The following is a 70380-nucleotide window of genomic DNA, read 5'->3' as shown; positions in this document are numbered from 1 at the left end:
TTGTTTACTTTTGGAGGAGGAGTTATATCATGGTAGTCTCGTCTACAGAAATGTGTTGTTTTGTCTACTACAGAAACTAAATATATTGACATTACTGAATGTTGTAAGGAAATGAGATGGATGAAAAAATTGTTGAAAGAAATAGGCATTGCACAAGACAGGTTTGTGGTGTTTAGTGACTCACAAAGTGTTATACATGTGAGCAAGAATCCAAGTTTCCATTCATGTTCAAAACACATCCAAAGAAGGTACCATTGGATCCGTGAAGTGCTCGAGAAGAAGGAGTTATACTTCGAGAAAGTGTATACAGATGAGAACGGGTCAGATATGATGACAAAGAGTTTGCCAAGAGGCAATCATGAGATATGTTGTGCCAAAGCCGGAATGGTTCTGGCAGGAGAGCAAGCATCTTATACTAATAATCCACCCCTATTAACGTCACGATGATGAATGTTTATAGCAACATTCTCCCATGGCTCGGAATGGGGAGAATTGTTGAGGTGTTTTTTGCCATTGCAGCGGGTTTTAAATTCCGGGTAACGGGTTAGAGTTTTCTGTTATTAAACGGGTTAGAGTATAAATATTTTTTTTGGGTATTTTTCTTATAATACAGTAAGGTTGAGAGATAATGAACAGATCTAGGGTTTTTCTACTTTTCTTGTTCTTTGGCTGATCTAGAGTTAGAGGTTGGGGGAGCTTTTGATTGTGGAAGATTCCAATCATTCCTAGTGTAATCACTTCTTTTATTTAAGAGCAGGGTATGTTTGATTTCTAAGAAGATCCGTAGTTTTTCTGTCGCAAAACTCAACAGTATCTTCATTGGACTAGGCCAGTGTGAAATTTATGATTCAAACGACAAAACTCAACAGTATCTTCATTGGACTAGGCCAGTGTGAAATTTATGATTCAAATGGATGGTTTATTGTTGGATGTCAAATGAGTAAAGAAGATTTGTATCCATTAGAACTTGAAATAGTTCAGCCTAGTTTAATAATTGTTGATCAACCATGTGATTTCTCATTTTAAAGCATGTTTTTGATTTGGTCAAGATTAGTTTCTTTTTTCAGCATTATTTTCATGTTTATTTTCCTTGTCAAGAACTATGTTTCATTAAAGATTTGAGATTTACCTTTTATTTGCAAAAGTAATGTATTTTCTTGCAATCATCAATTCAGATCCAATATGAACTTCTTAAGAATTTTATTAAATGAAGAAGCTTTGAAATCAAATTAATATTTACAATGTCTTAACTTGACCAACAAAATTATGAATATATGTATACCTAATTAAGTTAACTATACTTACAAAAGAAAGTGTTATGAACTTGTTTTAGTCTAAATTCAAATTCCAGAACGTATTTTCAAATAATCCGCCAATGGTTACTCATCGAATGTACTCATGAAACCACCAAGAAAGCCAGCTCCATTACAGTCCCCACATAAGATGTCCTTCTTCCCTCTGTTAGAAAGAAAAAATTGAGGGAATGAAAATCAGGAACAAAGAGGTTATGGCATTGGCAGCACTAAAAGACTTTCTTTTAGGAATATCATAATTCTCCAAACTTCAATTTATGGCATTTTTAACTAGAATTGAATTTGTGTTAGTTTTTCACGAGCAATTTGGTTTCATTTTTCACAATAACTGATTGATTAGTAGGAAAAAAAGGGATGAAATTTGACCCGCACAACCAACATGATGCACCAGCTTTGAACTGCCCATTGAAATAATCCACAGAGTTGACTCCACTGCCTTTACACTGAGAGCAAGCTACTGCACCTGTAAGAACATTTTCTTGAATCTTATCTGGATCTAGAGATATTTGATCAGAATCTGAAGACAATTTTGTAGGTTCAAGCTAATCTTCATGACCATTTTCAAAAAATCAAAATCAGGATCTTAATCCAATCTAGAAGACAAAATACATTTAAGAACCACTTATTATTTTACCATTTCCTTCACAATTAGAGCAGAAAATGCTTTTGCTGTTTTTGTCATTATTATCAGCAGCAGGAGCAGTAGCCTGAGAATTTGAAAAATTACAGTAAAATAATAATATCACAACAATAACAGATGTACTGTGCTTCTTCTCCACCATTAATGTCCATGATTAAGACCTTTCAATTCAAACCACATGCAATATTATGCAGGCATGACATGACATGACAAAACTGGGTTTTCAGAAATCTACAGCTAACAACCATCAAAACCCTTACCTTTAATTCAAACAATCGAATTTTAGGGTTTTCACACTTCCAAATTGTATCCTTCAGCCAAACAACATTAGAGGGATGAACATCAATGAACCCTAAAACCAAAAAACTTACTTTTAACATCCAATCTAAAGACCTTACAAGTTACAACTATCATATAGAGATATGAATTACCTGGTTTAGCAGGAAGTTTAATAGAAGAGAGACGAGTGAAGCACAATGAATTTGACATTTTCTAGAGATTTTTTCTTGATCTCAGAATGAAGAGATTTTTGAATCGTTCGATCTTAACTAAGAAGATTGATGAAATTGAAAGGAGATAAGGCAACCTTTCCCCACCTCATGATTTACATATTACTAAAATACCCTTGAACAAATTTTTATAAATATACTCAACCCCCTTATTTCAATACCGAGAAAAAAGAAAACTGAGATGGGTTTTCCATGGCCGACATGGGTTCGGAGGTGCCATTAAATCGATCTTTACTGCCTTTACGAAATCTATTGTAGATTACGGATTTTATGAAATACTCTGCCATTTCTTATAGGATTATATATAATATAATAGAGATTCAAGGGGCTATTTCCGATTGCAAGTTTGAGTAATCTTGTTGGAAGCTTCAATGGACATATGAGAGATTGAAGGAAAGTTGGGGAAGAAGATCAAAATAGCCCTTAGAGTTTGAAATGTATTACAAATATATCTATTGACTTAATCATTTTACATAGAGGTTCTCCAAATATTTGTTTTTTTATTTATTTTTAATTCAATGCCACTTTCTTCCTGGGTTATATGGGACACATTTTCAAATATTGAGATTTTATTATTTTTTTAAAAAATTATTTATGGTTAATAAAGAAAATAAATAATTTTTTTCAATCATTAAAATGATGTAAGTAGAAATTGAACATATAAACTTTAATCTCTGTAAAATTATTTTTATTATTTGAACTCTCTTAGGGAATTAGTAAAATAAATAAATAAAATTATTACCAAACCTTATTACATTTATCAAATAAATAATAGAAAGATCCGGCTAGATTTACTTTAGGAATGGATGTTAGGACCCAGCTAAAAGTTGGAAAATTGAACATAAATTATATGAAATTTATCTTAAATATAATAAATATAATAAGATGTTTTACAAGTTTGGATACATAAATGTTTAATAAGAAATACAATTTTTTTTATTAGGCTTCATTTCATATTCTAAGTATATTCTATTCTCTGTATAGTTATAAATTTGAGTTGGATGAACTTAAAAAAAATTATGAATTAATGAGTAGATAAAACATAAATTTTATCAATTTTTTAAGAATAAAATAAACAAATAATGAATTAATGAAAAAAAAAATATGAAATCAAGTTACACACTTACACTCCTTTGAATTCTCTATTAGATGTACTTACCACTATTGTTAAGGTTCTTAAAATGATTTAATTAGATTTTTCTAAAATTAAAAAAATATAAAATATATATATATATAATAGAACAAAAAAATTATTTATTGAGAAGTCAGAACCAATATGTAAAACAAATAAGGCAGTCTGCGACTTTGTCAATGCTAAGTCAGTAAAATAAATTGGTGTGACCCCATTTTCTTTTTGGAAGTTAGTGAAACGAATCAATAGCATAAACAAATATTAAAATAATATAATTATAAAGATACCTTTCTTATGCTTTCTTGTGTCAATACAAAAAGATGCCTTCAGAAAGCAACAAATCAATTAATTAGTCTATTTAAAGAATCCATAATAAATGAACAAATTTACATAAATATTTTTTTAGCTTTTTTAAGGTATAAATATGAAGATGAGAAAGTAATTTGTTTACTCTTTTGATCATATTAAATTCCTCTCTTCACCCTATTCTTTCAATCAATGGAGGTGGTGTCTAATAGGTATGTTGTGATCAAGAACTTCATCAATGGCACGCCCAATGAGTCCAACTTTGAGATCAAGACCGATTCCATTTCTCTATCAATACCCCGTGGTTCGGGAGTTGTCATAGTCAAAACTCTTTACTCATCGATTGATCCATACCAACTAAATCGTATGAAGGAAAGCAGCCCGTCACAAAACGCCATAAGCTTTTCTGCTCGTATCAATCTTGGCGAGGTGAGTATTTTTTTAACTTGTTTTTGCTTTTTTGTCGCATTTTTATCCATCCTCGGTTATGTCGCATGCATGGGCAGGCCATTGACGCTTTCGGAGTGGGGAGAGTGGTGGATTCTGATCATAGCGAGTTCAAGAAGGACGATTTAGTCATAGGAGTTCTTCAATGGGCAGAATATAGCATTGTCCATGAGTTTAGCACATTGAACAAATTGGAGTTAATTGGTTTTCCTTTATCATACCATATTGGTGTCCTAGGTAATTTGTGCCATATAAGTCAATATATTATTAATTTGAAAATAGAAATGGTATATTGTTTTAAAAATAATTATGAAAACTCCAACTCACGAGTCTTTTATATAGTTATTATTCATTTATTCAAATGACATTGTCTTTTACCTCGGACTTAATCTTTCGATAGGGTTTAGTGGGCTCACGGCTTATGGTGGATTCTTCGAAGTCTGCAAGCCCAAGAAAGGGGAGAAAGTTTTCGTATCCGCAGCCTCGGGGTCAGTAGGAAACTTAGTGGGGCAATATGCCAAACTGTTTGGTTGCTATGTGGTTGGTTGTGCGGGAACAAATCAAAAGGTCGACATTTCTTTCAAGTTAAACCTTAATTATGAAACGGATTAACTTGTGTTTTGTTTAGTTTCTATCAAAAAATGTTCATAGTAACACGAATCAATGAAAAATGTCTTAAAAAAATGCTTTGGGGCTTATATCTGAAAATTGAAATAATTGGGCTTATTTGTGTTATTACTATTATTAATTAATAGGTTGAGCTCTTAAAAGAGAAGATTGGATTTGATGATGCTTTCAACTATAAAGAAGAACCGGACCTAAATTTGGCTCTCAAAAGGTTAGTGGCTATATTCATACAAAAATGAAAATAATTTATATTTTTTTGACATATATATATTTTAATTAAAAGGTACTTTCCCGATGGTATCGACATTTATTTTGACAACGTTGGTGCGGAGATGCTAGAAGCAGCAGTCTCAAACATGAACATAAACGGTAGGGTTGGAGTTTGTGGTGTGATTTCTGAGTATACCGACACCAATAAAAGAGCTGCTCCAAACATGCTCGACATTATCTACAAGAGAATAACAATCAAAGGGTTCTTAGCTGCCGATTACATGAATGTGTACGCGGATTTTATTTCTACAACATCGGACCATATTCGCTCAGGTAAGCTTCATGTGCTCGAGGATGTCTCCTTCGGCTTGGACAGCTTGCCGGCTGCCTTCGTTGGACTTTTTCGTGGAGACAATGTAGGAAAAAAGATTGTTAAGATATCTGAGGATTAAATTGAAAAAAAAGAGTCATATTCAAAAGAATAATGTGAACCATAAATTATTTCTTTACCAGTACAATTTAACTACTCAAAGCATTTTTCCTAAAAGAATTGTTTGTTTGATGTGGGGAATATGTAGTCCATAGATTTTTCAAATAACCTTATGTGTAGTCATTTTGCTTAAATAATTTGGTTTGAACTGAACTTAAATAGATGAACATGAGCAATTAACATTCATTGTATCAATATTTTCATTTAAAAAACATGAAACCATCTTTTAATTATGAGATTTAATATATGATAAACATGGAACAATTTAGGATCTAAAAGTGAGTTTATTAAAAAAATTTATTTTTTTATTAAAAAATGTATTCTCTATAGTTAATGAAATTATTCAATATTTTTTGATAGAATATTGAATAAAATTTGCATGGATTATTATTGCTATTAATTCATTTGTATAATCAAACACAATATAATTAAAAAAAATATATATTTTCTCATTTAGCACCTATGTTGAATCTATATAATAACAAGTAAGACACATAGTAAATGCAAAGTTCATAATTATTATTATTAATAATAAAATTCATATATTTTCTCATTTAATGTTGTCCACAACTCAAATATCATTTTTAAATGCAACGTTTATAGTTATTATTATTATTATTATTATTAACAATAAAATTCATGTATTTTCTCTTGATATATATATATATATATATATATATATATATATATATATATATATATATATATATATATATATATATATATATATATATATATATATATATATATATATATATATATATATATATATATATAGACTTAATGAATAATAATTTTATATTTTTGGATAGGACTTCAGCCCAATACAAACTATGTAAAGCAATCTATAGAGTATAGACTAATATTATATTCACATTTAGTGTAATTTAATTTAATTAGTCATAAAATCATTTATTATCTAAATATTGTTGATTTATTATTGGATTGTTTAGTTAATAATTAGTTTAGAAAGTTAAGACTTAGTTTTATTTTGAAAATCTGATAAAATGATCCCAAAAATAACTAGAATTCCAAAAATGACCTAGATCTAATATTTTAAAAATAAAAAATAAAAATTGGCCTATGAAAGGACCTCTTTGCCCCTCTCATTTTTTTTCTTTTATTATTTTCTTCATTTCTTCTTCTCTCCTCTTCATTTCCTCCCCGCAACTATCCACGTAACCCTTCTGACTGAAGATTCAAACGTTCTTCGACTCCCCAAGCAACGCAGCAACACGATCTCTCGTCGACTCCATCAAGCATCAAGCAGCCGAATCAGATCTCCAACAAATGCTTAATCAATGTGTATGTTATTTAATGGGATTTCTTTGTTTGGTATAGCTGAAAACACAATATTGGGCCGCTTCTCCAACAAACACCATTGACTAGGAACCTTATTTTCTTCGAATTTGAACTGCTTTTCCTGATCAACATCTAATGGAGTATTGTTTCTGAGAATAATTCGGTCGGGGTTTTGAATATATACTAGAATTGGGTCTGCAATTCCCTATCCAAAAGATCAAAGTGAGTAAACATTTCATTTATACTTACCAAGCTGGTGCTAGTAGATTTCCATGAAACACGGCCATGAAACTTCTCATTAATGGTTTTGGTTGGCGCCATCCACAAAGAAAACAGTTTGTTAGATTAATAAAAACATAGTGCAGTTTGCGTCAACAATAAGTGCAGTTTGCATAATGAAATATGCAGAATATACTTATTTCACATCATAGAAATCATTCACACCATAGAAACAATTTGCGTCAATGCAAAGTGCAGTTTGCGACAAAGTGCAGTTTGCGTCAACGTAAAGTGCAGTTGCGTCAGCGTAATATACAGAATATACCTATTTCAAACCATTTACACCCTAAAATCATTCATACAAACTATTCTTCACCCTAAAACCATTCATACAAACTATTATTCACCCTAAAACCCTAAAATCATTCATACTCAACAATGGGAATGAGGAAAATGACGAAAAAACACAAACTCACCTTAATAATGTTGAATAAGGGATGCATTGAAGTTGTTGGGAATGTTAAATGTTGAAGACGTCGTCGAAATGAGAGAGTTTGCGGCTCCAAATGAATCTACAGTTTGCATTGACGAAGAAAAGAAGAATCGCAGTTTGCGGTGACGGAGAAAAGAAGAAGGGGAAATCAGTTTGCGTAACGAAGAGAATAAGAGAAAAAGGGAAAAAATAAGGGCAAAGGTAATTTCACATGCCCAAAAGATCATTTTTACAAACATTATTGGGCCTAGTTCATTTTTGGAATTTGGGCTATTTTTAGGGTTATTTTATCAAATTTCCCCTTATTTTTATTTAATCGCTTATTCTAGGGATTAGACTTTTTCAAAGTCAACTTTTATTTATTCAAGTAATGGTTTAGTGGCTTAATATTTTCATATTTGTAGGATAGTTGATAATATTATGTTCCTATTAAAAAGGCCAAAACTATAATAATATTGGTGTGTTTTTTGGTTCAAAGTAGTCTTTTAGATCATTTGGTATCAGAGCCTATTTTTCACCATCACCAAGAGAGAAGAGAAATTTGAGTTGCGGTTCAATTGAAGAAGAGATTATACGAACTTGTGTCTACGTTGAGAAACAAGTTGTGATCTTGAAAATGGGAGACGAAAAGGGCGAGTCAAGTTTAAAGAGGTTACCCACATTCGACGGGCAACACTACGACCATATGAATGAGTTGATGGAGAATATTTTGAAGGCGAATGGATTGTGAGGGCTAATTGAACGAGGGTTCGAGGAGCCAGAAGAAGGGACAATGCTCAACTAGACGCAACAGACGCAACTAGACGAACTAAAAATGAAGGATTGTAGGATAAAACATATCTTATCCTGAGCCATTTCTAGGGAAATCAAAGAACAAATTTTGGAAAAAAAGACATCCAGAACTATTTGGGAATCTTTGAAGACAAAGTACGGGATAATGAGAAGGTCAAGAAATCGATGATGAATACCCTACGGAGGGACTTTGAGCTTCTAGAAATAAGAACACTGAGTCAATTAAAAAATACTTTTCTAGGGTGATGGTTGTGGAAAACAGAATAAGAAGCAATGGGGAGATTACTCCAAACTCCAAGGTTGTTGAAAATATCTTGAGAACTCTTACCGAAAGGTTCATGTATGTGTTATTATCAATTGAGGAGACCTGAGACACAACTACAATGAGTATTGATGAGCTGTAAAGCTCATTGGCAGTACATGAACAAAAATTAAGAAAATGAATGTGGAAGAAGATCATACTTTGAGGGTCGAAGAGACTAAATATGATAGAGGAAGAGGCCGTATGGAGTCAAGAGGAAGAGGTCGAGGCAGAAGGCGGAAGCTTGGATAAGTCACTGTTGAATGATATAAATGTCACAAATTAGGTCACTTTCGTTTCGAATGTCCAAGTTGGGATAATGCAAACTATACAGAGAAAGAAGAAATGTTGTTGATGACACTTACTGAATCAGAAAGCTCTATAGGGAATATGGAATGGATAATTGACTCTAGATAATCAAATCATATGAGTGATAATAAAGCTTTATTCTCTCAACTTGATCAAAGTTTTAGACACACTGTTAAGTTGGGTAATGAAGTAAGTTTGGCTGTAGTTGGGAAAATAAATACATGGTTGACTATGGGAAGAGGTAAACAAACCAATTCTAATGTGTATTATGTATTCCTTAACTACAGTGTAACCTATTTTGTATGGAACAACTCCAAGAGAATGGAATAACTATATTGGTTAAAAATGGGGAATGCAGACTATACCATCCCAAAAATAGTTTGTTTTTTGTCACTAAAAATGACAAAAACATAATCTTCAAGCTTACAGACAAGCCAATTTTGGAGAAGGGAATGCACATTCATTGGAGACCTGAGATCAAACTGTGAGTGAAGAAACTACCTATTTATGGTATTACAGATTTGGACACACCAGCTATAAAAACTTCCAAATCATGCAAACCAGGGTATGGTTGAGGGTTTGACTACTGTGAATATTCCAGAGAAGAAGTGTTTCAATTACTGTGTCGGAAAACAACCTAGAAATAAAATACTGAGGAAAAGTACTTGGAGAACATCCAAAAGATTGGAATTTGTTCACTCTTATATTTGTGGACCAATAGCACTAACCTGTGGAAAAATCAAAAGTTCTAGATAAATTTAAAGTATTTATAGCTCTAGTTGAAAGAGAAAGTGGTGAGGTGGTGTCAAGTCTTCGTACGGATAGAGGTGGTGAGTTCACCTCAAAAGAATTTACATTTTTTGTGAAATGATAGGTATCAAAAGACAATTGACAGTTGCTTACACTTCCCAACAAAATAGAATTACTAAGAGAAGAAATCGAACAATTATGAACTCAGTTAGATGTGTTATGTCGGAAAGAATGGTGCCAAAAGGTTTCTAACCAAAGACTGTCAATGGGTGTAAAATGTGTTAAATAGAAGCTACACTACAGCTCTTGAGAATAAAATCCCTGAAGGAGCTTGGAATAATAATATACCATATGTCAGGAACTTTAAGGTATTTGGTTGTGTAGCCTATGTACACATACCAGATCAAAGAAGAGTTAAGTTGGATGATAAGAGTCTGAAATGTGTTTTGATTGGTTTTAGCAAAGAATCAAAGTCTTATCGACTATATGATCCTAAGTCAAAAAGGGTGATAGTTAGTCGAGATGTAGTTTTTTGAGGAAAAAGAAGGATGGAAGTGAGATGAAGATGAATATAAAGATGGAGCAGAACATGAATGGAAGGATTATGTGCCTGAATATGACTTTAAAAATGAGGAAGTGGAAAAAGTTATTCAAATTGGAAATGAAATTATACTTGATGATGTTCCTATTGTTAACATTCCTCGTAGATCCAATCAGAGTCAAGCTCTAATGAATATTCAAGTGACTCAATTGACTAAAGTCTTACTCCACCCGAAAGAAATAGGAGAGAAAACAGAAGGACTCTCACGGCTTCAAGACAATGTCAATGGGGCTGATATTTTGGCTGATGAAGATGATGTAGCCATGTATATAGAGTTGGACCCTTTAACCTGTGAAGAAGCTACTAAAATCTTAAAGTGGTGTATGACTATGAAGGAAGAAATTCAATCAATAGAAAAGAAGAAAAGAATCAGACATGGGAACTTATGGAGCTACCAAAGAATGTTAAAAGTATTAGTGTTAAATGAGTTTTTAAAACCAAGATGAATGAGGAGATTGTTAAATACAAAGTAAGGCTAGTGGTCAAAGGATAATCTCAAACACATGGAATTAATTATAATGAAGTTTTCGCACATGTGGCAAGATGGGACACTATGAGACTGTTGATCGCAAAGTTAGCCCAACAATGATGGAACATGTACAAGATGGATGTGAAGAGAACTTTTCTTAACAAAATAGGTGAAGAACAAAATGTGTAAAAGTTGATGAAAGCATTGTATGTCCTTAATCAAGCACCAAGAGCATGGTATAATCAATTAGATGATTATTTTACTCAACAAGGCTTTAAGAGGTGTCAATTGGAGCCTACCTTGTTTGTTAAAAATGAATCAGAAGGAAGGTTGGTGATTGTAAGTCTTTATGTTAACGATTTGATAATTACTGGGAATGATGAAGAGTCGATTAGAGTTTTTAAGAAATCTATGAAGAAATAGTTTGAAATGACAGATTTGAGAAGAATGAAGTTCTTTCTTGGTGTTGAGACAATTCAAAGTGACGAAGATATAACTATTAATCAACAGAAGTATGCAAGAGAAATTCTAGCAAGATTTGGGATGATGGATTACAATTCTGTTAGAAATCGATTATTCATGGGGATAAGGTTAAGATAAAGAATGAAGATGGAGTTAAAGTGGATGCTATTATCTACAAGCAGATGATTGGAAACTTGAGATACCTCACTGTGGTAAGACCAAATATCATGTTCGTAGTTGGTTTGGTGAGTCGATATATGGAATCACCTACTAAACAACACCTGAATTTGGTTAAGAGAATAATAAGATACATCCAAGGAACAACAAGTATGGGAATTCTTTATAGAAGAGGAAAATTAGAAGATTTGATTGGATATACAGACTGTGATTATGCTAGAGATGTGGATGACAGAAGAAGTACATCAGACTATGTTTTTATGATGGTATGTTTTTATGATGGGAAAAGGAGTCGTGGCTTGATCTTCCAAGAAGCAACCTATTGTAACTATATCCACTACTGAAGTTGAATTTGTTGCTGCAACTTGATCATGTGTTTGTCAAGTTGTTTGGATGAGAAGAATCTTAGAAACACTTCATCACTTTCAAAGGAAGAGTACAATCATATTTTGTGATAATGTGTCAACTATTAGTTTGTCTAAAAATACCGTGCTACATGGGAGAAGCAAACATATTCATATACGTTATCATTTTATTAGAGAGTTGTCTAGTAAACGTATTGTGGAACTCGTACATTGCAGGACAAGTGATCTGATCAGGTTGCAGATGTTATGACAAATGCCTTGAAACTTGATACATTTGAAGAACTCATAAAGACGATGGGAATCATTGATGTTAAACTAATTGATGATGCATTCTAGTTTAGGGGAGGAAATTTTGATTTATTATTTGCCTATTTAGTTAATAATTAGTTTAGAAAAGTTAAGACTTAGTCTTATTTATAATTAATCGTTTGTTCTAGGGATTAGACTTTTTCAATGTCAGTTAGTTTACTTTTTCAAATAATGGTTTAGTGGCTTAATATGATAGTTTGATAATGTTATATAACTATTAAAAGTCAAAACTATAATAATAATAGTGTGTGTTTTTGGTTCAAAGTAGTCTTTTAGATCAAATATGCCTCATTGAAATGGGTGGTAATTAAAGGAGAAATAGCATGACACCCCGCTTAAACTTAAGGCACTTCCAGATAAAATCGAACCCTTGATATTTTGGTCTTTTAAACCGACTTTTACCACTAAGCTACCTTGGTGGATAAATCTTAAAAATAAAAAATAGGATCATGTAATTTAAATTTCTCTTATAGAGAGTTGAACTCAAGACCTTCCGCTTACTAAGCATGTGCTCTAACCAAAGCTACAAGAGCTTGATTAAATATACCCTAATTAAAAAATAATATAAAAATATACCCTAATTTAAAAATGAAAATAAAAATATAATTCGAAATGAAATTACAAGTATAGTCAATTACATTAACTTTTAAGTTCACATTCTACATTTAATATTGTGACATATTCCAAATTTAGGTTAGCTAGATTTTGTTCATATTGGAGAAACATACCAACCAACTCGGGGTGTTTGGTTCGTAATACTAGTTATATGTACAATAGTATATCTTGTACATGAGTACTAAGATGTATAAATTATATAAATTATTAGTGTTTTTCTTAGAATGGTAAAAGATGTATAAATTATATAGATTTTACAATTTTTTGTTTGGACAATTGGTTTGATCGGAACATGGTATAAAAAAATAGTAAAAATAATTAAAGACTATTTTATCCTTGTATTTATATAAATTATTTTGATATTATTATTAATTATTTTTAAACTATTAAAAAAATTAATTATCATATAAATATTTTTGAAAATAAATAATAATTTTATGATAATATAATTTCTTTGTTAGAAAAATTAGATAGTTAATTAATAAGTAATTAACTATTTAAAAAAAATAATCAAATTCAATTTTATGTGCAGGTGCATATCATCAACCAGATCGGTCAAACCGAATCCTCCAAAGGAAGCTCAAACCGATCTCACTGACAAAGCTCAAAACCGGAATTCCTAAATAACTTATCTCTCCAAGAAATCTGGATCGGCTAAACATCAAAGCCGGTTAAACATCAAACCGGAAACTGTCCGGCTAACTCAAAGACTACTCAAAATCCAACAGACAGACTACTCAAAGACATGGATACGTTGGAAGTTAGCGTGTTAAGATAAACAAAATATTCCTTGGGAATATAAAGAAGAAGGTTTTGAAACAAGACAAAAATACAGGCAAATGATTACCTAATTTTGTACAAGTCTACAAGTAACCTCCAGGGGCAGGCGACTGTCAAATGTACAACTGCCATGTGTACAAAAGACATAGCGTGCAAGGCACCTAATCTGGACTGGTTTGGTTCCTTCTGACCAATCACTTTGAAGAGAGAAAATGTGACCGTTGTCACATTTTCACTATAAAAGGAAGCATAAAGGCTGAAGAAAAGTCTCTTCTCCCGCCCGCAAGTTCTTGTCTCTAGTTCTAAAAAGCCATACGCGTGAAAAACTTGCTCTTCTTCAAACTTATTCTTGCGTTCATCATAAAAGCTTTGGACTCTTACTTTGGAACAATATCTGATAAATCTGCAAAGTCATTCGAGTGATAAGAACCAATTGAAAAAGTTTATGTATTTATATATTTTATAAAAGTGTATTACAATACTGTGTGAGTATTGGAAAGTGTACATCGAGCAGTAAATAAGACTTGATTGTATGTTGTATTGTGTTGTGGAATATTCCTTAGTGAATATCTTTCTCATTGTTTGAGAAGAATGGGTGACATAGGAGCTTTATCTCCGAACATTCATAAAATTTGTGTTGTGTTCTTCAATTACTTTCAGTCACCAAACTAACCGAACCGGCTCTTCCCTCACTATAACTGAATTCTCTCCACTCTCATTTTCAACCGATCCGTGTGTGTTGTTTTAGGCTGAAACAGACATTTCCACCATTGAGCTCGGTTCGAGAGTCTGTGACAGTTTTTGTAGTGTTAAAACCGGTTCTAATTCTTAACCAAATTAGCGCCAACCGTTTTGTGTGTTGTAAGCGGTCTCCTTTAGCCGGACCCCGACCCCCTATCGGCGATCTCGATCCTAACAAGTCGTAGAGCCGGAGAAGTGATGACGCATCTCATTGATGACTATTGGAGAGAAGGTAAGATTAGTGAAACCTTCAGTGGGTAAACCGCAACTCAGTGCAAGATCTATTTCACTGAAGAAGATGGTTTTACCATAAACTTGAGTGAGGATAATATCCCCCTCAATGACCTTAGCGGTTCTGAAGAACCAATTGACTATATTGTAGTCAATGACATATCGGTCCTCTAAAATTTTTCGTAAACCGGTAGTTTTAAGAGAGCGGAATAAACATTGAATTTTAATGTCATCAAATTGAGAAGCCGATTCAAAGTCGGCAAGAAGAACTTTGTTTACATGAAGGCAAGACATTTTGTTTGATGATGTTGATAAAGAGTGTGATTGGAAGTGAAAGAGGAATGTGTTACTTAAATAGCCAAGGTTTGGTTAGCGTATCTAGGTGGGTTATATTTATGTTTAGATGTGATGATTATTTCCAAGAAAGGTAATGATGAGAATTAGATGTTTAAAGATATTTTTGATAGAGTGTTAGTTTTTCTCTTAGTAGTGATAGACATGTGCCTTCACGTTGTTCGAGATTTGGACTGTTTTCTTTTTCAAAGGATTATTTTCAAGCATGCATGACAAACAATGTCCAGTTGTCCCATGTTGGCCGGAAAATAAACTGACCGACATTAAGGCGTACGTAATCGGTTGATTTTTCATGACTAATTTTTCGAGATAGATTATTTCATTTTGAATAAGTACTTGCTAGTTAGGCAGTAGTTATTTGGTTTATGAAATAATTTCATATGTTTTATCCGAGTCATTTGAACCGCTTAATTTGTGTACAGATAAGTTGGTGAGTTGATTTATCCAGTCTCAATCGGAGACAGCTATCTAGTTTAACATGCTTGACTTTTATCCCATTGATTTTTCATGCATATGATGATACCACTTGTTAGGATCGGGATCGCCGATAGGGGACCGGGGTCCGGCTAAAGGAGACCGTTTACAACACACAAAACGGTTGGCGCTAATTCGGTTAAGAATTAGAACTGGTTTTAACACTGCATAAACTGTCACAGACTCTTGAACCGAGTTCAATGGCGGAAATGTATGTTTCAGCCTAAAGCAACACACACGGATCGGTTGGAAATGAGAGTGGGGAGAATTCGGTTATAGTGAGGGAAGAACCGGTTCGGTTAGTTTGGTGACTGGAAGTAAATGAAGAACACATAACACAAATTTTATGGATGTTCGGAGATAAAACTCATACGTGACCCTTTCTTCTCAAACAATGAGAAAGATATTCACTAAGGAATATTCCACAACATACAATCGAGTCTTATTTACTGTTCGATGTACACTTTACAATACTCACACAGTATTGTAATACACTTTTACAAAATATGTAAATACACAGACTTCTTCAATTGGTTCTTATCACTCGAATAACTTTGCAGATTTATCAGAATTTGTTCCCAAGTTTAAGAGTCCAAAGCTTTTATGATTAACGCAAGAATAAGTTTGAAGAAGAGCAAGTTTTTCACGCGTATTGCTTTTTAGAACCAGAGACAAGAACTTGCGGGCGGGAGAAGAGACTTTTCTTCAGCCTTTGTGCTTCCTTTTATAGTGGAAATGTGACAACGGTCACATTTCTCTCTCTTCAAAGTGATTGGTCAGAAGGAACTGTGTCGGTCCAGATTAAGTGTCTTGCACGCTTTGTCTTTTGTACACATGGCAGTTGTACATTTGACAGTCGCCTGCCCCTGAAGGTTGCTTGTAGACTTGTACAAAATCAGGTAATCATTTTCCTGTATTTTTGTCTTGTTTCAGAACCTTCTTCTTCATATTCCCAAGGAATATTTTGTTTATCTTAACACGTTAACTTCCAACGTATTCATGTCTTTGAGTAGTCTGTCTGTTGGATTTTGAGTAGTCTTTGAGCTAGCCGGACAGTTTCTGGTTTGATGTTTAACCGGCTTTGATGTTTAGCCGATCTGGATTTCTTGGAGAGATAAGTTCATTTAGGAATTCCGGTTTTGAGCTTTTTCAGTGAGATCGGTTTGAGCTTCCTTTGGAGGATTCGGTTTGACCGGTCTGGTTGATGATATGCACTTGCATATAAAATTGAATTTGATTAAGTTCTTTTATATAATTAATTACTTATTAATTATCTAATTTTTCTAACATTCTTTATAGATATATTTTATTTTCTATAATTAAATAAATATTTATCAATAATTAATATTATTAAATATATAATAATTACAAGCAAATTAATCAGCCTGAATAATTTGTTGAAATTTACTTCTTTCTATAATATATTATTCTATGTTATGGAGGCTTAATGAGAATTTAGGTAAGAAAATAAGAATTTATTATATTACTTGAAAATAAGAATAATTAAAACAAAACCAACTAAAACCAATTTGACTTATTTAATGTACTCTAACCTAATTAAAAAAAATACAGTTAAATAGTATTAGACGTTTACTATTAAAAAAACCAAAGAGATAACTAAGAAATTAAGAAACCCTATTGTTTTTAACTTATAATAACTTATTCATAAATCTCTTACTTTTTTTTTTTTTTTTTTTAGAATTCCCTAAATAAATCAATCTTTTTATTTTTACCTTTCTATTTTTCACTTTTAGATATTATTGGTCAAGAGGATGAAAAATTCAAAAAATCTGTTTACCTTCTCAATGATATTTTCACTAATAGAGTAATCCTGTCCACTCCCACCATCCGACAAGAGGAAGAAGACAATAATTGAGGTTAAAGACAAGAAGAAAGATCCAAATGTTATAAGTGAGTGAAAAATTAGAAATTAACAAGGTTAGAAAAGGAAAGAAAAATTATAAAATTCTATTTATAGTACTATATCTCCAACCATAAAAGGCATAACATAGAACTCTATACCACTCTTCCTTCATCTGATCTTCTCAAGTAAAAATGGCAGTAACAAATAAATATATTGCGATCAAGAACTTCATAAATGGCGTCCCAAAAGATTCCGACTTTGAACTCAAGACCGAATCCCTTTCTTTATCACTAGAACCCGTCCCTAGTTTCTTGGTAATAGTCAAAACTCTTTACTTATCTATCGATCCTTCGCAGCTAAACCGCATGAAGGAATACAGTTCGTCACAAAAAGCCATTAGCTTTGCTACCCGTATCAATCCAGGGGAGGTTATAAACTTATAATTAAGTTCCTTCTTTTACCTTTTTTTTTGTATTCTTATCATGTTTTATGGGCAGGTCATCGATTCTATTGGTGTGGGAAGGGTGGTGGCTTCGAACCAGACCGAATTTGTGAAAGGTGATTTGGTTTTCGGTGTTCTTCAATGGGCAGAATATAGCATTGTCAAAGGGTCAATCTTGTTTAACAAATTGGAACCTATGGTTATGGGCTTCCCTTTGTCATACAATCTTGGGGTCCTTGGTACGTAGGGCATGTCCCGTTTGGAATCTAATTAAATATTGTCATTTTGAACCATGATTTCATCTTTTGTAGGGTTTAGTGGGCTCACGGCTTATGGTGGTTTTTTCGAGGTTTGCAAACCTAAGAAAGGGGAAAGAGTGTTTGTATCTACAGCTGCTGGATCGGTTGGAAATTTAGTTGGCCAATATGCTAAGTTGTCGGGTTGTTTTGTGGTCGGATGCACAGGAACCGATCAAAAGGTTCACATTTCTTATTCTACTATGATCACTATAATAATACATAGCTACAACACAAAACAACAAATGACTAGAGAATATAAAAAAAAACATTGAGTCCTATTTTTTTTTTTTTCTAATAATTATAAAAGCGAATAGTGACTCCTACTCAAATGAAAGAAGTGATTACACTAAAAATGATTAGAATACTCTATAATCAAAAACTCCCTAAATTTCTTTCTTTGGATTAGCAAAAGAACAAAGAAGAAAACAGAAAACCCTAAATTTGTTCACTCTCTCTCAACATTATTGTGTTAAGAGAAAAGTACAAAAAAATGTATTTATACACTAACCTGTTTTTATAACAGAAAACTCTAACCTGTTTAATAATCGAAAATCCTGACATATTTACTTACCCGGAAGATAAAATCCGACCGCAATGGCAAGGAACACCTCAACAATTCTCCCCCTTCCGAGCCATGGGAGAATGTTGCTATAAACATTCATCATCGTGACGCCCCTACCAGAATCTTTCCGGCTTTGGCAGAACATATCTCATGCTTGCCTCTTGGCAAGCCCTTTGTCATCATATCTGAATCGTTCTCATCTGTATTCACTTTCTTCAAACATAACTCTGTCTCGAACACTTCACGGATCAAATGATACATTCTTTTAATGTGTTTTGAACGTGAATGGAAATTTGGATTTCTTGATCACATGTATAGCACTTTGTGAGTCACTAAACACCACAAACATGTATTGTTCTATACATGTTTCTTTCAATAATTCCTTCATCCATCTCATTTCCTTACAACATTCAGTAATTACAATATATTCAACTTTTGTAGTAGACAAAATAACACATTTTTATAGACGAAACTATATGATACAACTCCTCCTCTAAAGGTAAACAGATACCTTGAAGTTGATCTCATTGTGTCGATATCACCACTCATATATGAATTAGAAAACTCTTCGACATATGGATTTCCAATACCATAACACAAAGCATACTTGGAGGTCCCTCGAAAATACTTCATTAGCCACTTAACCGTTTACTAGTGTACCTTATCAGGATTTCAAAGGAAACGACTAACTACTCCAACCGCATTAGCTATATTCGGTATTGTGCAGACCATTGCATACATCAAACTTCTTATTACTGAAGCATATGGAACCTTGCACATTTCTTGTCTTTCCTCTTTATCTTTGGGAGATATTGTCTTGTTTATTTTCAAGCGTGTAGCCAATGGACAAGCAATTGTTTTGTCTTCTCCATACAAAATCTTTTTAGAATCTTCTCAATATATCTCTTTTGAGACAACCATAGTCTTTTCTTCACTCGATCATAAATGACCTGCATTCCAAAAATTTGTTTTGCTTGACCCAAGTCTTTCACATCAAAAGACTTAGCTAAATCTTTTTTCAACTTGGAAATCTTGAGTTTAATTCTCCTTACAATCAACATGTCATCAACATATAGGAGATGTATAATAAAATCATTAGAAGCAATTTTTTGCACAAAGTCATAGTTATTTGTAGACGTCTTCATGTACCCATGGATAGTCATGAACGACTCAAACTTAAGATACCACTGTCTTGGTTATTGCTTCAAACTGTATATATAGACTTTATATAAGTTTGCACATCTTACTTTCCTCACATTTCTTATTGTAACATTCAGGGTGCTCCATATAAACATCATCATCTAAATCACCGTGGAGAAATTTAGTATTGATATCAAGTTGTTCAACCTCAAGATCCATACAAGCAGATAAATCTTTGACAACCAGTTTAGCCTTGTATCTTGACTTGCTATCATCACATTCTTGCTTGATCTTGTAAACCTATTTATTTTGTAATATTTTTCTGCTCTTTGGTCTTTTCACCAATTCATGTGTCATTTTTTAGGAATGACTTCATCTCTTCATTCATGACAGTTATTCATTCTTCCTTGTGAGCATCCTCAATAAACTCCTTATAGCATACAGGCTCCCCACAATCAGTTAGAACTATGTAGTCAGGCACTTAGAACTTGATATTTTCTCTCTAGTAGACCTCCTAAGTATCTCTATTTGTTAATTCTGTTGATTTCCATCTTCCAGCTGAACTTCAAAGTCATCATCAATATTATCACTAAGATCAACTTTTGTATCATTTCTATGGCCTACATCTTGATCCTGAGAAACATCATCATAACTATCTGAGTCTAAACCTACATGTGGCCTTGTCTCCTCAATATCATGAGACGACTCAAAATCAGGAAGATCGCGTATGTATGCTTCAAGCTTGTCACCCTCTTCAAAACTCTCAATAGTCTGATCTTCAAGGAATACCACATCTCGGCTTCTCAAAACCTTTTTGTCCATTGTGTCATAACACTTGTATCCCCACTTTTCATCACCATAACCCAAAAATATGCATTGTCTAGTTTTTGCATCTAGTTTAGATCTCTCATTTTTTGGAACATGCACAAAGACTCTACAACCAAAAACAAATAAATAGTCATAATTAACATCATTACTTGACCAGACGCTTTATGCACACTTATTATTCAATGGCTTGGAGGGAGAACGGTTGATCACATACACTGTAGTGCTCATGGCTTCAGCCCAGAAATGCTTAGTTAACCTAGCATGGGAGAGCATACTCTTCATCCATTCCAATATTGTTCTATTCATCCCCTATGCCACTCCATTTGTTGTGGAGTCTTGGGCACAATCTATTCATATCGAATACCCTGTTCTTTGCAATAATCATCAAATGATCCTATGTACTCTCCCCCTTATCTAATTGCACCCTCATCATTTTTATGCATGTCTCTCTTTCAACCAGCTTGTGAAAGACCTCGAACATTGCTGCAACCTCATCCTTGGACTTTATAATATATGTATAAACCTTCTAGATGCATCGTCTATGAAAGTTACAAAATAAGAAGCACAATCTATGAATTTAATCTTGATAGCACCACCGACATTTGTATGGACTAACTCAAGGACATTCTTTTTCAGTTCCACTTTCGACTTACCGAAGGAAACTCTGTTCTACTTACCCTTCAAGCAATGCTCATAACTTTCACGATGAGCATCATTGAGATTCAACAACTCATTCTTCTTGATCAAAACATTCAGCCATTTTTCACTAATGTGACATAGTCTCTTGTGCCACAACTCACCGAATGACTCCATCACGACGGAATATGTTGCATCATAGACAATTTTCAAATTTTTCTTGTATAAAAAACAACATTTCTTACCTCGTGCAACAACCAAGGAACTCTTTCTTAGCTTCCATGCTCCACCACTAAAAACATTATGGTAGTCTCCATCATTGAGCTTACCTGCGAAAATCAAATTCAAGAACATGTCTTACATCTCTCAAAGTTAGGAAACAACCCATGTTTGTCTCGATTATAACATCACCAACACCAAATATCTTGGACACGCCACTTTTACTCATGCGAACCTCACCATAATCACCAGTTTTGTAGGACTGTACATAACCTTTGTGTGGAGTAACATTGAATGAGGCACCTGTATCAATAATCCATGTTGTTTCATTTGAAGACGTGCTAAGACATGAGTCTTGACATTTAGAAGCATATGTCAGATCATCATCTGAAGCATAAGCAAATGTATCTGCATTCTATTCTTTCTTTTCTTTGGGCTTCACTGTACCCTTTGCTTTATCATTTTTAAATTTTCAGCACTCGTTTTTCCAATGACCCATTTTTCCATAGTAATGGCAAGCATCATCCTTTTTCGGAGCTCTAGACTTGCCCCTATTCGAACCACTTCTATTATCCTTTGATCTTCCCATATTAGTCACCAACATATTAGACTTAGAGGGTTTATCTCCTTTTTGATTCTCCTCATCAAGTAAGGAATTAGTGATAAATGTCATGTTGAGTTTACCATTTGGTGCTGAGTTGCTGAGAGTGATAATAAGTGTCTCCCAATTTGTAGGCAAAGAGCTAAGGACTTAAAGTGTTTGCACCTCATCATCAAAGTTTATCTTCATATTACTTAGTTGATTCAAAATATTTTGAAATTCATTCAAGTGCTCAATAATTGATTTATTATCAATGTACTTCAGGTTCACCATCCTTAGTACTAGTGTTGTTTTATTCCCTACCGACCTCCCGTCATAGAGAGCTTCAAGTTTGCTCCACACACCATATGTCGTAGTCTCGTTCTCAACATGGTGCACAACATTTACATCAACCCACGAACGAATAAAGCTACATGCTTTTCTATCTGTCTTTTTCCAATCAGTCTCTTTTGTACTGTCATATCTAACACCCTCATTTTCAATTTTTTTCATTCAAATCATTTGAAACTAATAGATCAATAGTTAATCATCAATTTTCATTGCTATAGTTTGTACCATTTAGACTCATCATATCAGGTCTAAATTTCTCCATTATTATACTCTTAACAATTAACGAAAACCCTAGCAAAGAAACCAGTTGATCTCCTCTTTGAAATTCGTCGGGTAACTAGCAGAGCACTCTCTGCTCCATTGTTAAAACAGGTAACCAATCAATTAGGAGAAAATGTCACATTTTTATTGTAATTTTTGTTATATATTTAATAAAACTAATTTAATTTAGTTGGTTAAATATTATAATAGTTTTTTTTTTTAGATTTTAGTTTGAAAAGCTTGGAAATATATTTTTTAAGGGTCCTGGTAGCTTCCCTTAGTATGTATGGTCTCCAGTTTCTTTAGAATGTCAATAATGAAGTTGCAATGATCCTAATCAATCTTGCTTTATTTTGAAAGATACTTATATTAATTGTTCTAGCCAAATAACTCCGGAAACAATGATAGAGATCGAGTTATGGACTTGTTTAGATTATGGTTATTTAAATAGCTTCCTATTTGTTCCGGAATAAGATTTTGAAAAATAAATAAATTATTTGGTGAAAAGATCACTTAAATGTATTAATAAGTGAAAATTTAGGGAGTAATATATTGATCATAATCAATTTTGTTTTATTTTGAAATATCCTTATATTTGTTTGAGCCAAATAATAAATGAAAACAATGATCGGTTGAGATATAGCTGCTGATTGATATTATGAAGAAAATAAAAGTATTTTGATTGATTTGAAGTGATAAATAGTGTTATTAAGATTATTAAAATAATTCTAACTGAAGTTATATTCAATTTTTTTATAATATTAAAATTAATTTAACGATTTGATATATGATTTGCTGTACTTGATTTTGACTTAGTTATACATATTTATGTTTTAATTTTTTCATTTTTTGTGAATAATATATATAATTATAGGTAGAGCTCTTGAAGGAGAAGCTTGGATTTGATGATGCATTCAACTATAAAAAAGAACCAGACCTTAAGTTAGCTCTCAAAAGGTAAATAGACTAAATTATTTTTATTAAATTAAAATGTGATTTAATTTCATATATTTTTTCCTCTAAATATTTCAAATTTTAATTTAGTAATTAATTAATACATACTTGTTAATTTACTTGAATCATAGTAATGCGTTTTGTAAATGCAACAATCTTATTTTGAACCTTTGAATAGGTACTTTCCCGATGGTATCGACATATATTTTGACAATGTTGGGGGCGAGATGCTAGAAGCGGTTGTAGAAAACATGAATGTACAAGGAAGAATTGCAGCCTGTGGTGCAATTTCAGAGTATGCAAATACTCGAAATAAGAAAGTTTCTTTGAGCTTGATTGACATTATATACAAGAGGATAATAATCCAAGGTTTCTTGACACCCGATCTCATGAATATGTCCGAGGATTTTATTTCTGCAACATCGGCTCATATTTGTGCTGGAAAGATTCATGTGCTCGAGGATGTTTCTTTCGGATTGGAGAGTGTGCCAACTGCCTTCATTGGGATTTTTCGTGGAGACAATATAGGAAAAAAGATTGTTAAGATATCAGATTAAAGTGGCTCAATTAGTACTGTAACCTCATGATTCCAGCACTCTTTCGTTTATAGATTCGGAACATCAACAAAAAGAAACTCGAGTTAATCGGGTTCTTATCTATTAGGAACATCATGTCCCCCCAAACCGAATCTATCCAGTCCTTACCATAAAAAAAAACTAAAAAAACAGCAAAACAGACAATCATCTGATCAAGAAAGATAACAGACATGAAAAAAAAAAAAACTCATATATTTCATAAACACAAGTTACAATAGAACATTTGGAAGGAGTTATTCTCCCCTTTAATTATACTGGGAATCATTAATTTTTAACATTAATCCAATAATCATTAACAACATCATTGTAAACTATTCCATCAACATTTGACACTGATAGACTTGCTTGTGACCCCAAAATCAAACTAATTCATCCCTTACCATAAAAGACTACAAAAACAGCAAAAGAAATAACCACAACCATCTGATCAAGAAAAGAAACAGACACAAAAAAGAGATGACTAATCAAGAAATATCAGCACTAGAGTTGTTTTTCATGAACTCCATCATATTATAACTGTAATGGTCCTTATTTCTAGTCCACAATCATGTCAAGGCCGCCTCGACAACAAAATGAAATGCGACATGAGCTGTTCCTACTTCCTATATAACCAGACCCCTTACACTCGTCCAACAACAAAATATGCAAGTAGAAATTTAGTCTTTACGCAATGAAATTGGTTATGTTTACATGATAGAAGCGAAGCATTATAACGTATAACTAGGAAATAAGACTGTCGAGATAATAACAATAATAAAAAACAATCTCATCTTGTAGTCAAAATCAAGAGGCAGCAGCCATCCTGAACTGCTTCAACGAATCGCAACTTGGCGTTTCTCGGATGAATCCCCAACGAAAACGCTGCATTTCATTCTCACAGTTTTGGGAAAGAACATAAACATAGTCTCTCTCCACCTTTGCTTCCAAAGCCACACGTAGCTCGCTATTGACAGAATACTCCTGCTCAAAGCTTCGAGATTTCACGAAAAAATTCACACCCTTTTGAGTGGTGAATCGATAGTCATATGGGTATTGCCTATATAGTTGATAAATGGGCTGGTTATAACTAGGCAAGAAATTCACGAGTATTATCAGAAGAACAGGGAGAAGCTGAAGTAACATCTTGCCAGTTCCAGCTGAAGAACCATTGTTATTGCCTGTTCTTACTCCAATTCCAGGTCCAAAGTTAAATGTGCTGAAGTGAGTTGTGTTTCCAGTTCTCATTCCACCAAAGAAGAAATTCCTGAATATTTCTTCTGCATCAATGTCAGCCTCATAGTAACCTTGATGCCTCCTAGCAGCTCGTCTCTCATAAACTGGTTCCTCTGATCCAACAACATCGTACTTCCTTCTAGCTTCTTCATCACTTAAGCACTGGAATGCTTTTGATACAGATTTGAAACAATCCTCAGAACCAGGAGCTGTGTTTTTATCTGGGTGAACTTTCAGAGAAAGCTTACGATATGCCTTTCGGATATCCTCAACAGTACAGTTCTTCTCCAACCCTAAGATCTCATAATAATCCTTCTTCTTCTTTAATTCTCTTACAATTGTCATCTGCTCTTCAGTATAAGTCGCCGGTGATGATGAAGATCCACCTGTTGATGCCCGCTTTCGAGGGCCAGTACTTCTGGATTGACGTTCTGAAGATTCTTTGGTTTGCGCGGTGGAATTGTCAGATTCATTATTGATCTTCGACAACAGATCGTCGATCTGAAGAGACGGATCGAGACGAAGGGATTTGGTTAAGAATTTAAGTGCGCGATTACGATCACCTGAATCAAGAGCATCACGGCCGATCTTCAGACATTTCAAAGCTTCGTCTTTGTTCCCGTCCATTTGTAAGATCTCTTCTAAGCTTTTCCACCGACTACCCTGATAGAAATATCAAGTAAAAACTGCATACAAATTGAAACAAAGAGGGTAAGCAGAAACCCTAGAAATCTCTGGATTGAAAGGGCGATGATGAGAGATCGATCCATAGAAACTTACAAAGATTGACGATTGATGAATCGAACAAACGCGAAACCTAACGAGCTGAGAAGGGCAGCGAAAACCAGATCGCAAGCCGCTTGAATCTGGGTTGAATCGTTAATATGAAGATCAGGATCGCTTGTTTAATTGTGGAAATATCTTGATGGGAACAATAAAACCGTCTTTTTCCTCTTACCCATAGATTTTTTTTTTGGTCTGAATTCTCAAGTATTTTCAAATAAAATTATAGTTTATTTTTATTTTTTATTAAATCAAAAGGAAATCGAATGAAATGACCATAATAATGGCTTTAAATGGGGAAATGATCATCGCCTAATAAAAATTGTACAAATTATTACTTCTCAGTCTTCTGACGAAAATATCTCCGTCCCATCACTCGACAGAACCTCAATTCGTCGAGTATGTCGTCGCGGAACAAACGTGTCGTCGCGTCGCGTCACGCAACGGGGTGTTTTTGTCATTCCACAAGGGAAATGGTCATTTCCGCAAGTTTTATTGGGTGCTGGTCATTTCCCCAATTAAGGTCATTATTATGGTCACTAGGAAGATCCCGTGAGATGCACACGAATAAAAATATATTGTTACAACGTCTCGCGTTAATCAAATTTGGTGTTAAATTTAAAATATAAAGTGTTATTAGTGTATTTGGTAAAGAGTTGTACTTGTTTTTGTTAGGTTGCGAGTTCGAAATATACCTATATCATTTTTAATTTTATTTTTAACCGTTTTAAATTTATGGTCGGATCAACCCAGAATCCGACAATTTACTCTCATATATATCCAAATTAACCACAACTTTCGACCCGACAATCTGGACACTTTCAAAATTAAGCATTATTATATATATATATATATTTCATCAAATTCAAGTATAAAATTTCATAAATATATTTTAAACATAAACTTAAATATAATCATGGGTTAATATACAGCGAAATTTGACGAAATGACCCTAATAATAATGTCATTTTGGAAGATGATCAAAGCTTAATAAAGTTTAAAAAAATGACATTTTCGGACGAAAATATCTCTTTGTGTCACAAACATCATGTGTCGCGTGACGCGAATGAGTATTTTCGTCTTTTTAGACAAGCCAAAAATATTATTTTTTACAAACTTTATCAGGCCTTGACCATTTCCCAAAAAGGATATTAATAGTATCATTTCGTCAAAATTTTTGATAAATATGACAAATAAAAAAATGTTTTTATCATTTTTTAATAATTAGATAAACAATTTTTTACTTAAAAAAATACAATCAACTAAAACCCTAACCTAATATCATCCATAAATATTAAATAAAATTATTATTTTGGTTGAGGTAAATTTGAAAAAAATATGAATATTGACAATTAAAAAGAATTTTACTGTATTTATTATTTATTTAAGAAGTAAAACTATTTTTACATTCCTAATTTTTGTCAAATAAATTAAACTTTTGTCTTTAAATTGGACTAATTGTTTAAGGTTTTAATTTATTATTTTAAAGATATCTTATATAAAATTATCATTAAAATTTTTAAATTGAAGTAAGATACCCTCGTGTTTTAGGCCCGACCTTAGTTAAGCCCAGATTTAAAAAAATAAAATTATTTAGCCTGATATAAATATATTTTTTTTATAAATAATTAACATTAAAATATTATTTATTTATAACTGGGCTTTTTGTATATTAAAATTTAAAATTAAAAAATATATTTTAATTTTTTTTTTATTAGAATAAAATAATAAATTACAGAATTTAAGAGGGCCATTTGAATATTTAAGGCTAACTTAGCTGGTGTGACCTAGATACATCGTCTTCCTTAAACCCTGGTTACCGGCGGCTCCATTAGAAAAAATTCACAGTTTCAAGTCTAGAGAGAGAGAGATGGAAGAACAACAACCTCGTTACCAGTTGGATCTGGGAAATCTCATGGCCTTTGATCCTCATCACAGTATTGCTCAAGATTCATCCAGGTTATTCCTTGTCTCCTTTTATCAATCATTCAATCTTCTTTCATCTTATCGAAACCAGTTTTAGACCCTTTTAGGTTTTCCATTCCTAATAGAAGTTATGGTATAATGTTTTAGCAGTGGTGTTAAATCTTTGTCTTTTGTCTTGTGTTATTTGAATAAAGGAACGTCTTTTAAGACTATTAGCTGTTTTGGGTGTTTAATTAAGAAGCTTTTTTATTGAACAGGGAAGAGATTATAAGAGAATGTATGCAAAAGGGTACTGAGTTGATTCAAGCAATTGCTGATTCTCTTTTTAGCTTACCTGCTACTGAAGATAGAGATGGTCCAATTGTGAAATTGCCTCTACCTACTACTAGATTGCCTAGGGAGAAACCGGTATGTGTTTTCTTATCTGAATGTATTGTTGTCATGCTTTTTTCCCTTCAATTTTGATTGGTTTTCCTTATCAAGATTTCACTTGTTTTCTGCAGCTTCCTAGGAAGAAACCTCCTACAACTTGGGAGTCATTTGCGCAGAAAAAAGGTTAGTGAATGGTTCGATTGTGTTGAATCATAAAGATTATTAGCTAGATTGTGGATTTGAAGGGTTTTTTGTTTAATGACATTTGCAGGTATTGTTAAAAGGAATAAAGACAAATTGGTGTTTGATGAACAAACTGGTACATGGAAGCGTCGCTATGGATTCTATCGCGTGAACGATGAAAATAACATCCCCATCATTGCTGCTAAGACGACCGATGGTAAATATTTTGAATATAAGATAATTTTAATGGTTGATATTACTTTTCATTGTTATTATATCTTTTCAGTAAGCATAGTTCTTCTTATATTAATTTTTTCATGATTCTTAGAACCTGGAGTAGATCCATTTGCAAAGAGGAAAGCAGATAAGAAAGGCCGAGTTGAAAAGAACCAGAAGAATAGGTTCCAAAATTTGAAAGAGGCTGCAAAAGTTGGTGCACTGCCCAGGTTTTGTCTCATAATCCTTCCCACATATTTTGTAGTTGGATTTGTTGAATCATTAGGAACTTCTTGATTGATGAAAAAGTGAATTATTTTAGGTTATTTGGTATAGAAAAAAGACCCTAGTTTTCTTTTATGAGCATGAGATCTGAAACAGTTGTTTCCTTTTTCTTTGGCCAGCCATGTCCAACTTGCTGCCACAGCTTTGCCCATAACAGGAACTCAAACAGCACCAAGAAAATTCAACAAGCATGAGCTTGAAAGCGTTGCAGGAATGGCAGCCACCTCAACAGCCAGCGGTGGGAAGTTCGATAAGAAGCTACCTGGAGAAAAGCCTAAGAAACACGAAGGCAAGCACCGCAAGGTATTGGGCTGTTTTGTTATAATTTTTTCATATTGATCAGGATACTAAAAAATCTACGTTTGTTATGTTTTCCAAAAACCTGAATGATCCAAAAAGGAAATATGATATTGTTCTAAAAAAATCCATTCCAAGGTTACTATAATTTAAACTGTGATCAGGAAAACAATTTGTATAATGATCTAAGGAATTGGATCTTCATCCAACAAGGTCTTATACCAAATAAAAAAAGTTAATGTCAGTTTTAACTTTGTTAATTTTCCAATGAGACATTGATTGTGTCAGAATACTAGTTTTCAATTGCTCTAAGGCTCTGCTTTTTAATTTTGGATTGCAGTTCCTACCGGTTGTTGAAGGATCAGGAATGGGGTCACTTGAGAAGCAACAAAATGATAACATTCTGAACAAGTTGATGGCCAAAAACTCCCACGAGGTGCTAAACGTGAATCGGGTATGTCCCAACCATTATATATTTTTTTCCTTTGATCCATTCCGACATTCTCATACTAACTGATTCATTGATAATAGGCGGTGACTATGTATAATGTGAAAGATGAGAAGCGGAGGAACAGAGTAGGGAAGGTTCCATCTAGCTCGAGTAAGCTGAAACCGAAGAAGAGTCTTGGCAAGAAGACTTTCAAGAAAGGCTCCTCCAGTAAAGGGAAATCAGAATGATCATAGATAGGTTGTTTCCAATGAAGAAGATGATGCCTATCATGGAAATTTCTAGAAGGTTTTGGTAGTTGATGAAAGTTCAGTTGTTTGTCACTGGGTTTAACTTTTTTTTTTCTTCTGTTTGAAACAATATAAGTATACTTGCATTTTTCAATTAAATATTATTTACTTTTTTGTCCTAATTATTGTTTTGGCTACTCCCATCAATGTTTATGTTTTTTGTACTGTTGGAAAATTATATATATATATATATATATAATCTTTAATGACACATACACTTATAATTTTAATCTATTTATAAATTTATTGAAGAATTTTAACAAAAATATGTAAAGTCTAATAAAAGTATTTTGGAAATGAATGACAATAGGAGTTAGACATCATAAAACAAGGTTTTAAAATAGACGCTACTAGGGATGGGAAAATCTTTTTTTCCTTTCAGATGATAGAAAGATTGTGAACAAAATATATATAGTGAACAATTATTTACTGTCAGAAAATAAATAGATAACAACTCTCATAATTTGGGTTATTTTTGAAACTATCCTTAAATATTTTTTTTTTCTATTTTAAATAATTTAACGAATCATTGATTTCAATTTCATATTTATATACAGTTAAGACTAAAAAAAACAACTGTTTTCAAAACTGTTATAAAATAAAAAAATCAACTATATGTGTATTTTTGGTCTAAAATAGGCTTTTGCCAACAATTCACTATCACAATTTCAATTACAAGCTATAGTCAGAATATTTATTATATTTGATAACTATTCTGAGCTTGCTTAAATCAAATCATAACACATCTATGAAAAATATTACTATTCATAACAAAGCTGTGACCAATTGAATTCACCAAACAAGTCTCTGTTACTCGGTAGACGATTGTAACTTGATCTTCTCCTTATCGATTCTGTCTAACCACTTGAACCCAAGCTCACATCCCGCTCTTGCAGCCATTTCAAACTTCTCCTTTGCCAATTCGACTCTAGTTATATCATCAATTACCAGAGCTGGTTTGGTCTGGTGGCTTCTCTTTCTTTCAAATTTTGTGATAACTTCTGGTACTTCAACACCTGAGGCAAGCAAGCCAGACACTATTATGAACACTTTAAAGAAAGGGATGAAAGTATCAGATATCTCATATGAGATAAAGTTTGGAAATAAAACTAAGTGAGAAGCAGATTTATTGGAGGTTTCTTATTTGATTCAAATTTAGAAACAAAAAAATGTTTATAAATGTCCCCTCGATAAAACAGAGATTACTTGTTTTTTTAGTATAGCAGCAGATGAAAGGTAACCAGATCAAGAAATCATGACAGTTTACCTTGTAAAAGAAGGGATCCATATACTATAGCTGCACCAGCATGTCCCTGCAGAATAAGTTATCAATTAAATCAATTATCAAACAAAATCAATCTAGGCTAATTATCCATCTTTTTCTTTGCTGAAATCCTACACTTAAGCATAAAATAATCTAAGAAAAGCCTTGGATAACATCAAATGATCCAAATATAATATTCGCTTGTTTGAAAAGAAAAAAAGATAGAAAATTCTTCTACCTTTTCTGAAGCTCTGTGGAAGCACCATATGGCTGATGCGACATCTTTCTTCACACAATCACCAGTCAAAAACACAGCTCCTAGAAGGTAAAGAGCACCTGGATGAAGCTAGCGAAATGAAAACACAATATTAACTATTGGTCTAATTTATTCAAACACAAAATGAGCTTTAGTAACATTACAAAGCGTTCTTTTCTTCAGAAGATGTTATTATGTACAAGCAACAAAAGATACCTGATCAACAGCCTTCTCCAAATAATAGAATGCTTGCTGATCCGACTGAACATATTTATTCTGTTCCAACACAAAGAGAGAATTTTCATAAGGACATATTTCTGATCTTTAGAACAATTAAAAATAAGAAGGAATATAAAACTTACATCAACTCTAAGCTTACAACCTAGTTCATATTGTGCATCTGGATCACCCATGTCTGCAGCTTCAACCAATAAAGCAGCCCCTCTGTTTAAAGTAGACAAACTACCCAGTTATTTGATATAACTATGTCAACAGAAACAATTTACTAGGAGAGGAGTTAATAATCAGCTAAAAAGGGGAATGCAATTGTTATCCCTTAAAATATAAAAAACATCAAGGAAGAAGTAAGCCGACAAAGCAAACAAAGATAAAAAAAGGTACAAGGTTTAGAGCTTGTTATCACTTACACAGCTACACATGCCCCAGGTGTATGATACTTAAAATGTAACTTTGATAAAAAGTATCTAGCTTGTGTATTTGAATTGTCAACCTCCAGGGCCAACTCAAAATTCTCCTTTGCCGTCTGCAATATCACAATTCAAGAATCAATTTGAAAGTTAAGCAAACTTTCTTCATGCATATGATGGGAAATAATCTACTTTAATGATGACAACTACCTAATCCAAATTCAATTCATACCTACTCATTAAGTTCATTTGGAAACGGGATGTATCTGAATTTAGTTTGACCCAATTTCAGGATTTCAATGGCAGTTTCTCTGCCAGATCCAGATCCAAGACAAAAGTTTTTACAAATAGGACCATTGTAGTTAAATCAAGAGCTGGAGATGGGGGAAACTGAAAAAAGAAATAGAGCATGAGTTCAAATTCAACCAAATTACTGATCACTTGGCCAAATAAGAGACCTCAACTCATACATAATGTCTAAAACCGTATAAAATCATTGCATGCATTGATATTAAATAAGTGAACAAAGAAAGAGATAACAAACATCAATAACCATGCTCATTATTAGTGCAAAATGATGATACCACAATCTACACAGTATAACCATGCCTCTACAAGAATCACAAGGATGATAGAGTAATTCACATAGTTAGATGCTGACAATTTACTTAAGGAGTTTAAGTGCAATTCCCTAACATGTACATGAAAGTGATGGTAAAAATGGTGAACGAAAGTTTCCATGAAGTTGAGTTTACCCGTAGGAAAGGAATCAACTTTACGTCATTGTAGTCCCAATAATCCCTTACTCTATCAACTTCCTTCAATGCATTCCAACCTTTGGCTATGTACTCCTTCGCCTTCTTGTTTCTACTGTGAATTCCTCTCTGCAAGAATAATCAAATCTGACAGTGAACATTTCACACATATATATATATATAGTCAATATTCAAATAACTGACCTGCAGAGTAAATCGCTGAAGTAGATTATTTTGGTCCCTAGCACGTTGCAAAAGGATTTGTCGCAGCATTGTTACCAGATTATGCAAACTCAATAACAATACGAGTCAAAATTAATCTTAGACGACGAATTGTGGCATTGTTAAAACAGAATATATATATAGAACATGCAGTCACGTATTAGCATCTGTAATTGGGAAGATAACTATATCATTTGGGAACGAGAAGCTTAACAATCGATTGCCATGAAGACTAAGGACGGAAACCGCCTGAGCGATTGATTCGAGTCCGTGAGGAGGCGATTGCGTTTGAGAGAAGACGAATTAGCGATTATAAGTGAAGCTGCCAGACGATCGATCTTCTGTTTCTGTTGATGCTAATTAAGGAATCGGTTGTTTGAAGGAAGAGAAAATATTAGAAGCTGGAGTGAGAAACCCTAGGCCAAAACAGAAGGCGGTGCAGGCGGGGCGACGGGCGGAGTGAGAAAGAGACGACGACTTTAGGGCGGGCGTTTCAGCCTAACTGACGTCACTCAATCATAATCTTCTTTAAAGAAAATAATAATAATGATAAAATAAGATAGTTCTTTTCTTTTATTTATATACAAATTATTAAGTTTGGACTTAATTGTTCAAATAAATTTATAGTCAAAGTTATAATGTGGTAACTTCATAATTCTTTTATAAATATACACAATTATTTTACACTATTATTTATATTAAATAAGTGACAATAATTTCTTATGAGACTACGTTTTTCTTTTTCTTCCCACCAGTGTAAGTCAACAAAAAAGAGTAACATAATAATAAAAATATGTTACGGTTCAATTCTCATCGAAAACGTTTTAAATAAAAGCGGAGGTTCATAGTTGAAGGGTGTAATGTTTGTTTTCCTTCAAAATAGTATATCTCAATTTGGACTTTCAATCGGATGCTGGATAATTTGGACGTTCGGTTTGAAATATCAGACACCATTATATTATATTCTTCCTATAAAAAAATTCTTTAAAAAAATTATATATATTAGATTGATAGTCATATTATTATAAATAAATAAACTTAAAATATTTATAAAATATGAAAATTAAATAAATATATAATGATAATTATATATTTAATTGTGTATTCGGGGCATATTGGGTGAGATCGAAGCAGAGACACAAATACAATTCCCGTAAAATTTCCGATTAACTACCGATCAAATCGGAAAATATCGTTCCTAACAAGATAGTTCAGGTCGAACCGCGAGGCGGCTAGTTATAATTGTCATCCCAACTTTATCCAGTTTATCGATAGGTCAAAGTTAGACGACATAAATTTTGTGGCTATTAGTTTTGATTATAAGTGTATTCTTGAGAGACATTTTACAGTGCAAGATGTGGAAGATGTTATTAATGTGTGTGGTAGTGACAAGGCTTCGGGTAGCGAGGATTTCATTTTGGTTTTCTTCAAAAAGATGTGGACCTTCATTAAGGGGATGTTATGGCGGCTATTGAACACTTTTATTGTTTCTCCTCTTTCGATAAAATTTGGAATTATACATTAATTGTTCTCATCCGCGAGGTTTCAAGAATTATAGACCTAAAAAATTTTAGCCTATAAGTTTAGTCACGTCTTTTTACAAGATTATTTCAAAATGTTTGGCAAACAGGTTGCGTGTGGTGTTAGAATCAATTATATTCGTCAACCAAATGACGTTTATTAAAAGGACGTCAAATCTTTGATGCGGCGTTGATTGCAAATGAGTGCATTGATTCAGCTAACTCTAATGGTGCTCAATGTGCTTTCGTCAAATTTGGTATTGAAAAAGCTTATGATTATGTTAATTGAGACTTTCTCTTCGATATCATGGCTAGGATGGGAATGGGCGAAAAGTGGATCCGGTGGATAAAATTTTGTATTTCCACAGCTAAATTTTATGTTATTGTGAATGGTAGTTCTCAAAGTTTTTCGAGAGTTCGAAGGGATAGGCAAGGTGACCCATTGTCCCCTTTTTTGTTTGTCATTGTCATGGAAGCTCTTTCTAGGATTATGATATTCGCTGAAAATAACGGACTTATCCATGGGGTTGATTGTGGATCGGGGAGAGCTCCGTTTTACATTTCTCACTTGTTTGCTGATGATACGCTCTGTATGATTCAGGTTTTCCGTAGAAATTTCAAACACCTTTGTGATATTTTGTGGTTATTTGGGCTTGCTCGAGACTTAGCGTTAATCTTGGCAAATCTGAAGTTCTCTTCTCTAATTCTATGTCGGCTAGGAGAAGATCTCGTTTGGCGGATGCATGGTGTGGGGGGTAACAGTTTTGTTGTTTTCTTCCTTGTGTTGGCATCTATTACTATTTATAGAGATGCCACAATCAAAGATATGTACGACACTTGCTCTCAAAGGTTTGCGCATAGTATCAGATATAGAAGGAAGTTATCATTGGAGAAAAGTTCTTTTAATGATAAATTGTTATCATTAGTAGCCAACAAAGGTGTGTCTCCGTTGAACCAGGATACGATGCGATGGAGAAATTTGTACAATTTTGATGTGGGACATTGTTATTATCTATTTAATAGAGTTGTTCCAACTGAGTTTTGTTGGGAGAAATTATGGGAGTCTAAGATTCCCACTAAGATTTATTTTTTCGGGTGGAGTGCGATCCACACTGATAATCTAACTGATGATAGATATATGCGCAAGGGTCTTATCTTAGTTAGTCAATGTCGTATGTGTCTTAAGGATGTGGAGACGCCATCATCTCCTTTTATATTGTAAAGGAGTCTATAGTATTTGGAGTCTTCTTTGCAGTATTACTGGTATTCATTGGGTTATGACGGGAACTATTGGTGCGTGTTGGGAAACGTTGATTGAGACAGCTAGATTTGTGGGACTGAAACAATGGGGTTATATCCCCATTATTTTCTGGTTGGTAATTTGGTTGGAGAGAAATCGTAGAACTTTCAACAATCTCAAACGACCATTGTGATCCTTCATAATGCTATCATCATAATATTATATGAGGTCCGAAGTAGGAAGTCGACAAATTCAGTCAAAGAGCTCATTGCTCTTTTGAAATATCTCTGCACACGTTAATTTTTTGTTATTCGTGTGATTTTTTCACAAATTTTATGCTTTTGTCGTTGTACTTAATCGACTATCCATTTCATAATAAATTTCATGGATCATTTAAAAAAAAATAAAAATACAAAATTTTGATAAGATAAAAAAGTTATTTGTTTGTTGGTAGATATATAGACCACATATATAGAGTTGCATTATATTGTTAGAAGTCATGAAAAACATAACTATGAAGATAACTTCATAGGTAATTCCATTTTTCTTACATCCCTCTTCATCATTCATTGTCGCGAACCATTTTGGTTTCCAATATAAAATGAAAGACAATCAGCACCTAACCCACTATCATTATGAATGTGCACCCTTCAAAACAGCTTGCCATGTCAATTTGAACCAGGTTGATGAATGCATAATCAGAATCATCAAGGTGGTAGTGGTGTTGCCATTTCATAAATCACATAATTGATAAATGTATAGATGTGATAGCTAAAATATTTAATTTTATTTTTTTGAGTTATATATCTGAAAAAATAATACAAGATATATGAAAAATATGTTAATATTGTTAAGTCTTGTAACAAGAGAGACAACTAATTATGTATGATTCTAACATATTTTCCACATATTATTCATCATTCCAAGTCAAGTTTTGAAAAAATGACAAGTTTTTGTTACTACTATTAACAATTAAGCATTAAAGGTCCGAATTATTTATTTACTAATTAATTATTAAACACAAAGTAAACAACAATTTTATTTGTTATGAGAAAATAACTGAAAATTATAGTTTAATTTTTATGGATTTAGAACAAAGTTTGGTTGAGTTTTGGTATGTCAATTTGATTTTGGATTTGAACAAATACCATAAGACCTAAAAGTAGATATATCATATAGGTTTCTGAATTACTTTTATTTTTCTAAGATAGGTTTCTGAATTACTTTTATTTTTTTAAGATGTTCACTTTGTTGCATTTTTATTGGTTCACAAATTAAGAGTTACTAATGTCCTATTTATCTTTTCTTTATTTATAAAGATGAAGCAAAATATTGTAGTATATGATTATGTGAAGAAATAAACTATATAAGGACACAAATAAATAACAAATTATAATCTGAAAAACAGAATAATTCGTCTGCTTACATGTTGATACAATGTCGTTTAAACACAACGACAAAAGCATATACAATCGCATTACAATATTTAAAATATAAGATTCAAGTTCTATAAACATAATCTTGTCACAATTTATTTTCTTATCAAAGGTAACATCATTATTTCATTAATGTAAAACTAAAACATTTAAGTAGTAAACAAAACCGAGTGAAAATGACCCTGCACTAGTAAACTCGAAACCTTGAAGAACATGTATGTTGTAGTACCTGATCCAACAAACAAAGACAATAAAATTGATGTGAAAATGTTGGTTTAATAAAAATGTATACAACTATTAATCTGTCTATTCTTTTAATAAAATGTGTAATGAATTAATTACCTGAAAATTAATGTAATCTCAGATTACTGGACAATCTCCTCACTCGTCTATATTTCTTGATGATTTTATATCCCTCTTCATCGATCATTGTGGCAAACCATTTAGGTCTTCCCGTATAGAACGAAAGACAACCTCCACCTAACCCGATTATCATTCCAGAGGCATACCCCATCAAAACAGCTTGCCATGTGAACCCGTTCATGAATGCATAATCTGAATCATCATTTTCAGAATCATCATTTGGTGATGGTATTGGTATTTCATGCCCTTCGCATTTTCTTGACAAAGGAAGTCCACATAATGCCACGTTCTCCATGTAAGAAGTGTTTGAAAATGTGTTGAATTGTTTACCCTGAGGTATGTGTCCTTCTAGTGCATTGCAAGAAAGATTCAGAACTGCAAGGAATGTTAGACTTGTAAGTTCTTGAGGTATCTCTCCAGTAAGATGGTTTGAAGATAGATCCAATTGTTCGAGCTGAATTAAATTTCCCAATTTGACAGGTATATGTCCGCTAAGCCGATTATTGGAAATATTCAGCATTGTGAGTCCAAATAATTTTCCAACAACATCCGGAATGGCGCCCTCAAACTTATTGCTTGACAAATCAATTATTGTCCGAGATTGTAAGATAAATCCTTCGATGCGAGCATCAAAGCCTTTCATTGTCATTGTAACAGAAACTTCATAACCATTTGCAAAGGGTGTCAGATTTGTGCGGTTTTGATTCACCGTCTTCATAGCATTGAAGTTGTTAAAATAATATGATGGCAATGGGCCAGTGAACTCATTATGGGATATGTCGAAAATGCGCAATCTAGGAAAAGGAGATGGGGTCTTTGAAAATTCAAGGAAGCCATGAAATTTATTTGACCTCAACACAAGGACCTCTAACTCTGGAAGAGCATCCACCCAAATTGGAAATGTTCCATTTATCATATTGTTTCCAACGTCTAACACTTGTAAGTTCTTACAGCGTGAAAGTGATTCTGGTATTGGTCCTTGTAAACCATTCCCATTCAATGCAAGTACGCTAAGCACGTTGTCCTCTGCATATGGTTCTGGAATCCCGCCGCGGAAATTATTATTTCGAAGGTTTAATACTGAAAGTGCCGTGCTGAAATTTCCGAAACATGGATGAATCTGACCTTCAAGCTCATTCTGGGACAAATCAAGTATCTCGAGAGAGCTCATGTTACATATAGAAGAACGGATCTCTCCTTTAATTTTATTATTGGATGCACGAAATATGATCATGTTGCTCATTTCTCCAATCCATTCAGGTATTTGTCCACTAACCCCAGTGTTGGAAAGATAAAGTTCTGTGAGGTTTTTTGAAGTCTTCAAAAACTTAATAGGAATGTTTTGTAGTTTACATGAAGACAAACGGAGTGAAGAAATGCTAGAGAAATTGCCATCAGCGTCTACTACTGACAAGTTTCCATTATTGCTCAAATCAATAGTCCTTAGATGTTTTGCGTTTGAAAAGGTATCAAGGTATAATGAGCCATCAAAATTATTGGAAGATAAATCGAGTATACGAAGTTTTGTCAAATTTGATATGAATTGCGGAAAGAAGATAGATGACAGTGCACCAGAAAGCATGTTGTTGTCTAGCCTCAGGTCATCTAAATATGGAAGCCCAAATAGACCAACAGGAATTGAGCCTTCTAAATGATTTTTTGATAGAAGCACAAATTTGAGTTCATTTAGATTTGGAAGAGAACGAGGGATGATACCAGTAAAATTGTTGTAACTTAATGACAAACCAATAAGTTGGGAGAGGTTTCCAATTGAACCGGGAAGGGATCCTGAAAGATTGCAATAATCAATTCTCAAGTAGTATAATGAGCGAAGATAACCAATTGAATCGGGTAAACCACCAGATAAACTTATGTTAGAAAGTTGTAGCCGCTTAAAAGGAGAACTAATATTCCAGTTCACATTGTGGAAGCTTCCCTTGAGTCCGTAGTCCCCAAATATGAATAGTATTTGTAAGGCTGGTAGGTTGAAAACACCATCAGGCACTTGTCCATACAACCCAATATTGCCGATAAAATTGAGAGATGTCAAGGAAGTTAGATTCACTATGAAATCTGGAATAATGGAAGAAGAAATGTTTATATAACGGAGATCTAGGATTTCCAACTGTGTCAGGTTACTAATGATGTTCTGAAAGTTATGTTGTTCGAGCCTTAATGAGTGTGTGCTTACATTACCATAAGGATCATAATCAACCTCACTAAGACGAAGGACAACTAGTTTAGAGAGGTGGGCGATCTCCGATGGGATTGGACCTGAGATATTGGAAGTGGAAATGTTAAGATGTGTGAGGGTGGGTGCCAACATGCCAATAGAAGATGGTATGTGAGACTGTTGGAAGTTGTTGTAAGAAAGGTTTAGACTTCTTAAGGGAAGCTGGAAGAGAGTGGTGTTTGGATGCAAGGTTCCAGAAAGTTGGCTACAACTGAGATCAATGCCGATGACATTGCCGGTAAGATCATCGCATGTGACTCCATCCCATGAGCAGCAATTTGTGCTACTCTCATTCCAAGACAGAGTCTTTGGATAAAATGGTTCATTATGAAAATAACCACAAAGGCTTTCATCAGCAATTGTTATAAACATTTGCTTGAATTGGAGCAAAATAAGACGTTGTTGATGAGGACATAGATGATTAGAATTAGAAATAGAAATAGATGATGATGATGAGGAGGAGGAGGAAAGAACCTGATGAAATTGCAGAATGATGATTAGAAGCAGCCACATTATAAGGAATCTCTTCATTATTAATGTTGAATTGCTGTAGAGATATATTTGGTGGAAGAGTATGAATATAATTTACTTGCAAATTCATAAGCATTTATAGAAGAGAGATCAAAGTTAATTATTAGTGAGGAAAGCTGTACAAATTACTCTGAGTTGACCCACACAACTGTGCCAAGTCAAAGTCTTCTTACAATGAAAACCACTCATTATTTTCCACACACCAAGTCAAGTCTTAGTCTTGAAACAAAACAAAAAGAGAGACAATACTTCTCCTTTAGTGGAGTTACAAAAATATATATTTATGTAATAAATAATTTCATCCATTTAAAAAATTACATATCTGTGTCTAATATAATTCGAAGAAACAAAAAAGTATATTAGAATCAAAACACTAGGTTTTTTACTTTTTACATTTAGAAAGTTAATACCATCTCACCTTAATCTAAAGCGTTTTTATTACAATCAAACTTAAGACATTTATTCTTATAGTAACTCTTTCAAAAAAAAAAAAACTGCTATTCTATTTTATAAATGTTGAAAAATATTTGTGATTATGTTGGATGAGAGTTAACCTTAATAAGTTGTGTTTTGATATTGTAATTTAATTTAAAAGAGATGTTAATATTTTATGAAATATAAGCATTTTGTTGAAAGTTATACCTAAAGTTGTCCATTGCATTCAATAAAGCATTGTAAAACATTTTGAGTATGTTTGGTGCAAGATAGAATTGGAACTTAGAATCGGATTCTAAATATGCAGTAGTTATGTAATAATTAAATATTATTATAATATAATATATATAAATTGAAGGCAGACAGCATACTCTACAATATGTGTTATGTTTTAAATAGAGATATGCATGTAAACATTTGGATATTAATTAATGTTTGTTCTCATTTATTACCCGATTAGGATGATTGCAGAAGCTTCATCTAGTTATAAATAATTTATTGGTATGTCTTATGCCAAATAATAAAGTTCAGTTTTAATAAGAATGGTTGTTATATAAAGACATAACAATCTGTATCTGATGAGTCTGAAATAATACATGCAAGATTTCTAAACATTTATTTCCTACACTTTTGTATCAAAATCATGTGGCGGGCCAAATGCATAACTACCTTTCAAAACATTACAAGAAACAAAAAAAAAAAAGAAGTTTCAAATTATTCATTATATAGATATGGGCCATATTTAATAATCATGTCACATTATTATTATGTTAGATTAGAAGTCTTAATCATGGTTCTGAAAACCATCCTGGTTATCAATTCATTTTTTTTCAAATTTCAGTCCCACCGGTCAACCTTGTTGGATCGGATTTTATTTATTTTTTAAACTTAAATTTAAATATATTAGTACATAAATTGTATATATAATCACTTAGGCAAATGTATAAATAATCAAATATCCTAGAAGGTAAAGAGCACCCGGATGAAACTAGCAAAATGAAAACCCTATTAATTATTGGTCTAATTTATTCAAGCACAAAATGAGCTTTAGTAACATCACAATTAAAGCATTTCTTTTCTTCGGAAGACAATATTATGTACAAGTAAAAACCCGTACCTTTGCAGCAATAAAATAAAAAAAAAATGTACCTGATCAACAGCCTTCTCCAAATAATAGAATGCTTGCTGATCCGACTGAACATATTTATTCTGTTCCAACACAAAGAGAGAATTTTCATAAGGACATATTTCTGATCTTTAGAACAATTAAAAATAAGAAGGAATATAAAACTTACATCAACTCTAAGCTTACAACCTAGTTCATATTGTGCATCTGGATCACCCATGTCTGCAGCTTCAACCAATAAAGCAGCCCCTCTGTTTAAAGTAGACAAACTACCCAGTTATTTGATATAACTATGTCAACAGAAACAATTTACTAGGAGAGGAGTTAATAATCAGCTAAAAAGGGGAATGCAATTGTTATCCCTTAAAATATAAAAAACATCAAGGAAGAAGTAAGCCGACAAAGCAAACAAAGATAAAAAAAGGTACAAGGTTTAGAGCTTGTTATCACTTACACAGCTACACATGCCCCAGGTGTATGATACTTAAAATGTAACTTTGATAAAAAGTATCTAGCTTGTGTATTTGAATTGTCAACCTCCAGGGCCAACTCAAAATTCTCCTTTGCCGTCTGCAATATCACAATTCAAGAATCAATTTGAAAGTTAAGCAAACTTTCTTCATGCATATGATGGGAAATAATCTACTTTAATGATGACAACTACCTAATCCAAATTCAATTCATACCTACTCATTAAGTTCATTTGGAAACGGGATGTATCTGAATTTAGTTTGACCCAATTTCAGGATTTCAATGGCAGTTTCTCTGCCAGATCCAGATCCAAGACAAAAGTTTTTACAAATAGGACCATTGTAGTTAAATCAAGAGCTGGAGATGGGGGAAACTGAAAAAAGAAATAGAGCATGAGTTCAAATTCAACCAAATTACTGATCACTTGGCCAAATAAGAGACCTCAACTCATACATAATGTCTAAAACCGTATAAAATCATTGCATGCATTGATATTAAATAAGTGAACAAAGAAAGAGATAACAAACATCAATAACCATGCTCATTATTAGTGCAAAATGATGATACCACAATCTACACAGTATAACCATGCCTCTACAAGAATCACAAGGATGATAGAGTAATTCACATAGTTAGATGCTGACAATTTACTTAAGGAGTTTAAGTGCAATTCCCTAACATGTACATGAAAGTGATGGTAAAAATGGTGAACGAAAGTTTCCATGAAGTTGAGTTTACCCGTAGGAAAGGAATCAACTTTACGTCATTGTAGTCCCAATAATCCCTTACTCTATCAACTTCCTTCAATGCATTCCAACCTTTGGCTATGTACTCCTTCGCCTTCTTGTTTCTACTGTGAATTCCTCTCTGCAAGAATAATCAAATCTGACAGTGAACATTTCACACATATATATATATATATAGTCAATATTCAAATAACTGACCTGCAGAGTAAATCGCTGAAGTAGATTATTTTGGTCCCTAGCACGTTGCAAAAGGATTTGTCGCAGCATTGTTACCAGATTATGCAAACTCAATAACAATACGAGTCAAAATTAATCTTAGACGACGAATTGTGGCATTGTTAAAACAGAATATATATATAGAACATGCAGTCACGTATTAGCATCTGTAATTGGGAAGATAACTATATCATTTGGGAACGAGAAGCTTAACAATCGATTGCCATGAAGACTAAGGACGGAAACCGCCTGAGCGATTGATTCGAGTCCGTGAGGAGGCGATTGCGTTTGAGAGAAGACGAATTAGCGATTATAAGTGAAGCTGCCAGACGATCGATCTTCTGTTTCTGTTGATGCTAATTAAGGAATCGGTTGTTTGAAGGAAGAGAAAATATTAGAAGCTGGAGTGAGAAACCCTAGGCCAAAACAGAAGGCGGTGCAGGCGGGGCGACGGGCGGAGTGAGAAAGAGACGACGACTTTAGGGCGGGCGTTTCAGCCTAACTGACGTCACTCAATCATAATCTTCTTTAAAGAAAATAATAATAATGATAAAATAAGATAGTTCTTTTCTTTTATTTATATACAAATTATTAAGTTTGGACTTAATTGTTCAAATAAATTTATAGTCAAAGTTATAATGTGGTAACTTCATAATTCTTTTATAAATATACACAATTATTTTACACTATTATTTATATTAAATAAGTGACAATAATTTCTTATGAGACTACGTTTTTCTTTTTCTTCCCACCAGTGTAAGTCAACAAAAAAGAGTAACATAATAATAAAAATATGTTACGGTTCAATTCTCATCGAAAACGTTTTAAATAAAAGCGGAGGTTCATAGTTGAAGGGTGTAATGTTTGTTTTCCTTCAAAATAGTATATCTCAATTTGGACTTTCAATCGGATGCTGGATAATTTGGACGTTCGGTTTGAAATATCAGACACCATTATATTATATTCTTCCTATAAAAAAATTCTTTAAAAAAATTATATATATTAGATTGATAGTCATATTATTATAAATAAATAAACTTAAAATATTTATAAAATATGAAAATTAAATAAATATATAATGATAATTATATATTTAATTGTGTATTCGGGGCATATTGGGTGAGATCGAAGCAGAGACACAAATACAATTCCCGTAAAATTTCCGATTAACTACCGATCAAATCGGAAAATATCGTTCCTAACAAGATAGTTCAGGTCGAACCGCGAGGCGGCTAGTTATAATTGTCATCCCAACTTTATCCAGTTTATCGATAGGTCAAAGTTAGACGACATAAATTTTGTGGCTATTAGTTTTGATTATAAGTGTATTCTTGAGAGACATTTTACAGTGCAAGATGTGGAAGATGTTATTAATGTGTGTGGTAGTGACAAGGCTTCGGGTAGCGAGGATTTCATTTTGGTTTTCTTCAAAAAGATGTGGACCTTCATTAAGGGGATGTTATGGCGGCTATTGAACACTTTTATTGTTTCTCCTCTTTCGATAAAATTTGGAATTATACATTAATTGTTCTCATCCGCGAGGTTTCAAGAATTATAGACCTAAAAAATTTTAGCCTATAAGTTTAGTCACGTCTTTTTACAAGATTATTTCAAAATGTTTGGCAAACAGGTTGCGTGTGGTGTTAGAATCAATTATATTCGTCAACCAAATGACGTTTATTAAAAGGACGTCAAATCTTTGATGCGGCGTTGATTGCAAATGAGTGCATTGATTCAGCTAACTCTAATGGTGCTCAATGTGCTTTCGTCAAATTTGGTATTGAAAAAGCTTATGATTATGTTAATTGAGACTTTCTCTTCGATATCATGGCTAGGATGGGAATGGGCGAAAAGTGGATCCGGTGGATAAAATTTTGTATTTCCACAGCTAAATTTTATGTTATTGTGAATGGTAGTTCTCAAAGTTTTTCGAGAGTTCGAAGGGATAGGCAAGGTGACCCATTGTCCCCTTTTTTGTTTGTCATTGTCATGGAAGCTCTTTCTAGGATTATGATATTCGCTGAAAATAACGGACTTATCCATGGGGTTGATTGTGGATCGGGGAGAGCTCCGTTTTACATTTCTCACTTGTTTGCTGATGATACGCTCTGTATGATTCAGGCTTTCCGTAGAAATTTCAAACACCTTTGTGATATTTTGTGGTTATTTGGGCTTGCTCGAGACTTAGCGTTAATCTTGGCAAATCTGAAGTTCTCTTCTCTAATTCTATGTCGGCTAGGAGAAGATCTCGTTTGGCGGATGCATGGTGTGGGGGGTAACAGTTTTGTTGTTTTCTTCCTTGTGTTGGCATCTATTACTATTTATAGAGATGCCACAATCAAAGATATGTACGACACTTGCTCTCAAAGGTTTGCGCATAGTATCAGATATAGAAGGAGGTTATCATTGGAGAAAAGTTCTTTTAATGATAAATTGTTATCATTAGTAGCCAACAAAGGTGTGTCTCCGTTGAACCAGGATACGATGCGATGGAGAAATTTGTACAATTTTGATGTGGGACATTGTTATTATCTATTTAATAGAGTTGTTCCAACTGAGTTTTGTTGGGAGAAATTATGGGAGTCTAAGATTTCCACTAAGATTTATTTTTTCGGGTGGAGTGCGATCCACACTGATAATCTAACTGATGATAGATATATGTGCAAGGGTCTTATCTTAGTTAGTCAATGTCGTATGTGTCTTAAGGATGTGGAGACGCCCTCATCTCCTTTTATATTGTAAAGGAGTCTATAGTATTTGGAGTCTTCTTTGCAGTATTACTGGTATTCATTGGGTTATGACGGGAACTATTGGTGCGTGTTGGGAAACGTTGATTGAGACAGCTAGATTTGTGGGACTGAAACAATGGGGTTATATCCCCATTATTTTCTGGTTGGTAATTTGGTTGGAGAGAAATCGTAGAACTTTCAACAATCTCAAACGACCATTGTGATCCTTCATAATGCTATCATCATAATATTATATGAGGTCCGAAGTAGGAAGTCGACAAATTCAGTCAGAGAGCTCATTGCTCTTTTGAAATATCTCTGCACACGTTAATTTTTTGTTATTCGTGTGATTTTTTCACAAATTTTATGCTTTTGTCGTTGTACTTAATCGACTATCCATTTCATAATAAATTTCATGGATCATTTAAAAAAAATAAAAATACAAAATTCTGATAAGATAAAAAAGTTATTTGTTTGATGAATGCATAATCAGAATTTGAACCAGGTTGATGAATGCATAATCAGAATCATCAAGGTGGTAGTGGTGTTGCCATTTCATAAATCACATAATTGATAAATGTATAGATGTGATAGCTAAAATATTTAATTTTATTTTTTTGAGTTATATATCTGAAAAAATAATACAAGATATATGAAAAATATGTTAATATTGTTAAGTCTTGTAACAAGAGAGACAACTAATTATGTATGATTCTAACATATTTTCCACATATTATTCATCATTCCAAGTCAAGTTTTGAAAAAATGACAAGTTTTTGTTACTACTATTAACAATTAAGCATTAAAGGTCCGAATTATTTATTTACTAATTAATTATTAAACACAAAGTAAACAACAATTTTATTTGTTATGAGAAAATAACTGAAAACAGTGTCTTATAGTTTAATTGTTATGGATTTAGCACAAAGTCTAGTTGAGTTTTGTTATGTCATTTTGATTTTGGATTTGAACAAGTACCATAAGTAGGTTTCTGAATTACTTCTATTTGTTTAAACATGTTAACTTTATTACATTTTTCTTGGTTTAAAATTAAGAGTAAGTAACGTCCCATTTATCTTTTCTTTATTTATAAAGATGAAGGTAAATAGTGTAGTATATGATTATGTTAAGTAATAAATTATATAAGGAGACAAAAAAAAATCAAAAATTATAATTTGAAAAACAGAATTATTCGTCTGCTTACACGTTGATAAAATGTCGTTTAAGCACAACAACAAAAGTGTATACAATCGCATTACAATATTTAAAATATAAGATTCAAGTGCTATAAACACAATCTCGTCACAATTTATTTTCTTATCAAGGTAACATCATTGTTACATTAAAGTAAAACTAAAACATTCAAATAGTAAACAAAACCAAGTAAAAATGACCATGCACTAGTAAAATCGAACCCTTGAAGAACATGTATGATGTAGGCTGTAGTACCTGATCCAACAAAAACAATAATATTAATGTGAAAATGTTGGTTTAATAAAAATGTATACAAATGTTAATCTGTTATCTTCTATTATGTTAAACTCAAATATAAAAAGCGTTAGACATTAGTTACTATTTAATACAATATAATATATAATGAATTAATTACCTGAAAATTAATGTAATCTCAGATTACTGGACAATCTCCTCACTCGTCTGTTGTATTTCTTGATGATTTTATATCCCTCTTCATCGATCATTGTGGCAAACCATTTAGGTCTTCCCGTATAGAACGAAAGACAACCTCCACCTAACCCGATTATCATTCCAGAGGCATACCCCATCAATACAGCTTGCCATGTGAACCCGTTCATGAATGCATAATCTGAATCATCATTTTCAGAATCATCATTTGGTGATGGTATTGGTATTTCACGCCCCTGACATTTTCTTGACAAAGGAGGTCCACATAATGCCACGTTCTCCATGTAAGAAGTGTTTGAAAATGTGTTGAATTGCTTACCCTGAGGTATGTGTCCTTCTAGTCCATTGCAAGAAAGATTCAGAACTTCAAGGAATGTTAGACTTGTAAGTTCTTGAGGTATCTCTCCTGTAAGATGGTTTGAAGATAGATCCAAATGTTCGAGCTGAACTAAATTTCCCAATTTGACAGGTATATGTCCGTTAAGCCGATTATTGGAAATATTCAACATTGTGAGTCCAAATAATTTGCCAACAACATCCGGAATGGCGCCCTCAAACTTATTGCTTGACAAATCAATTATTGTCCGAGATCGTAAGATAAATCCTTCAATGCGAGCATCAAAGCCTTTCATTGTCATTGTAACAGAAACTTCATAACCATTTGTAAAGGTTGTCAGATTTGTGCGGTTTTGATTCACCGTCTTCATAGCATTGAAGTTGTTAAAATAAAATGATGGCAATGGGCCAGTGAACTCATTATGGGATATGTCGAAAATACGCAATCTAGGAAAAGGAGACGGGGTCTTTGAAAAATCAAGGAAGCCATGAAATTTATTTGACCTCAACACAAGGACCTCTAACTCTGGAAGAGCATCCACCCAAATCGGAAATGTTCCATTTATCATATTGTTTCCAATGTCTAACACTTGTAAGTGCTTACAGAGTGAAAGTGATTCTGGTATTGGTCCTTGTAAACCATTCCCATTCAATGCAAGTACGCTAAGCATGTTGTCCTCTGCATATGGTTCTGGAATCCCGCCATGTAAATTATTATTTCGAAGGTCTTGTACTCTAAGTTTCGTGCTGAAATTCCCGAAACATGGATGTATCGGACCTTCAAGCTCATTTTGGGACAAATCAAGTAGGTTGAGCACTTTCATGTTACATATAGAAGAAGGGATCTCTCCTTTTATCTTATTATTGGATGCACGAAATGTTCTCATTCTGCTCATATCTCCAATCCATTCAGGTATTTGTCCACTAACCCCGGTGTTGGAAAGGTCAAATAATCGGAGGTTTTTTGAAGTCGTCAAAAACTTAATAGGAAAGTTTTGTAATTTACATGAAGACAAATCCAGAAAAGTAATGGTAGAGAAATTGCCATCAGCGTCTACCACTGACAAGTTTCCATTATTGCCCAATTTAATATACCTTAATTGTTTTGTGTTTGAAAAGGTATCAAGGTACAATGTGCCATCAAAATTATTGAAAGAAAGATCGATTTCATCAAGCTCTGTCAAATTTGATATGAATTGCGGAATTGAGCCATCAAAGTTATTGTAATTTAAATAGAATAGACGAAGGTCTGTCAAATTTGATATGAATTGCGGAATTGGGCCATCAAAATTATTGAAAGAAAGATCGATTCCATCAAGCTCTGTCAAACTTGATATGGATTGCGGAAATGGGCCAGATAGATTATTCATTGAAATGGATAAATAGGACAACATTGAATGATTGTTAAAGAAGATAGATGGCAGTGCACCGGAAAGCATGTTGTTGTGTAGGCTCAGCTCATCTAAATATGGAAGCCCAAATAGACCAACAGGAATTGAGCCTTCAAAATGATTGTAAGATAAATAGAATATACGAAGCTCTGTCAAATTTGATATGGATTGCGGAATTGGGCCAGATAGACTATTATTTGAAATGTCTAAAAAGGACAACATTGAATGGTTGTTAAAGAAGATAGATGGCAGTGCACCGGAAAGCATGTTGTTGTCTAGCCTCAGGTCATCTAAATATGGAAGCCCAAATAGACCAACAGGAATTGAGCCTTCAAAATGATTTTCGGATAGGTACAAAAAATTGAGTTTGTTTAGATTTGAAAGAGAAGGAGGGATGAGACCAGTAAAATTGTTGTAACTTAATGACAAACCAATAAGTTGGGTGAGGTTTCCAATTGAACCGGGAGGGGATCCTGAAAGATTGCAATCATCAAATAGCAAGAAGTTTAATGAGCGAAGATGACCAATTGAATCGGGTAAACCACCAGATAAACTTATGGTAGAAAGTCGTAGCTCCTTAAGAGGAGGAGTAGTCCCACTAATGTTCCAGTTTACATTGTGGAAGCTTCCCTTGAGTCCATCGTTGTACCGTATGCGTAGTTTTTGTAAGGCTGGTAGGTTGAAAACACCATCAGGCACTTGTCCATACAACCCAATATTGCCCATAAAATAGAGAGATGTCAAGGAAGTTAGATTCACTATGAAATCTGGAATAATGGAAGAAGAAATGTTTATATAACGGAGATCTAGGATTTCCAACTGTGTCAGGTTACTAATGATGTTCTGAAAGTCATGTTGTTCGAGCCTTAATGAGTGTGTGCTTACATTACCATAAGGATCATAATCAACCTCACTAAGACGAAGGACAACTAGTTTAGAGAGGTGGGCGATCTCCGATGGGATTGGACCTGAGATATTGGAAGTGGAAATGTTAAGATGTGTGAGGGTGGGTGCCAACATGCCAATAGAAGATGGTATGTGAGATTTTTGGAAGTTGTTGTAAGAAAGGTTTAGACTCGTTAAGGGAAGCTGGAAGAGAGTTGTGTTTGGATGGAAGGTTCCAGAAAGTTGGCTACAAGTGAGATCAATGCCGATGACATCGCCGGTAAGATCATTGCATGTCACTCCATCCCATGAGCAACAATTTGTGTTACTCTCATTCCAAGACACTGTCTTTGGATATGATAGTATATAATTATCATATCCATCAACACAAAAGCTTTCATCAGTCGACTTATGATCAATTACAAACATTTGCTTGAATTTGAGCAAAATAAGACGGTGTTGATGAGGACATAGATGATTAGATGAAGAGGAGGAGAGAACCTGATGAAATTGCAGAATGATGATGAAAAGAATCCACATCATAAGGAATGTCTTCATTATTAATGTTCAATTGCTGTAGTTGAAGTATATTTGGTATTGGTTTGGGTGGTGGAAGAGTATGAATTTATAGAAGAGAGGTACGATGAGATCAAGTTAATTAATTATTATTGAGGAAAGCTGAGTACAATTACTCTTTATTATTATTATTATTGATTTTCAATCAGTTATAAGAAGATTATTGACGCAGGGCAAATAGTGGTACTCCCGTGGAATCTTTCTAACCTCAACTTCTTCAACAAACAAACCAAATGTGACTGTATTAAATAATTATGATTCCATATATAGAAGAACACTAATTATGATTTGGTCATATTTTCAACACATTTGGTTAATTAGTAAAAGATAAAACATTTTAGAAGTTAATCATATATATATACACAATTATGCTTAATTTTTAAAATATACGGATTGTAGAGCCGATAGTCGAGAGTTGTGATTAGTTTGAATAAAATTATAAATATATATAAGAAAGTAAATGGATATTTGGGTTGACTCGTCCATAAATTTCAAACAGGTAAAAATAAAATTTAAAATGATATAGGTATGTTTAGAACTTGCAACATAACAAAAATAAGTAAAATTCTTTAACTAACTAGGCTAATAAGATTTTATATTATAAATTTAACAATAAATTTAATGAACGTAAAACATTTTCACCCTATAAGTTTAACTTTTTAACTAAATAATATATATATATATATATATATATATATATATATATAATATTAAAATTTATTATTACAATATATGAAAATTATTAATGATGAAAGCTATTTACATCTACTATTTGACTTGACTGACTACATAAGTAGTTAATTAATGTTTTACAAGTCTTTTTTAAAAATTAAGTTAGTACAATTTTTAATCTCTTAGTCTCTTATTAATTCTATACAATCTAGTGAGTTATTTAATTGTTTTTCAGAATTATGTATATAAACACGTAACATTTTACCATTAATAGATAATTTAAAGTTAATCTTTATTTATTAAATTTTAGAAACTATGCCAATCATAATCCCCTATAATGTGAGTATCCAATTTATTAATGTTATGTTGATTGGATATTTGGAGCACTTTTACAAGACTATAATGAAGAACTAATTAAGTGCTTACAGTTTTGATGTTAAGTCATAAGAGAAATTGGACGTTTGTATTATTAATTGGCTTGACTTGGTCTGTATTGGTATAAAGAACATGTAATCGCGGTATTAGAGACACATGTTTTGGGATAAGAGTGATACAAAATTTGAATTTATCCTTAATGGATTTAAAAGGTTTAATAAATAAACGAAGTCTAAAAGAAATATTATATATAAATGATCACTTGTTTATAATAAAGAAGGGGTACGTGAGACTTAGCGTCGAAATATCTTTTTACGAGTAACGAGTAACCAACACCAATTTTGATTGAAATATATTTCATTTGCGTTCGAGAACGCGAAATAAATTTATTTCTCAATTTTTTAAAGAGAAAATCGATATCGACTATAAAAATCAAAATTAGTCTAGCGATATTATTAAATTTTATTTTTGGTTCTCCACCTCACTTTAGATGAGATGACTTCTGAGAAAGTCATTCTCTCGTTCATTTTACGAGGTTCTAGAGAAAGGTAAGTCACGCAATTTAGAAATCGATATTAAATTAGAGTCTAGTTTAGTCTATCATTTTGATTTTTCATCCCACTAGGGATTCAAAAGGAGGTAAATTATGAGGCGAAAATCACTTTAAGATATTAGACACATATATATATATATTTTTTTGAATTAATGAGAACTAGAATCACACACAGTTTTCGCGCTTCAACTTAAAGCGATGTCATAATCTTAATAAATATATTATAAATAAAATATTCTTTTCAATTTCTTAATAAGATTAATTATTTTAATAAATATATATATTTCTATTTATATATTATTATTTAAAATATATATAATTTTGATTTATATACTAAAATAAATTCACAATATAAAAAATAATTAATATATATTTTAACAAATTGCCTAATCCACATGAATGAGTGGAGGTAGTATCTAATTATTAACAATTTTTTAATTAAATTCATAGATTAAAAATAAATTTCATTTAAAAAAATAACAATAAAACCATGTCACAAAAGGGAGCTTTAATAAAAAAATTCCTGTAAACCCATGATGGGGAGGTTTCTTATATGACCCTGACTCTAGCACATTAGTAATAATTATTTTCATGTTCCCTCTATGTGGGAAGGGACACGATGTTAATTAAAAAAAATAATAATTACCATCATATCCCTCCAACTTTTTTAAAAGTATTGAGCGATTAAATCGCCAATCGGACAAAATGTGTCGTCAAAGTCTCCTTAAGACCACTAGTTATGATTTCGACCAATTTTCCACACATTGATGTGACAAGTCAAGTTAAAAAACCCTTAAGTTTTCACTAATAAATCAAACAACTTAAATTTAAATTGTAAGATACTGATTACTTCACTTTTAAGTAAAGTCTTGCAAAAGAGACAATTTATGATCTACAACATATTTTCAAATATTTAGGAAAATTTAAATTCTCTCGATAAACCTCAAAATAATCATCGTTTTGTAAGTCTAATACCTTCCAAACACTTCAAAAACACATTCTCCAAAAAAAAAAAAAATATAAAAAAAAACTTCCAAAGAAAAAATAATAAAATCATCAAATAATTACACCTATGTAGTTGATCTCTCCGACCCTTCATCTAATTTTATGTTTTTTTTTTTTTCTGAAGCCTTAACTATTAAACTTAATGTAAACAACAATTTTGTTTTATATGACGAAGATTGATTAGATTATGGTGACCCGGATGAGTATTGATTGGGGCATGAGCCTAGGCTCGCGATATAATAATATAAAATAAAATCATAACGGTTTGATATTGGGTCCACTAGACCCAGTTATGTGACCATATAAATATATGGTTTTAGTTAGAGTTTTATTCTCAACATTCACACACAACATATTTATCGTTATTCTTCTCTATCTCTCTAAGTTGTAATATTCTGTTTTAACCATAATTTTCCTCCTCTGTAGTTTTTTTTCTTGGTTTTCCACATAAATCTTGTGTTATTTATGTGCTTTCTTGGTTGATACTTCATCTATTATTTATCTTGATTAGTCTCAGATTCATATCTTGTTTTTAAACAATTGGTATTAGAGTCTTGAGTATTTTTTATTTGAGACTATATCTATTTTTGGAGATGTCAAGTATGAAGTACGACATTCCATTATTGGATCACAATACCAGATTTTCTTTATGGCAGATAAAGATGTGATGTTTGCTCGCTTAGATAAATTTGGACGAAACTCTACAAGAGTTTGATAAGATGCCCAATTCGTGGACAGTATAAGAGAAAAAGAGAAGGGATTGTAAGACAATGTCTCATATACATCTACATTTACCGAACAATATTCTATAAGATGTTCTGAAAGAGACGAGTGCTGCTAAATTTTGGCTGAAGCTAAAACAGTTATGTATGACAAAAAGTCTTACTAGTAAGATGCATCTGAAGCAGCGATTATATTTTCATTATATGTCAGAAGGTACGCCTATACAAGAACATATATCGACATTTAAAGAAAATGTTTCTGATTTGGAAACCTTGGAAGTCAAGTGTGTCAATGAAGATTTAGCCTTGATTCTTGTGTGTTCGTTTCCCCAATCATATATCACTTTCAGAGATACTATTTTATTTAGTCGTGATGTAGTCACTACTACAGATGTTTATGGTGCATTATTCTCTAAGGAGAAGATGAAACAACTTTTTAGTCATTTCGATGGTCCGATAGAGGGTTTTACTGCTCGAGGAAGAACCCTAGAAAAATGTTCAAAAAGTAATTAGAGAGATAGATAGAATTCAAGAAAACCTTGGAAGACTTGGAATTACTATAAGAAAGGAGGCCACATAATATCTAAGTGTTGGAAGCTACACAATAAAGGTAAGAAAGAGGGTAGCAATTCGAATTTCGGTGAATCAAGTATTGCCGAAGCTGAAGACAATGAACTCCTCATGACTTCTATTTGAGACGCGAGATCGCAAGATGAATGAATACTCGATTATGGATGTACGTATCCTATGTGTCCTAATCGGGACTGATTTTAAACATATGATATAGTTTCCAAATGTGTTGTATTAATGGAAAAAAATTGATCATGTAAGGTCGTGGGTATAGGAACAATCAAAATCAAGATGTTTGATAGAGCTACACGGACACTTGGTTCTCTCAGTACTCTCGATTTAAAAGGGTACAAGTACACTGTTGAAGGTGAGTGATGAAGATTAGTAAAGGTTTTTTTGTCGTGATGAAAGGTGAAAGAAAATTTAACATGTTATATGTTTTGAAAGACTTTACTTTTTTAGGCGATGTTGTTGTCGCCACCTCTTCCTTATCTGATGATGATCTCACAAAGTTGTGGCATATGCGACTTGGTCATATGAGTGAAAATGACATGACCGAATTAAGCAAATAAGGACTTCTTGATGGACAAAATATTACTGAATTGAAGTTTTGTGAGCACTGTATTCTCGACAATATAAAAGAGTCAAATTCTCTAAAGTCATCCATAATACTAAAGGAACACTTGATTATAAACACTATGATCTATGGGGACCGTCTAGGATGCCTTCTATTGGAGGTGCTTATTATATGCTGACGACTATCGAGGATTTCTCTAGAAACGTTTGGTTTCTTCTTAAAGCAAAAGAGTGACGTGTTTTCTAAGTTTAAGGAGTAGAAGACAATGATTGAGAAACAGACATGGAAACCAATAAAAAATTTACGTACTAATAATGGTTTGGAATTTTGTTCTGAAGAATTTAATGCTCTATGCAGAATTGAAGGAATTGTAAGGCACCACAGTGCCTAAGAATCTACAACATAATGGTGTGACAGTGAGGATGAATAGAACTTTGATGGAGAAGGTGAGTTGTATGCTCCTTAATGTTGATTTATCAAAGTCTTTTGGGGCTGAAGCTACAGCTTTAACATATTTCCTCGTTAACCCCCGTCAACTATAATTAATAAACAGACTCCGCAAAAAGTATGGTATGGTATTCCTTCTAATTATTCTGATTTGAAATTTTTGTTTGTTCGACGCATGCTCATGTTGATGAAGGAAAACGGAAGGTTTGATCTATGAAGTTTATTTTTATTGGCTACAAGTTTGTTGTAAAGGGGTATAAGTTATGGTGTCTTAAAACCATAAAGGTTATAATTAGTCAAAATGTTGTTTTTGATAAGACACCTATTTTATATGCTACACCTCTTATATCTTCTTGTGATCAGATTGAGAAAAAATCTAACCCTTTTCGAGATAAAATTCAGCAAGAATTTAGCAAGCAGGTTTAGTTTGAGAGATAATTAGAATCTGAACCTGCAACACTACCATCAACTACACCATAGTTGTCAGATACTTCACCACTTGTACCACAATATAATATTGCTACAGATAAGTCCATATATGAAATTAGACATCCTCGAAAACTCTATGAGAAAGATTATAGTCAAATTCCAGAGATTATTTTTAATGAAATGTTTTCTCCGGTTGTGAAACATATTTTGATTCGAGTATTATTTGGCATCGTGCCGATGCATATTTTGGAGCTTGAGTAGATAGATGTGAAGACCGTGTTTCTACACGAAGTTTTAGATGAAGACATTTATATGCATCAACCTAAAGTATTTACAGTCTTAAGAGAAGATAACTGTATTTGTTATTTGAAAAAATCCTTTATGGTTTAAAGCAATCGCCAAGGCGGCGGTATAAAAGTTTCGACTCTTTTATGAGCACTTATGACTTCAAGAGAAGTAATTCTGATAGTTGCGTATACTTTAAAATTCTTTATCTGTTCAACAATTTTTATGTTAGTCCTATGAGTTCTCTATTATCAACTCGTTTTAAAGTCTTTTCAATTATGTTACCTCAGTCAGATGATGATATCAAGTATTTGTTTCGAGCTCCATATTCCATTGTAATTGGTTCACTTATGTATGCAATGTTTGTACTCTATTAGATTTGACATATTCAGTAAATGTAGTTAGTACTAGCAGATATCTGGAAAATCCAGATAAAGAGTAGTGGAGAGCAATTTGGTGGATCTTATGTTGTTTATGAAGTTAAACGGACATTCACCTATAGTTTGGTAAGACTAGAGATGGAGTTGTCGGTTATGCCGACTCTAATTATGCTGGCGATCTTGACAGAAGAAGATCGCATACATGTTTTGTATTTTTATTGACGATTGTGCGATTAGTTGGAAAGTTATTCTACAAAGTATAGTCACATTGTCTACTACATTGGTAGAATAAATGACCATTACAAAAGTTTGTAAAGCTAATATTTGTCTGAAAGACCTATTCGGGGAATTTAAGAAGAATTTATAAATGACAACAGTCTTTTGTGATAGTCAAAATGAATTTTTCTGATGAAGTACATTGATGTGCGATATAATTTTGAACGTGATGTTTTGTCTGAAATTCGATCCATTTGATCGATCAACCAACTTTGAGAGGTTATAAATAGCTTCTTCTAGGCAAACTGAAGAAAAAGAACACAAACCCAAGCCCTCAATCCATTCCATACGAAATCTGTCATTTAAATTGTCAAGATTTTATTAAAAATTTGAAACTTTGTATAAGGCTCTTGTGTTCAAACAAAACTCCCGTATTAGGTCTCATATGTTGCTTCATAGCTTAACACGTGTTTTGTGGACACGTGGGAATGGAGAGGGCCCAGAGTCTTTGTTTGAGGTACTATGATTTCAACCTTGTTTTGCGTGCTATGCATCTTTTTAAAACAAAACATTAATTTTAAAAGATTTTAATATGACCTTACCGCTTTTAAAATTAATTATGTAGAAATAATTAATTTTATATTCAAATTTAAGTAATTTAGGGATCAAATAATAATTTGATTAAAATTCGGTTTAAATTAATCAAAACATATATAATTTAAAGATTATTTATTTGAAAATAGAGTCGCCAAAAGATACGTGAATAAATGTCTTTCATCAGAGTTTCCATAAGGGGTTCGTTGTTTGGTTATACTCGGAAAAAGGCTTTCGGGCTATGACCTACGCGCCCGCCAAAGGAAGATTTTCTTTTTCTTTTATAAAATTCAGGCTAGAAAAAAATTATTTATAACCTATTATTGATTCTATTAGTAGTGTGGGGTTCTTAAACAAAGATTACGTAAATAATTGTACAAAATTATTTAAACGGACGTACCTTTGATTGCGTTGATGAAGATTAAACAAAACATGAGAATAGAAAAAGTGTGAGAATTTAAAAATAAATTCAAACGACCAAAATATTTGTTAAGAAAATATCTCGAAAATATTTGGAAATCATTTTTCGACGTTTAAGGATTATTTGAAAATGGGTTGGGGTTCCAAAATTAGGACCAAAATTTTAAATTTTTAAAAGTGGAACCAAACAAACTTTAGGACCAGAATCCTAGGGCCTGAGTCCATTTTTACCGGTCTAAGACCGGAAGGGCTCGGTTTAAAACGAGGGAGGTCTCGATTGAGGTGCTAGACCGGGGTTGGTTTTCTCGGTCGAGGTGCATAGACCTCTCGATCCTAGGCCTATGAGTCTCGGTCCCAGGTTAGGATTTCTCGGTCGAGGTGCATAGAACTCTCGGTCCAAGGCCTGGGAGTCTCGGTCCCAGGTCGGATTCCTTGGTCCTAGGCTAGAATCCTCGGTCGGATTCCTCGGTTCTTTCTCAAGAACACCAGTCCTAGTGCTCGGTCCTAACTCAAGAATACTAGTCCTTGGTCTCGGTTAGGACCAAGGATTCTCGGTCAGAGATTTTTGGTTAGGACTGAGAGTTCTCGGTTAGACCACTAGCTCTCAGTCGCTTGCCTTGGATCAAGAACACACATGTTCTTGATTTGGTCAAAAGTTACAAATCTAATAACTTTTGATACAGATAATGAAAATATGATCTGTAAGTTGCAAATAACTCATAAATGTAGGGATTAAAAGCTCTAACTCTAAAACTTAGTTTTAAGTTAAAATTTGGGATCTTTTGAATTAGGTCATTTCAAGGCCTAATTATTGTTCCATTAGCTTAGAAATAATGAACATAGTCAAACACAATAAAAACAAGAACATCATTCAAGCTTTATAACAAATTTTAAAGATGAAATTCAAATTCAATTTTTTTAAAATTTCAGTAGAATCAAACACGATCAGGATGTTGTTATAATGATTTGGAAATCATCCTAACATGTTTAGAAACACGATCAGGATGTTGTTAGGCAAATATTTGAATCAAAATTCAAGCCTAAAAGCTCAAGAATATTAATTTCAAAAATTCTTAATTTTCAAATCAATTTTTCGAAATTTTGGTTTTAGGTTGATTTGATCAATTCTCTTTTAACAGAAAGTTCATACATGATATATGAAGTGATTCTAAACAAAGAAGACACATAGTTAAGCCCTAGAACATATCAAACTTTAAAAAATTCAATTTTTCATTCAAAAACTGAAATACAGCGGATTTGGAAGCATACCCATAATTGGAGAACAATCATGGGATGTGTTGGAAGCTTTCCCAAAGCCGAGATGAAAGCTTTGATTGTCGGAGTAGATTAAAAAAAACAGTTCTCCATAATCCTTTATCTTTCTATTTAGATTGTAATATGTTGTGATTGTTTAATAATTTGGAAGAGGAGGACCTAAAGGCTATTCATACTAAGCTAGGTCGGTCGGGGTGGACGAATTCAACTCTAATTTGATCATCGAAGTTCTTATCCCTAATCTTATCTAATTCGTGGCAGCCTAGTTCTAGCATAGGATAAGATCAATAGGCTTAGGGGATTTGAAGGCGAGTATGTGGGTGAAAAAATGAGAGGATAAGGTAGACTGTGGAGTGAGGTGAAGCTTCTAAAAGATCGCAAACGATCAGTCACGTTTCCGACTAGCGCCCCATTCTAGCGAAGAAGACGGGTTAAAACGATGTCGTTTTGATTATTGATTGCGCCATTAGGCGATCCATTGGAGGTCCTTCCGCATTCGGGTGATTAATCTAACAGGGTTATCCATCCCGTTAGTTGATTCGTTGGATCCGGGCGCACGTTGGCGGGCATAAGTGGCGGTTTATAGGCGCTGGATGAGAATCCAACGCTAATCCGATGACTCAGGTTTCTACTACAACTATTAAACATAATTTCGGCTACACCAGATTATCAGTTTACTTTTTTAATAAAAGGGTTATTTTAAATCAAATTTTAATCCTTTTCTTGCGTTTTTTCTTCACCAAAAATTCCACAAAAAATATTTCTAGAAAAATAATAAAAATTATGTTCATATTTTTATTTTTTGGTATTTTTGAGAATTTGAGAATTTATTTAATTACTTTTAAGCCATAAATTATAATTAATGATTAAATCATAATTCAAATTATTTTGGATTTTATAATAATTTTTCTAATTAGGGTTTAATTATCACAATATTTAAACATTAATTTGGTTTTAATTCCTCTTTTAGGTTATTTTGAATTACAAAATTCAAAATATTACTTTAAAATTATAAATTGGGGTATGTCAAATTTTTATGTTTACAGCTGTGAAACTAGATTCTGAGTAATCACAAAACTGTTAAAAGAGTTCTAGAGTGTTCTCCAATTCACTATAAGTTTCCAATCATGTTGTAATTCAAATTATGAATTCAAATGATATTTTTTACATTTCAGTTCGATCAGTTTTATATGATGCTTGATTGTTCAATTTATTGAATGAAAAACAATACTGAGATCATTTACAAGTTTTTTGTCGAAATTAATTTGAATCAATTGATCCATTCAAAAGTACCCAAATTTGATTTTAAAATTTCCAAAATCGGGTTTCTGGTCTTGAGTTATAACTCAATAACAGTGACTCAAAAACTTTTCCAACACATTTCTAAGGATGTTAAAAGTATATCCTGACCATTTCCAAGCAATCTCGATCATGTTTACTCAAAAATCTATTTTTTTTATAAAAATAAAAATTCAGCGATTTGTAGCAAAACCATGCGATAGAGCCAAAATGTTAGTTTGAAAAGTTACCAACCAAAAAATAGAGAAATTTGAAATTGTTCTTAATGATGTATGGTACCATATTGAAAATCCTTTCTTAGTGGAGGAGTCTTAGGCCTGTTAACTATTTTTCCAAAAAGTAAATGATAATTTTAAAAAAAAAATGTGCTAAGTCTAAATCTTCTGGAAAGAAAGACCCACATTATGATTTCATATATTTTCCACAGATTTATGTAATTTTTAAAATGGGTCAAATTATTTATTAAAAACAAAATTAGATTAAAAGAAAAATATTATTTTTTATTTTTTTATTAAAGAAACAAGTATCACTTCATTTCAAGTTACAACATTTGTTTTTAAGCATCACTTCATTTCACGTTACAACATTTGTTTTTAAGTAAGAATCGAATTTGAGACTTTATTTTCGTAGTCAATACTTTTTCAAGAAACAAAATCAACTACTATCCTAGTTTATAAATGTTTGGGATGTTAATATCTTTTGAAATACAATCATTTTATTGAAAATTATAACTAAAGTTGTCCATTAAATTTGATAAAGCATTTTAAAGAATATGTTTGGTCCAGTATAGGATGGGAATTAGAATTGAATTCTAAATATGCAGCATTTAACTGAAATTCATATGGACGTGTTAGTATTGTTTTTTCTTTGAATTGGGGAGGGTAAAAATTATGCCTTCTTGATACACTGTTGAACTCATGAGAGACGTTTAGAACATCATTATCACTAGTAGAAAAAGGGTATCAAATACGGCCAAAGCTGTTACTGAAAGTGGAAAAGGCAGTTACTGGTTACTGATGAATTTCAGTAACGGCCCTATGAGCCGCATTCATCATTGAAAATGCCATCATTGATATAAAATTGTATCAGTAACGGCATTAGAGAGCCGTTACATATATTAGTGTCAATAATATCTCTATAGTCGTTACATATATTAATATCAGTAACGACTCTTCAAAGGCAATGTCATTACTGATACTAATATGAGTAACGGTTCTCAAAAGACAATTTCGTTACTGATATTATCAGTAACGGTTCTCTAAAGGAAAAAGTCCTACATTCTTCATGTGAAGAAGTTTAAGAGAGATGAAGTTTTAGAAATTTGAGAACCTTCATACAAGGTAGTTTCAAATCATCCAACAATTGGTAAAATGTCTTAGCATCATCAACGAGATATTCATTTTCACTAGGATGTTTATTGTCATTGTTCACATTAGGGTAAAAATAAGTAATAATATCTTCCATTAGGTGATCATCACAAACGTCAACAAGTTTGTCGATGGTATTACTCTCGTTATTCTGTTGTTCATTGATTGGATCGTCTACAAGCTCATCATCTGATTCATCTTCATCACTCTCACTAACAACAATCACTAATGAAAAGGGGTCATTACTGAGAATAAAAAGTGTCGGTATTGACCATATATCTGTCGGTATAGCGACTTTCGGTAAATCTTTTTAGGTGTTTTCCGAGAAATTCGTAAATCTCTCGGTATTTCCCCCAAGAGGAAATAACGAAGGTTATTCAAAAATCTCTCAGTATTTGTTCCAAGAGAAAATACCGAAGGATATTAGATTCTCTCTCGGTATTTCCCCCAAGAGAAAATATCGAAGGTTATTTGAAAATCTCTACTTATTACCCGAGAGAAAATACCGAAAGTTATTCTATTATCTCTCGGTATTTTCTCGTATGAAATAACGAGAGATGATATATTATCTATCAGTATTGTCACTAAAAATGTCTCAAATAGGTCGTCCGTTTTTATGCAACCAAACCCTGTTATCAGTCAAACCAAAACATATACAATATCATTCATAAACAAAAATATCATTATATTTCCAAAATTTTGAACCACCAAAACATTTACAAATGTTTCAAAAAAGAACTAAAATATACTAACTAGGGGGTGGAAACAATGTCATTAGGTATGCAATTTGTAGTTTATACTTCTCTATATGTGCATCCCTTTCCGCTTCCCTTCCGAAAACGTACTCTCTATAAAATTTACAGCATCATCCTCATTTGTACCACATACTAGAGAACACTAGCTAACGAGTCCACAACATACATTGTGTCCTTGGAAGAGTCACCTCGGATCGTAAGGTCATCTACTTGTGCAAGCAGATTCTGAAATGATTTTTTAGTTTCTTTGGAGTGTCCATAAATTCATTCGAGTATCCCCGCGACCACGATCCATCCTGCAAACACATACTATTAGTATACCTTAATTAATCTAGTATAATACCCTAATTAATCAAGTCAAACAATACCACTAATACCCTAATTATATTCAACAAATCAAACAGATTCATCATATTAAATCAACCCTAGAATCATCATAAATGAAGCAATCATATTCAAAATCAAAATATTATACTCAAAAAGTCAAACATATTCATCAAATTAAATAAAAACATTGAATCGTCATAAATGAAGCAATCAGATTCAAAATCAACCTCTAATTAATCAATCCGATTGAAAATATAACATAAATGTCAACAAAATTTTACCTAAAAAACTATAAAAAAATATATCATAAATCTAACCATAATATAAACTAAAGTAACCTTGAAGCAGCGACGTTGAAGAGGAGGAAACGATGGAAAGAAGCAGCGGCACAAGGAGCTCGAAGAGGCAGTGGCGAGAGGAGATCGTTGTCGGTCGGTTGGCGTCATCAGTCGGATTCGGTGGTGAGAGGAGATCGGCGTCAATGCGTTGTCGGTCGTCAATAGCCTATAGAGAGCTTGAGAGAAGAGAGGAAGGCGCAATCGGAGAGGAAGGCGCAATCGGGTAATCGAGAAAGAAAGAGTTTCAATCTAAATTATAAAGGTTTGTTACCGAGAGATACAAATCTCTCGCTATTGACCTTGATTATTACCGAGAGATATATAAATCTCTCTCTATTGACCTCTTCCAACACTTAGAATTATTTTTGTGATTTTGGGATAAGGTCAATAGCGAGAGATTTATATAAATCTCTCCTTATTGACCTCATCCAACACTTAGAATTATTTTCGTGTTTTTGGGATGAGGTAAATAGGGAGAGATTTATATAAATCTCTCTTTATTGACCTCATCCCAACACATATAGTTATTTTCATGTTTTTGGGATGATGTCAATAGGAAGAGATTTATATAAATCTCTCGGTCAAAATTATTATTAACGAAAGGTTTAGAAATCTGTCAGGAAAAATTCTTATAAACGAAAGGTTTCTTTCTATCAGATCCTTTACCGACATATATATCTATCAGTATAATCTAGCGGTAAAGATCATATTTTCACTAGTGATTTACACTCTCATGTTCAATTCTCCTTTCCCCGTGAAAATACGAAAAACCATATTTATGTTTTATGCCAAATACAATTAGATGAGTTCTAACGACTATATTATTCTCATATACTCAATTTGCACACTATACACAGGTACATGCAATAAAAGATCTACCCGTAGACCTTTCTACAAATTTTATGAAATTGTCACCCATTGATATATTTTTGGATAAGTCCGACGTAGAGTCATCCATGTTTTGTTAGAAACTTCCTTTGGGACTAGAAAAATATTCCTATGTCAAAGAAATCATATCCTTTCTAAGTCATGCATATATCTAGGTCAATATTCTAACATTGAATCCAAAAATTTACAATCAATTTATAAGCATGATTCATTCTAGTAGACAACTTTTACACAACTCTAATTTATAACTATAACTTAAACAAAAAAATTTAATGTGATGATATTTTCAATGATACAACTTATAACCTCATACAAGCAGTAATCAATTTTCTTTTCAAATGGAATATCAAATACAAATATACAACATATGGCAATAGGAAAATAACAAGAAATTACACAATCATTCATACTAAATCTATATTCTCTTAAACCACGATCATTCATACTAAATCTTCATTTTCATAAACCACGATCTAAATGAAATCAAAAGAAAGACGGTGAGGAAGGCTAACGTCGACTAACTTGAGATCAAGTAAGAGATTGTTGTTGAGTTATGGAGCCTACACTAGTTAATTAGAGTTTATTGGGTTTGGGCCTGACCAAGAGTTATTTAGGTTTTATTAACTGAATGTTTACCCTATAAATATGTTATTATTAAGGGTTTATATTGGTAAGATAGAATTCTAGAGAGATAAAGTGTGAGACAAAAATTATGTATTCCTTCTTCTTTTTCATAGTGAAATCTGGTGACGGTTGGAATGGACTTAGCTCATTTGAGTGAACCACTATTAATCTGTATCTTCTTGCATTTTTTTTAAGTTTATACATATTATTTCAATTATGTCAAATTTGAGAGATCCAAATCCTAACAACTTGTATCAGAGCTGCTATGCTAGATTGGAGCATTCGAAATGATGGCAAACGAGAACGGTATAGGACACGTGATTGGAAGATTTGATAGAACAAATTATGTATTTTGGAGGATGCAGATTAAGGATTATCTCTATCGAAAAAAACTTCATGTTCCTTTGAGTGAGAAACCAGAAAAGATGGATGAAGCTGAAAGAAAACTCTTTGATAGACAAGTTTTGGGAGTTGTCTGACTCACACTAGCCAAAACAATTGCTCACAATGTAGCAAAAGAGAAGACCACCATGGGTTGGATAAAGCTCTATTTGATATGTATGAAAACCATCTACTAACAACAAGGTACATTTAATGAAAAAGCTCTTCAATTTAAGAATATTTGATGATACTTCTGACACTACTCATTTGAACGAATTTAATACAATTGTGAATCAACTGTTATCTGTTGAAATTGATTTGGGACGAAATTAGTTTCCTGATTTTGTTAGAATCTCTACCAAAGAGATGGGAACATATTAGGGAAGCAATTAGTAACTCTATTGGAAATTCTAAATTGAAATTTATTGAAGCTAGAGATCAATTTTTTGCTGAAGAGGTTCATAAAATTGATTCTAGTGAAACGTTTAAAGGTTCTTCCCTGAATGTTGAAAATAGAGGCAAAGGTAACGATAGAAATTTCAGTTCTATGTCGAGGAATAAGAGGAGTCAATCTAAGTCTGGGTGGACATTTGATTGTTGAAATTATGGTAAGTAAGGTCATTTGAAAAGGAACTACAAATCACCGAAGAGAAACAATGATGATATAAATGATGCAGCCAACACAATTAGAGAAAATGTCACTGATGCGTTGCTTATGTTTGTTGATAGCCCAATAGATTCATAGGTTTTGGATTTAGAGCGTCTTTTCACACCACTTTCCACAAAAAATTAATGGAGAATTATGTGGCTGGAAACTGTAGGAAAATTTATCTCGCAGATGGTGAATCACTAGATATTGTTGACATGGGGGACATAAAATTGAAGATGGAAAATGGTTATGTTTGTAAGATTAATAAGGTGAGACACAATCCAAGTTTAATGTGCAATCTGATTTCAGTTACACAACTTGATGAAGAATGTCACAATTTCAGTTGTGGAAATGGTGCGTGGAAGGTGACTAAAGGAGAAATAGTCGTTGCTCGAGATTACAAAACTGGAACGTTATACATGATTTTAACATATATTTACACAATTAGTGTTGTTGTTGATGTCTCAAAGAATAGTGAGTTATGGCATTGCAGGTTAGGCCATATGAGAGCAAAATTGATGAAAATTCTTTTGAAGAATGGTTATATATCAGAACTAATGTCTGTTGAACATTAGTTTAAAACTACATTCTTGGAAAAAAAAAATAGGTGAGTTTTTTCAAGATTGGGAAGGAGCACAAGAAATAAAGGCTAGAGTTTGTACACATTGATGTGTGGGGACATGCACATGTTTCTTTTTTTGGAGGATCATACTACTACGTGACTTTTATAAATGATTTGACAAGAAAAATATGAGTTTACTTTATGAAGAACAAGTCTGATGTATTTTTGTTATTTTCAAGAAGTGGAAGACTTCGGTTGACAATGAAACAAATTAGAAGGTTAAATGCTTGAGATCTGACAACGGAGGTGAGTACATCAGTTCAGATTTCAGAGAATATTGTGATGTGAATGTGATCAATATGGTGAACATTATTCCCCGAACACCACAAGAGAATGGAGTAGCTGAACGAATAAATCAAACATTGAACGAGCATGCTAAAAGTATGAGATTGAATGATAGGATGCCTAAAACCTTATGGGTAGAAACTATCATCATTGTTGCTTATTTGATAAATAATGTACTCTCTGTTCCTCTTGAATTCAGATTTCTGAAGAAGCTTGGAGCAATGAAAAGGTAAATCTTTCTTATTTGAAAGTGTTAGGTTGTTTATCATATGTTCATATTAATGAATGTGATAGGAGAAAGCTTGATTCAAAGTCTAAAAAATGTTTTTTATTGGTTATGGTGATATCGAGTTTGGTTATCGTTTTTGGGATAATCAAAATTGAAGATTATTCGTAGTAGAAACATTATATTCAATGAACAGATTCTCTACAAATATTGTGTTGGGAAGACATTAGATTATTATTCCAATTTGTTGAAGATGTAATCGTTGAGAACGTGGCCCTAGAGGCAAATCAACAAACACCGATTATACAGTTGAGAAAATCGTCAAGAATCAAAAACAAGTCGAGAGGTGGTCCCCATCTTTTAACTATATCTTGTTGACAGATAGAGGTGAACTTGAATGCTACGAGGAAGCAATACAATATGATGAATCGGTTAAGTGAGAGTCTGCAATGAAAGATGAGATGGACTCTTTGACGTTGAATCAGACTTGGAATATTACTATGTCAAAGAAATCATATCCTTTCTAAATCATGCATATACCTAGGCCAATATTCTAACATTGAATTCAAAATTTTACAATTAACTTATAACCATGATTCATTCTAGTAGACAACTTTTACATCTTTCTAATTTATAACTATAACTTAAACAAAATAATTTATTTTGATTATATTTTCAAATGAAACAACTTATAACCTCACACAAACGCAGTAATCAATTTCTTTTCAAATGGAATATCAAATTTAAATATTAAGCATATGGCAAAAGAAAAATAACAAGAAATTACACAATCATTCATACTAAATCTACATTTTCTTAAGCCACCATCATTCATACTAAATCATCATTTTCCTAACCACGATCTAACTGAAATCAAAAGAAAGACGGAGAGGAAGGCTAATGTCGATTGACCTGAGATCGAGTAAGAGAATGTTGTTGAGTTATGGAGCCTACACTTATAATAAACTCTACAATAGTTAATTAGAGTTTATTGAGTTTGAGTTTGGGCCTAACCAAGAGTTATTTATGTTTTATTACCTGAATGTTTACCTTATAAATATGTTATTATTAAGGGTTTACATTAGTAAGATATAATTCAAGAGAGATAAAATGTGAGACAAAACTCTATATTTCATTTTCTTTTTCATAGTGTAGTCTGGCGGCGACTAAAGTAGACGTAGCTCATTTGAGTGAACCACTATAAATTTTTGTCTTCTTTTGTTCTTATTTTTCTTGCATTTTTTACTTATCATTTTAAGTAGGTCAGATTTGGGGATCCAAATCCTAACAATTGTGAGATCGAGAAGTAGGGGTGAGCAAACGGGTAAACCCAACCCGTATTACCCAACCCATATTCAACCCAAATTAAATTTACCCAACCCATAATTCAACCCATATTATTTACTAATATGGGTTGGGTATGGGTTGGGTTGAGTATGGGTTGGGTAACCCAAATTATTTTATTTTTATTTTTTTATTTAACATGTATTTGACTCATTTAACACATTTTTATTCGTTTAACACGTTTTTCACGTTTTTGACATTTTTAATACGTTTTTCACACGTGTAACACGTTTTTGACACGTTTAACACGTTTTTGGCACGTTTAACACATTTTTGACACGTTGAACACGTTTATCATGTTTTGGCATGTTTAACACGTTTTTGATACGTTTGACATGTTTTTGACACGTTTGACACATTTTGACACGTTTTTTTTTTCACGTTTTCGACACTTTTAACACATTTTGACACATTTTTGGCACGTTTGACACGTTTTAACACGTTTAACACGTTTTGACACGTTTAACATATTTTTCACATTTTTGACACGTTTCACACGTTTTTGACACGTTTAACACGTTTAACACGTTTTCGACACGTTTCACCCGTTTTTCACATTTTTGACACGTTTAACACGTTTAACACGTTTTGACACGTTTAACACGTTTTGAGACGTTTAACACGTTTTGACACGTTTTCGACACATTTAATACGTTTTCGACACGTTTAATACGTTTTCGACACGTTTAATACGTTTTTCACACATTCAACACGTTTAACACATTTGACACGTTGGACACTATTTTCATGTTTTGACATGTTTAACACGTTTTTAACACGTTTGACACATTTTTCACGATTACGACACATCTAACACATTTTGACACATTTTTCACGTTTTTGGCACGTTTAACACGTTTTGACATGTTTAACATGTTTTCCACGTTTTTCACATTATTAATACATTTGTAACATGTTTAACACGTTTGTAACATGTTTAACATCTTTTCACACGTTTTTGGCATGTTTAACACGTTTTGACACATATTCCACGTTTTTGGCACGTTTAACACGTTTTCCTTATTTTTGGCACATTTTGATATGTTTAACACATTGTTGACACGTTTAATATGTTTTTCACATTTTTGATACGTTTAATACGTTTTCACACGTTTAATGTCAAACGTATGAAAAACATATTAAACGTGTCAAAAATGCCAAAAACGTGTTAAACATGAAAAAACGTGTTAAAACTTATCAAAGCGTGTTAACGTGCAAAAAAATATGTTAAACATGTCAAAAATATGTTAAATATATAAAACGTAATAAAATGTCAAAAACGTGTTAAACGTGCCAAAAACATAAAAAACGTGTTAAACATGTTACAAACGTATTAAACATGTTACAAACATGTTAAACGTGTTAAGAATGTGAAAAATATGTTATACATGTCAAAAACGTATTAAACGTACCAAAATGTGAAAAACGTGTTAAAGTGTGAAAAACGTGTCAAATATGTCAAAAACGTGTTTAACATGCTAAAAACGTGAAAAACATATTAAATGTGTGAAACACGTGTTAAACGTGTGAAAAACGTGTGAAAACATGTTAAACATATCAAAAACGTGTTA

At 32.8% G+C, this 70380-nt stretch overlaps 10 protein-coding genes across 11 annotated transcripts; 4 read left to right on the top strand and 6 right to left on the bottom strand.

The window, feature by feature from the left end:
• Positions 1-1179: 1179 nt before the first annotated feature.
• Positions 1180-2547, bottom strand: LOC124936705 (protein BUNDLE SHEATH DEFECTIVE 2, chloroplastic-like). Its single transcript, XM_047477224.1, has 5 exons — positions 2385-2547; positions 2214-2305; positions 1948-2020; positions 1680-1776; positions 1180-1458 (listed from the first exon to the last, which is right to left on the bottom strand). Exons 1-5 carry the CDS (start codon positions 2440-2442, stop codon positions 1380-1382), a joined length of 399 nt encoding a protein of 132 aa, XP_047333180.1. The 5' UTR covers positions 2443-2547; the 3' UTR covers positions 1180-1379.
• A 1469-nt stretch (positions 2548-4016) lies between these two features.
• LOC124936580 (NADPH-dependent oxidoreductase 2-alkenal reductase-like) lies at positions 4017-5708 on the top strand. The gene is made up of 5 exons (XM_047477089.1): positions 4017-4329; positions 4407-4584; positions 4748-4914; positions 5103-5185; positions 5258-5708. Exons 1-5 carry the CDS (start codon positions 4093-4095, stop codon positions 5634-5636), a joined length of 1044 nt encoding a protein of 347 aa, XP_047333045.1. The 5' UTR covers positions 4017-4092; the 3' UTR covers positions 5637-5708.
• Positions 5709-17436: 11728 nt separating this feature from the next.
• LOC124936757 (2-alkenal reductase (NADP(+)-dependent)-like) lies at positions 17437-24323 on the top strand. Of its 2 annotated transcripts, none has more exons than XM_047477278.1 (5): positions 17437-17710; positions 17780-17840; positions 18036-18202; positions 23475-23557; positions 23733-24323. In XM_047477278.1, exons 1-5 carry the CDS (start codon positions 17474-17476, stop codon positions 24109-24111), a joined length of 927 nt encoding a protein of 308 aa, XP_047333234.1. In that variant the 5' UTR covers positions 17437-17473; the 3' UTR covers positions 24112-24323. The 2 variants fall into 2 exon arrangements, with proteins under 2 accessions (XP_047333234.1, XP_047333233.1); XM_047477277.1 differs by having other exon boundaries at positions 17780-17963.
• Positions 24324-24791: 468 nt separating this feature from the next.
• LOC124936093 (chaperone protein dnaJ 49-like) lies at positions 24792-26298 on the bottom strand. The gene is made up of 2 exons (XM_047476552.1): positions 26143-26298; positions 24792-26048 (listed from the first exon to the last, which is right to left on the bottom strand). Exon 2 carries the CDS (start codon positions 25987-25989, stop codon positions 24934-24936), a length of 1056 nt encoding a protein of 351 aa, XP_047332508.1. The 5' UTR covers positions 25990-26048; positions 26143-26298; the 3' UTR covers positions 24792-24933.
• Positions 26299-27939: 1641 nt separating this feature from the next.
• LOC124935994 (ribosome biogenesis regulatory protein homolog) lies at positions 27940-30299 on the top strand. Its single transcript, XM_047476444.1, has 8 exons — positions 27940-28104; positions 28329-28479; positions 28575-28626; positions 28715-28843; positions 28955-29072; positions 29247-29430; positions 29765-29878; positions 29956-30299. Exons 1-8 carry the CDS (start codon positions 28016-28018, stop codon positions 30100-30102), a joined length of 984 nt encoding a protein of 327 aa, XP_047332400.1. The 5' UTR covers positions 27940-28015; the 3' UTR covers positions 30103-30299.
• A 429-nt stretch (positions 30300-30728) lies between these two features.
• Positions 30729-33817, bottom strand: LOC124936050. Its single transcript, XM_047476503.1, has 8 exons — positions 33289-33817; positions 33085-33213; positions 32330-32445; positions 32045-32126; positions 31899-31958; positions 31665-31772; positions 31430-31475; positions 30729-31178 (listed from the first exon to the last, which is right to left on the bottom strand). The coding sequence occupies exons 1-8, from the start codon at positions 33355-33357 to the stop codon at positions 30973-30975; spliced, it is 816 nt and encodes a 271-aa protein (XP_047332459.1). The 5' UTR covers positions 33358-33817; the 3' UTR covers positions 30729-30972.
• A 1316-nt stretch (positions 33818-35133) lies between these two features.
• Positions 35134-36048, top strand: LOC124935466. Its single transcript, XM_047475898.1, has one exon. The coding sequence runs from the start codon at positions 35134-35136 to the stop codon at positions 36046-36048; it is 915 nt and encodes a 304-aa protein (XP_047331854.1).
• Positions 36049-37459: 1411 nt separating this feature from the next.
• Positions 37460-40675, bottom strand: LOC124933606 (receptor-like protein 9DC3). The gene is made up of 2 exons (XM_047474038.1): positions 37845-40675; positions 37460-37731 (listed from the first exon to the last, which is right to left on the bottom strand). The coding sequence occupies exon 1, from the start codon at positions 40627-40629 to the stop codon at positions 37852-37854; it is 2778 nt and encodes a 925-aa protein (XP_047329994.1). The 5' UTR covers positions 40630-40675; the 3' UTR covers positions 37460-37731; positions 37845-37851.
• Positions 40676-42126: 1451 nt separating this feature from the next.
• Positions 42127-44138, bottom strand: LOC124935465. Its single transcript, XM_047475897.1, has 5 exons — positions 43606-44138; positions 43400-43528; positions 42645-42760; positions 42360-42441; positions 42127-42273 (listed from the first exon to the last, which is right to left on the bottom strand). The coding sequence occupies exons 1-5, from the start codon at positions 43672-43674 to the stop codon at positions 42127-42129; spliced, it is 543 nt and encodes a 180-aa protein (XP_047331853.1). The 5' UTR covers positions 43675-44138.
• Positions 44139-47968: 3830 nt separating this feature from the next.
• On the bottom strand, positions 47969-51166 carry LOC124935464 (receptor-like protein 9DC3). Its single transcript, XM_047475896.1, has one exon. It carries the CDS (start codon positions 51164-51166, stop codon positions 47969-47971), a length of 3198 nt encoding a protein of 1065 aa, XP_047331852.1.
• Between the last annotated feature and the right edge of the window lie 19214 nt (positions 51167-70380).

The sequence above is a fragment of the Impatiens glandulifera genome, chromosome 4 (genome assembly GCF_907164915.1).
Source record: "Impatiens glandulifera chromosome 4, dImpGla2.1, whole genome shotgun sequence".
Lineage (NCBI taxonomy): Eukaryota > Viridiplantae > Streptophyta > Magnoliopsida > Ericales > Balsaminaceae > Impatiens > Impatiens glandulifera.
The sequence above is the reverse complement of the archived record's forward strand: the minus strand, read 5'-3'. Positions and strand labels throughout refer to the sequence as shown.

What these genes read in the sequence shown, in the direction of transcription:
- LOC124936580 (XM_047477089.1), top strand. Translation starts at nt 4,093, where the DNA reads ATGGAGGTGGTGTCTAATAGGTATGTTGTGATCAAGAACTTCATCAAT. An exon ending in GTGCGGGAACAAATCAAAAG is followed by an intron (nt 4,915 to 5,102) that starts GTCGACATTTCT and finishes ATTAATTAATAG; the next exon opens with GTTGAGCTCTTAAAAGAGAA. An exon ending in CTAAATTTGGCTCTCAAAAG is followed by an intron (nt 5,186 to 5,257) that starts GTTAGTGGCTAT and finishes TTTAATTAAAAG; the next exon opens with GTACTTTCCCGATGGTATCG.
- LOC124933606 (XM_047474038.1), bottom strand. Translation starts at nt 40,629, where the DNA reads ATGAAGAGATTCCTTATAATGTGGCTGCTTCTAATCATCATTCTGCAA.
- LOC124936757 (XM_047477277.1), top strand. Translation starts at nt 17,474, where the DNA reads ATGGCAGTAACAAATAAATATATTGCGATCAAGAACTTCATAAATGGC. An exon ending in ATACAATCTTGGGGTCCTTG is followed by an intron (nt 17,964 to 18,035) that starts GTACGTAGGGCA and finishes CATCTTTTGTAG; the next exon opens with GGTTTAGTGGGCTCACGGCT. An exon ending in GCACAGGAACCGATCAAAAG is followed by an intron (nt 18,203 to 23,474) that starts GTTCACATTTCT and finishes ATATAATTATAG; the next exon opens with GTAGAGCTCTTGAAGGAGAA.
- LOC124935466 (XM_047475898.1), top strand. Translation starts at nt 35,134, where the DNA reads ATGGCTAGGATGGGAATGGGCGAAAAGTGGATCCGGTGGATAAAATTT.
- LOC124936093 (XM_047476552.1), bottom strand. Translation starts at nt 25,989, where the DNA reads ATGGACGGGAACAAAGACGAAGCTTTGAAATGTCTGAAGATCGGCCGT.
- LOC124936050 (XM_047476503.1), bottom strand. Translation starts at nt 33,357, where the DNA reads ATGCTGCGACAAATCCTTTTGCAACGTGCTAGGGACCAAAATAATCTA. An exon ending in TTCAGCGATTTACTCTGCAG is followed by an intron (nt 33,214 to 33,288) that starts GTCAGTTATTTG and finishes TTATTCTTGCAG; the next exon opens with AGAGGAATTCACAGTAGAAA. An exon ending in TGGATCCCTTCTTTTACAAG is followed by an intron (nt 31,179 to 31,429) that starts GTAAACTGTCAT and finishes TGCTTGCCTCAG; the next exon opens with GTGTTGAAGTACCAGAAGTT.
- LOC124936705 (XM_047477224.1), bottom strand. Translation starts at nt 2,442, where the DNA reads ATGTCAAATTCATTGTGCTTCACTCGTCTCTCTTCTATTAAACTTCCT. An exon ending in CTCTAATTGTGAAGGAAATG is followed by an intron (nt 1,777 to 1,947) that starts GTAAAATAATAA and finishes ATGTTCTTACAG; the next exon opens with GTGCAGTAGCTTGCTCTCAG. An exon ending in GCATCATGTTGGTTGTGCGG is followed by an intron (nt 1,459 to 1,679) that starts GTCAAATTTCAT and finishes TCTTTCTAACAG; the next exon opens with AGGGAAGAAGGACATCTTAT.
- LOC124935464 (XM_047475896.1), bottom strand. Translation starts at nt 51,166, where the DNA reads ATGAAGACATTCCTTATGATGTGGATTCTTTTCATCATCATTCTGCAA.
- LOC124935994 (XM_047476444.1), top strand. Translation starts at nt 28,016, where the DNA reads ATGGAAGAACAACAACCTCGTTACCAGTTGGATCTGGGAAATCTCATG. An exon ending in ACGAAGGCAAGCACCGCAAG is followed by an intron (nt 29,431 to 29,764) that starts GTATTGGGCTGT and finishes TTTGGATTGCAG; the next exon opens with TTCCTACCGGTTGTTGAAGG. An exon ending in AGGTGCTAAACGTGAATCGG is followed by an intron (nt 29,879 to 29,955) that starts GTATGTCCCAAC and finishes CATTGATAATAG; the next exon opens with GCGGTGACTATGTATAATGT.
- LOC124935465 (XM_047475897.1), bottom strand. Translation starts at nt 43,674, where the DNA reads ATGCTGCGACAAATCCTTTTGCAACGTGCTAGGGACCAAAATAATCTA. An exon ending in CCTGGGGCATGTGTAGCTGT is followed by an intron (nt 42,442 to 42,644) that starts GTAAGTGATAAC and finishes TACTTTAAACAG; the next exon opens with AGGGGCTGCTTTATTGGTTG. An exon ending in GTTGTAAGCTTAGAGTTGAT is followed by an intron (nt 42,274 to 42,359) that starts GTAAGTTTTATA and finishes GTGTTGGAACAG; the next exon opens with AATAAATATGTTCAGTCGGA.